The sequence below is a fragment of the Haliotis cracherodii genome, unplaced genomic scaffold (genome assembly GCF_022045235.1).
Source record: "Haliotis cracherodii isolate W230 unplaced genomic scaffold, xgHalCrac1.p SCAF_3, whole genome shotgun sequence".
NCBI lineage: Eukaryota > Metazoa > Mollusca > Gastropoda > Lepetellida > Haliotidae > Haliotis > Haliotis cracherodii.
The window spans coordinates 16,894,924-16,967,012 of record NW_027266286.1 but is presented as its reverse complement, the minus strand read 5'-3'; the positions used below and the strand labels follow the sequence as shown (position 1 = coordinate 16,967,012).

Below are 72,089 nucleotides of genomic sequence, written 5' to 3'. Positions count from 1 at the left end.
TCCTAAGATTGCGTTCATAGATGAGAAGGAGAAGAATAGAAGCCACAGCAAGCGTGATCACTCCTAGATGGATTGACACATGATAGTCGGCAAGATCAGACACAACGAAGCCGGGACCAGAAGTTGTTTGTGAATTATAATTTAGAACTGGAGGCTGTACTGCTTTAACTGGAGCCACACGAGTATCCAACAATAGTGCAGCAGAGAGTGCACGAACTTTGAAAAACATCCAAACAACTAAATTAATTGAGAGAACTGATATAGCCGACGCAGTGATGGCTATAATTGCATTGGTATCAGGCTATGAACTCGGTTAAGTGATTTGACCATCAAGCAATGGTTCTGTAATAGACTGAAATATGGTTTGATCTTTTCTTGCCCTTTCAGCGACATGTTTAAGACTGAGATGGGACTTTTGATCATTTGACAAAACATTGGAAATTTCATGAGAAAATATATCAAATTTTGGAATGGTGAAGTTAACTGCTTTTCTGAAAGTTGTATCACCAGCAATACTAGAGAGGGTAGAATCCTCGAAGAAGTGTTGAAGAAGATCAAGGTTGACAGGGTGAAGGTGTGAAATCTGGTGTTGTGAAGTGCGACACGAACCAAAGGGTGTAGGATAATACAGATCTTCAGTGGACAGAGAACAGTAACATGGCGTAGCAATCAGTCAGAAGTTACAACTGGGGATCATACGATGAGTACCAGGACAGGTGAGAGTAAGGAAGTGAATTCTATATACAAGAACATTTGAGGTATCAATAGAGATAAGCTGAGGTGGCTGAGGTTTGGTGACGTATCGAAAATCACAAAGAGATTTGATCAGACTCTTACTATTTTGAAAGAGTGCAAGGCTACATGATGGTTTGGGGGAGGATTGTAGAGCTATTCTGATAGGACAGTGTATGACGAATTCATCACCAGAGCAGGGCGCTAAGGTAGAACTGTCCATACTGAGGAAATGACTGGAATCCGGGGACAGGGCAAAGTAAGGAAGAATATCAAGGAGTTGAGTCGAGTGGGATGATGTATTGTTCACAGGCGCTGGGAGATAAATACACTTATACATTTGGAAAGGTTTAGGCAAGGATGATATGGGAAAATTAACAGATACATAGACATGGGCCTTCGTACGGGCAAAGATGAATTTTGCTTGAGAATAGAAATATGTTGGGTTGGTTTGGAGCAATCGAAAGTTTGGACACTTGTTAGATAAAATTGAGGCAATATGATGAATAATTCGTTCCAGAATTTGTTGGGCAATTAGCAGAGGGGATAAATTTATTTTTAGCCAAGTCTAGAATGCCCAATTTAAGCTCTTCAGTATGCTCCACAGTATTTGCATTTTGAATTTGGTCTATCAAAATTGAAGTAAGGGAAGCAAAAGTAGCTTGAATATTTCTAGCATTATTCTGGATCACAGTGGCTGTGAACGTAAGGGCATCATGATCGGCCTTAACACATTTTAGCGCATTCTTAAATCTATTGTCTACCAATTTCATAAAGGAAGAGAGATGGGAAGAATGTTGTTTTAGGATAGGTTTATGTCATGTTTGGTAAGGGCATTAATGTGTTTGGCAAGTAGGTTGACGTTGTCAATGGTGGCTGTACCAAACAATGTTTTGGAAAGGGACCCTACAAAACTTAGAACTGCTCGTTTGGAGCGACTTGATGAGGGGACCTTAGATTCAGAGATGCGTTTAATGATTTGGTGCCTAGTTTCATTTAGCAGTGAAACACACCTGGTTTCGATGACGTTAAGGTGCATTTGGATTTGGTGCAGTATAGCACAAGTTCCATTGCCTTGGTGGCATCCACTCATGGTGGGAATGCTTGGGACATTGGGAAGCTTGACCTCGTAGGTATGGACCCAGTATTCAGTTGCAAAGTGGACTTGGGTGGTTGGCTTAAAAAACTATTCCATAGTTGAGTCTCTGAACAGGGCTGGTGCCGAGGGTAGGGCGGGCAAACAGAGCCATAAGCCACGGGATAATCAAGCTCTAGGATGAACCTTTGATGAAATGAAAAGGGAGCCATTAGAAGAGTTGACCTGGTTGAGAAGAATGTTGTGGCCAACAACACCTAAACAACCTAGCACTTTAAGACACAGAACACTTGGTAACTGCAAAGGGATGGTCACTCATAACTTATGGCCAAGCAATTCACGTCACAAAAGATAGGGGGTAGCTTGATAACACCTATGCTAATGAATCATTGGAAGTACTTATATATGTTCGTGTTTGCGCTTCTTACCAGACATTGATCTGGACCTATGGAAGTGCTTGATCAGGGATGGATCAAAGTTGGAAGCGGGCTCCGAGGTGGTTTCAGAGTAGCCTAACCACTTGATTTTGGTACTGTTTGGTACCGTTTGCCATTTTCAATCTGATAATTTTGTCAACAGGATACGTTTGATTATCTTGAGATTTGTCATCCTGTTGGCAGGCAATGGATGGTGCAGAGCCTGTATCACTGATTTGTGGCTCTGGAAGAACCACCTGTGTGTCTTAGGATGTGTCAGCATCAGCAGAAGTGCCGGGAAGAGGAGAATGTGCTTCAGCAGACGTGCTCGGACGAGGAGAATGTGTGGCCGCTTCAGCAGACGTGCTGGGACGAGGAGAATGTGTGTCCGTTTCAGCAGAAGTGCTTGGACGAGGAGAATGTTTGTCCGTTTCAGCACAAGTGCTGCGACGAGGAGAATGTGTATCCGCTTCAGCAGAAGTGCTGGGACGAGGAGAATGTGTGGCCACTTCAGCAGAAGTGCCGGGACGAGGAGCATGTGTGTCCGTTTCAGCAGAAGTGCTGGGACGAGGAGAATGACGACCATGATTCGGAGTGTGATCTGGAAGGTGGTCGTTGGGAGTGCGAACATTGTGGGGCTTGAGGCGATTGGCATGGATAAGTGCCTTATGCGTCTTGTTCGTTTGAACATGTTGTAGCTTGAAGGTATGATTGGGGCCAAGCTCAGGTATGGTGTAGGGACCTACCCATTTAACGGACAGTTTCGGGGACCTACCAGGGAGAATATGGGAATTTTGCATCAGGACTAGATCACCTACCGAGTATTGGGGATCTTTAGCTTTGAGGTCAGTGCACTCTTTGTTGATTTCTTGATGATTTCTCTTGTCCCGTATATGGCCTCAGCCTGACATGTGGTGTGTCCATTGTATGAGATGGAGGTTCAGCTGCTGATGAAGAGCATGTTGATGCAGATGAGGAGGATGGAGATGGCGCTGGTAAGGATGTTGTCCTGGACGTTGATGCCTTTGATGTTGATGCCGTTGATGACGTTGTTGTGGGGATGGTTAGGGAGGGGGAGGCTGGAAGGGGTGATTCCTGCGTCTTGAGCAAACTGGTTAAGTTCAACCTTGGCTCAGGCCGTCGAAGCTTCTGTTTGTAGTTGGTAGGCATGGCACCGGTCATCTAGGATAAGCTCCATTAATTGAAACAGTCCGTGTTAAGGGACTGTTTATGCCTTGCATTGTTACGGGGAATTAACTCCGGGATCTCCACGCCTTCAAAAAACAGACAGAAATGCGAAATGCAGGAATCTTTATTATATATGACATCAAAAGGCAACAACATACATTCAACAGCATCTCAGTATTCTATTTAATAGTTAAGACATCATAATGAGCAATTAACTAGTAAAACATTAAGATATTGAAATCAACAGTTAAGAAATGATAATGAGTTACATAAAAGTGGACTCATTAAGATACCATGTTATATACGCCATGGTCTCTTACAACATTGTGCGCAGTGAATGTCAATCATGTTCATAGCGTACATCATTCATAAATTCAGTTAAAATATGGACATAAGGATCATCTTATAATACTCTTCTTCTACAATGCGTTCATCATTACAGTATAGTAAAATATTTTCACTTAATAATTCATTCCGAATATTCTTAAATATAATTACCTCAGAATTGATAAATTGATAAATAAGTAAAGTAAATTACTGGGGCTCAAGCCGGGCGTCACGGTACGTGCACCACGTGAACAATGACTGACGGCCGAGCGTACGTCAAACCGTAGCCTTTACTATAACGAGGTAACTTCCGATACTTACTTCAAGATAATGATGATTTAACATTCTAATACTAATCAAAAACTTCTGACGTTTACCAATAACTTATAACATGAGAACCAGTTTATAAAAGAAATGCTGGATATTGTATTGTAACTCTTATTTACGAGACTGCCTGTATCTTTATAGACTATTCAACGATATGAAACACAAAATCTATCGGCGCTTCACGAAAGTAAGGATGCACTTATGTGATATATAGTTAAAATACATTGCCGAGTCTGTGCGTATTTAGCTACAAAAACAATGTTTCTTTTCGTGTATTGTGTTCTAGACATATACAGTCACAGACTGGTTATCTTTAAATACATACATTTAGCTGCCGATGCTATGCTACTCATTATATTGAAACATGAGATGTTTCCCGTGAAAATGCAAACAATGAGACGAATAACATGACCAAAAATATAAATGCAGATTATAGATCATGTTGACCACCAAGTCACTTGATACAGAAACGTTATACACGTTGAACATAATGTTTAATAAGCATCCACGACTTCTATAACTAAAATTGCATAATATGTTAGATTGATACTTAAACGACTAGAATACCTACGCTAGTATTTTATCCGGGACGCTCTATTATTCTCTATTATTCAGAATAGTATTTGATATCTAGTTGAACTGAATGAAATTAACATATAGCAGCCAAATCGTAGATTTCGAACAATACTTTTTGATTAACTGTAACATAAGCTCATTGTACCAGCAGAGTAACAAAGTTAGAATTATTTACAGCACGTTTAACAAAAATGGCAAAGTAATAAGTAAAAGTGACTTACCTTCAAAAACAGACAGAGAGGTTCTCAGGCGAAATGCAGGAATGACTCTATGCCAAGATACCCCTGCATTTAAACCCGAGACCTCCAGTCCACGTTTGAAAGCATGTCACTACCCATCTGTCCAGTGGGGAATTGATAACAATGGTTTCCCACATGGTGGTCAAATTATGCAAGTTTTAATGCGCTGACTTGCTTAGTTAATTGTTAATAGGCTGGTCGGCTGTGTTTGAAACTGGTCAGCCGGCTCTAGAATTTCAACAGCGCTAGCTGATTAGCATCTGCCAGCTCATTTGACTGGTTTCGACAGCTTGCATCTCCAAGCGTTACGTATTATGATAGACGTCCTGTAAACTATGTAGCGTTTACTGGCTTAGGAATGTGAAACTTAAAGTAGTAGAATATATTTGATTTTGATCAAACTTGAAGAAAAATATAATGATTTTCGCACTGTCATAGTTCCCCTGGACGTCGTGTAGCTTTTGACCACAAAAGCCTATTAATATTAAATGACAGTCAACACAGTCACGTTTAACACAAACTGGTTTACTGAATCAGTCTCAAGGCCACAGTTAACTTTTTTTGACAGGGGGTAGGGGGTGGGGTGGGCAAATATTTGTACAAGTATCACTTGTCCCAAACTTGATTCAAATAAAACTGTTTGCTTTTAAACATATTCAAGGGTGGGTGAGGGGTGGGGGTAGGATCAGTAGTGTGTTAATGCCGTCGATGAATGTTGCATTTTTATGTGGTACGGGTTACGACACGATATAAAGGCATAGTCTTTTATCACAGAACAAAATTTTATGATTAGGCGCATGAGAATTATAATCGGAAATGTTCAAGATTGCTTGCCGTCACAAATACGTGTTCTTGCCTACATATTCCTATCACATGTCAAACATATTCAACATGGGTGGAATCCAGGTTCGACCGGATTGTGTTTCTAGGTTTGTCAGCACCATACCCTTGCTCTTGGGTTTCACCAAGGTGATAAACGTCTGAGTCCTGCATCACTTCGTTCTTTCCTCCCACATCAAGTTGGTATGCCGTGATAAAACCGGAATCTGTTCATAGCAGCGTTAGGCCCAACTCGCTCACTCACTTACTCACTCAACCGCGGGTTATCAAGTATGAAGTCTCTGACATCTGTCATAGTCTCGTGGTTCAGAAAAACTGCGTCTGCAGCCTCGAGGACTGTTCAATATACCTTCAGGCCAAGATTACCTTTGGTAATTATAATTCAAAGTGTATGAGTTAGTGAGTGAGTTGGGTTTAACGCCGCTTTAAACAGTATTGCAGTTATATCACTGTCAACAAGGTACTTTCTCAACGATTATTGTCACAACGCAACTATATAGTCCAAATATATCTAACTTAAACCTAACGTATTTTGATCGCAGCTAGCAGAATATTAACTCGAAAGTGAAATGGTTTGTTACCTTGAAAATCGGAGAAGGCTGAAGAGTCACGTAGCTATCACCGACAGCCGTATGTATACAACCCAGGCCTTCATTAACTTACATAACTAAAGATTACGAAGTCCTATATATTTCACCACATCCTACTTGTCAGGGATGAATCGAGTAATCATTTAAAATACATTCAAGTAGGTCGTTATCTTGTCAAACTGCCTAGCTTATCTCACAGTCGGACTGTCAATATGTGCCGACTCTGTAACCGACTCCCCGAAGGAGTGATCCTTTGTGTCAGCCTGGCGGTATAGGTAGACTGGCATATTGCGTTTCTGGCTCACAGCTGGAGTGACAGTATCTTCAAACAGCGAATTCCGGCGCCTTATTAGACGACAGGGCCACTCGTACCCCGTAATGATGAAGTGGGTGTGCGAATGAGTTCAATTTAACGCCGTAGGTCTCAGGCGTTTACCACTTCGGTGAAACCTTCGAGCACGAGTATGGTGCTAAGAAACCTAGAAACCGGAATCTGAACCCACATTATTATGATTCTGGTGTGTCCAAGGGACGCAACTCTACACAGCGAATTGAGGTGCTATAGTCTTCAGCAACCCATGCATGCCGTAACAGGTGACTATGCTTGTACAGCTATTGACAGTGCAACATCGTCGTCTGCGATTGAGATGGGCCAGGACTGTACGACGTTGGCAACGAGGTGACTGGCAGAGGGTTGTCTTCACTGACGAAAGTCGATTCTGTATGTTTAGGGCTGATAGAAGACAACTTCCTCGCAGCCAACAACGTCAACGGCCTGCCGTGGCCTGCACGCTCACCCGACATGTCCCCCATAGAACACCTCTGGGACTTGATGGATCGTCGTGTTCGACAACGACCACACTCTCCAGCCAACTGGCAAGAACTGATCTTGACCCTCCAAGAAGAATGGCGTCAAATACCACGAGACTTCATCAGACGACTGACTTTTAATGTGCGTCGAAGAGTTTTTGCGTGTATTGAGGCATTTGGTGGTCACACACGCTACTAATGACTTGTTATTGAACGTGAGCGATTGTTTATGTACTCTGCCTATTGTCTATGATTCTGAAAGCTCGAGTTTTGTGCCACACCCAACTTTGGGGGGCTCTGACGTCATTCTCGGTCGCGGTATGATTGTCATTTGCAGTGTTGATTATGTTGGTATATTGATCTTCTCAATACACTTTACTTCATGCATGTATGTTTTGTTGTTTTTGAGCAAGAGTGATTTCAAACTCTGGTAAAGTTTCTTTTAGACGTCAGTATATATCTGACTTCATTCTTTGTTTATGTCACTGACTTCAACGATGATTGTGTGTACATACCAGGCTTCTCCACTCCGGTATAACTACCTCTGATATCTACTCTACTGTATAACACTGCCTTTCTACCTGTATATAATATACTCAACCATTCTCTGTACATCACTTGCTTGATAACAGTGTTAGAACATACACCGAAACGTCGCTCTTGTAAAGTAATAAAGAAGTTGTTCATCCATAAATTCTTATCCTTACTTAAACAACCAATAACCTAAACTTTGAAAGTTCATAGCTGGACCCCACCAAGTACAGTGAGTGAGCTGGGCCTAACGGCGCTTTAAAAAGTATTCCAGTCATATCACCGTGTGTCAGCTTAATGTGGGAGGAAAGCCCGAAGTGATGCAGGTCTCAGACGTTTACCACTTCGGTGAAACCCACGAGCACGGGTATGGCATAATCATAGGTTTCTATGAAGCTTGAAAATTATATTCGTTTATACTTTTGAAGAAGCAACGCAACTAAATCACTCAGAATCTATTGCACTCAGCAATACTCCAGCTATATGACGGTGGTCTGTAAGTAATCGAGTTTGGACCAGACAATCCAGTGATTGACACGATGAGCATCGATCCACGCAGTTGGGATACGATGACATGCATCAACCAAGTCAGCGAACCTGGCCACCCAATCCCGTTAGTCGCCTCTTACGACAAGCATAGCCGCCTTTTACGATAAGCGCTGGTTGCTGAAGACCTATTCTACCCCGGATTTTCACGGGGTCCCACGCAACTGGAATAGGATGACATGCATCAACCAAGTCAGCGAACCTGGCCACCCGATCCCAATAATGATGTGGGTGTCCTTGGACAATATATAGAGGTTATCACACGAGTCCTGTATTAGGAATAAATATTGTATTTAGCGAGCCTTGGATATTTACCACCCCCAAACAAAAAAGCGTGATAACCTCTTTATCATATAAATGTCATTCTTCAATTCTGTGCTCGAAAATCTCTTTCCATCTCTCACAAACACTACCTAAACATTACAATTTTTCCTGGAATGTGCGAATTAATATATATTACGTCGAAGTGTGCGTGATATGTCAGTCGGACAGTGACAGTAGCCAATACAGTTCCAACTGATACCTATTTCTTATACAGTGACGTAACTACATATATGCAAAACAACAATTGCCTACACAAATTGTTTTTTCTTCCCTTTCACGGTAATCCATCGGCCTGTCTGATAGAGTAACTGTACTTTATCAAAGGGAAGCTACTCTCATCCTGGCCTCTGAAACGTCACGGAAACAGTAAGACGGCCTGTCTCGTCGTAACGTTACGATGTGCAGTCAGATGTACACACAGCAACAAAACGAAACAAGATAAAAATTCGAACATATTTCGACCAAATCCAAATGTTTTAATGTTCCAAGCCGCAGAGGTCTACACGCACAGCTATGGAAAGTGATCCCGCTTGGCTAGTGTCCTCGCTAAATTGTCTCGCAATTTATATCTCCAAAGTAGCCCAAACATGTAAAATGCCTTAGCTTCGTCACAGTCGGACACTGATTTTCAGTATATTAGACTATACTTTTCATAATGATAGCAATCATTCCAGTAGTTTCTCCAGATTCCCGACGGTAAGTTCTGACTGGATCGCCGACTGGCAAGGGCGACGCCATGTTTGTTGATAAGCAGTGAAAGTAGTCCCTACTTGACCTTTGATATTTGCATATCTATCCGCATATAAGAACATGTTGCAAAACTTGACTCTAAAGGTGTTGGCTGAATTCTAAAGGTGAATCGACAGGCACAGACATGAACGTGATGTAGATATATGCTTACGTGATGTATTTCGTGTCTCCATGCAAACATGGTGCTACGCGTGACGACAAACGCACGTTGATCCATAGGATGATGACGTTGTCATTCGTTCATCCACACCGAGGAGTCGGCACTCGTGTAGGTTGACCTTCGTACTGTCACTCGTGTCTCCATGCAAACGTCATGTATTTCGTGTGTTTCCATGCACACGTGATGTACTTCATGTTGCCATGCAAACGTGATGTCATGCGTGTCTTCAAATACACATTGATCCAAGGGATTATTTATCATATTTAGTATTTTGTAAGGAGAGAGAGAGAGAGAGAGAGAGAGAGAGAGAGAGAGAGAGAGAGAGAGAGAGAGAGAGAGAGAGAGAGAGAGAGACGTGGTGTTTGACTCGTGTCTCCAGGCACACGTGGTCTTTCACTCGTGTACACCACCATACATACCAACATATCTATTTTATTCTATTATTTTAAGACGTACAATTGTGGTGTCACGCGTAGGCGTGTGCCTCCAAGAGGACGAGGGGGAGGTTGTGGGTTCTTTTGGATTGTTGTTTTTTGTGTTGGCAAAGCAAGCAGGGTGGGTGTCGATTAGTCTGAACACCATGTGGACACCAGGCAGCTGATCTTTCAAGCATGACCTTTTTCTTTAATCTATTTTTTTATTCTTTACTTTCATTCTTAACTTTTACAACGAGCATGTGCACTGACATGACAGACAGACAGACAAACAGACAATGTAGACGACATCTCAACTCAGCCTCTACCCTCGGTTCAGCATCCTGTTGGAGTTGAGATCAATCAAGACACAAAGAGTCAGTTCCATTTATCCCTGTTTAATGATGACACCTAACACACTTCAACTTAGATACAGGGCAAACAATGCGAAACAATGTGAATAATGCGAAAAAGTGGATGACAACCTTCGTCATCGTCATCACACAGCTAGCTGCTCAATGTTGCAACGAGTGTTGCTGTGGCTGCTGCTTCTGTTGGTGAAGGTGTTGCTGCTGCGGCTGCTACTGCCGCTCTATATAGTGCTGAGATGAGTTCTGGTGCTGCTGCTGCTGGTGAGGGTGTTGTTGCTGTTGCGGCTGCTTCTGCTGCTGCGTGGAGCGCGTCGAAGAGAGCTGTTAGTGAGGGTGTTGCTACTGGTGCTTCTATTACTGTGGGGGTGGTGGCTGCCACTGCTGGTGCCACTGCTGCTGCCACTGGTTTTGGTGTGGGTGCTGTTGATGAGGGTGCTGTGGAGACTGCCACTGGTTTTGGTGTGGGTGCTGCAGGATCTGAGGTGTCCATCGGTGATGGTGAAGGTGGTGATGGTGATGACTGCGCTGAAGTTACTCCTGTTACTACGGCGACGAGTGCAGCTGTTGCTGCTTCTACTGCTGTGGGTGTGGCGGCTGTGTCTGTTGCTGCTGCCCAGGATAGTGCTGAGGCGAATTTTTCTGTTGCTGCTGCTTCTCGGGGTGTCCCCTTCGATGCCCTCACACCTGCCGCGCGTTGCGCCATCTGTAGTGCATTGATGAATACTTTTAGTGAGGGTGTTGTTGCTGCGTCTGCAGCTGCATCTTCTTCTGCCTGTGTGGTGACTGCTTCTGCTGCTGTTACGGGTGTTGTTGTTGGTGTTGTCTGCGATGAGTACTGTTGCAGCAATGGTGCATGTGAAGTTACTATTTCAACGAGTGCTACTGTTGCTGCTTCCATGGCTGCAGGTGCGGCCGATGCTAGTATCGCTGTCCATAGTGCTGAGTCGAGTTGTTGTGCTGCTTTCACTGCTTCTGAGGGTTTTGTTGTTAGTATGGGTGCTGCTTCTGCCGCTGCTGATGCTGCAATGAGTGCTGAGAGGAGTACGTCTGTTTCGTTTAACGTTCCCTCTGCTACCACTGCCGTAACTGCTGCGACGTGTGGTGCTGCTGCTTTTTGGGCTGCTTTGAGTATGGATGCTGTGAGTGCTGCTGCTTCAGGTGTTGGAGTTGACTTTTCCACGTAGAGTTCCATGCTGGGGATGCAGATGCCATACCCTGGAGGCAGAAATGTGTCAACAACACTCTTTAACTTCTCATGCATGCAGTAATGGGAAGCTTTGTACAAGGCACTTGTTCTCATCATCTCCCAATGTAGAACTAACCGCACCTCCAGGATGTCAGCCATTGTACGACGGAAATTCTCGCTATTGAGAACGTCCTCGTCCTTGCCCCCCTTCTCCTTCTTCTTCTGTTTGATGGTGAGGCGGTAGTGGCCATTATTGTCATACTGTAGTAGTAGCCGGAACATGATGGTGTTGTTGCTTGGACCGTTCAGTGAAAAGTGATGACCGGAGAGCATTAGTCGTATTAAAAGGCACTAATGTCCTGCTTTCTGATTGGTCCGTTCCGGTGACTGTTCTGAGTCTCAATTTTTCCAAACTGGACCGACCCTTGTGTTTCTTTTCCATAGGGTCAGGCTTGTAGCGTGAGAGAGAAAGCACAACCTCGTTTCGACCCATCAGAGGGCCGACCAAGGTCAAAGGTGGTCCTTTGATGGGTCGACAACCCAAGCTTCTGATTGGTCAGATTTCGATCCGGTTTTTCTGTAAGTGTCCATGTCGATTCAGTTTCGATCCTTTGTGATGAAATAAAAAAAATAAAAAATGATCTAGTCGTCTCTGTAGCCAAAGGGGAGCGTGTCTACAGGCAGCCCTGTGGTTTCGTTGTAGACGAGACGTCGCTTGTTGTACACGGTACGATACTCTTTTCGGGTGGGTCGGGTCACAAGAGCGTTTTCATGCCGAGGTCCTTTTCGAATGATTTGATGAGGGTAATCCAAGCTGATTTTCTCCTCCTCTTTCCCAGGTCGTTGTCCCAGTATCAGTCCTTTCATGGTGTCAAAATTGAGATGTTGTTGGTTTCTGTAATTCAAAGTGAACCCTCGCACTTTGCAGGTCGTGTGCGTTCCATCGGGTCTGGGGTTCATTAACTCATAGCAATACATTTTGGGACCTCCTGACACAAACGTCTTGATGGTGTTTCCGTCCAGTTCATCTGTAAACTCACCCAATGAATGACCCAGCTCTGGATTCGTGTCACTGGGTCGATGAATGTAAATGACGCTGTCCGTGTCAAAGTACAAGACCCTTCAACTCACCAGGGCAAGGGTCTCGTACAGCTTGAGACGTGCTTGGGCGTTGACCCAGGCAGCGAGGGCAACATTGAAATGAGAATGAGGAGTTTGGAATTCTTCCTTGTGGGTATAGGTCACTTCAACCACATGTTCGTTGACAACGGTGACATCCTCGATGGTATTGCGTTCATCCCTACACAAGGCAAAGTACTGTACAGGATCATTCATATAGATATTCTGACTGTAGTCTAACCGTTGTCCAAACTTGCCCCAGAGCGAATTCAGTTGCATCTTGGCAATCATGCGACGTCCTGTTTTTTTTTTCGATGCGGCCCTTGTCCAACCCAATGCCTTTTTTGTCATAGATCTTCTGGATGTAAGCGTTGTGATCCGTACATCCCTCGGGATATTCACTGTCTTCGAGCTTCTCCTTGAAATGACGATCGATATAAGTGTCAAAGAGTCCTTCTTGCTGGGTGTCGGGGTCATGCTGAGCAAAGGTGTCAAAATGCCAAACGTCGTAGATCTGAAGCACCTGGTAGTCATACTTCTTCACGGCTTCCTGGAGTTCTACGGTGGCGTACGTACCCACCCATGACCTCTCTTCGTCCGTGTGCTTACAGGGGGAGTCTGGCCGGGTATCAGCACACATACTTCACAAAGGATAGAGCATTTTGCCACCCGATCTGTAGGGCAGTAGCGGAAGGTAGAGTCGTTTCGGGGTTAGAACACGACATTGGTCCACAGGGGGTTGATGGAGAAGTGTCGGGTGTCCAGTGGGATACTCTCCGGTCTTACAAATGTAAGGATAAAGGGAACAAATATTGATGTACTTGATGGTTTCACCTTCTAGGGCTTCGTAGAATAATCGCGTGGCATTGGTGCGTCCTCCATAAAAGGCGTCGCGAGGGTTGAGCGGTCCAGTGACGTGGATACAGTGGGGTCCCTGCAAGAAAGCATGCAGAGTGGAGTCCTCCTGTTGCATTTTTGTAAACTCGTGCTCCCACAGGGTGACAATCCGTTTCACCTCATGGTGTTGGCTCAAGAGACTCAGGCGGTTGGGGTTGTCGGTGTAACATGCTCCCAACGACGTGCCAAGGACGGGATGAGGTTCTCCACGTTGGGTCTTGTAACATGTCTGGCACCCATGCCAGAAACATCCGTAGATGATTTCGTAGATGGTGCCTGTCGCCGGATCGTAGCCATCCACACTGTACCGATGTTGACCCTCTCCACACGTTAACTCTTTTTCACCTCCATTCCTGGCATGCTGGAGGTGCAGATGGGGGTCCGTTTCCATCAGATAATTCAGCCAGTGCATACAGGCCTGGGAAAAATTTCTCTTGGGTTGGTAACCTTGAGGTGGAAGAATGGCGATGGTATTGGGTTTCGGGTCGTGTTTTCGGACTCAGCTGCAGCGGCTGTCATCACCACTACAAAGGGATCCCTGCGAACCGAGCTGATGGTATTCTGTCGGAAGTTAGCGCATCCTCGTCTCAAAATGTCCACATCGCTCTGGCAGTAGGCTAAAAGTTCTCCTTGTAAGTCAAACTCCTTCTTGCACTTTTTGGCTATGCCACTGGTGACATGCCATCGGGATCGTACATGATGGCTGGTGGACAGGGACCTCTGTAGGTCTGGTTGGCTTCGTTATTGAAAAAGTGCAGAACATTCCCTTTCTTCAGTTCTTTCAGCCCAAAGCTCTTTAGAAATGCTTTCAGTGGGTAGGGTATGAAATTTAAACTGTCTTCGAAACACAACCGTCCCAGGGTCACCTGTAAAATTTGTTGTCCATTTCGAATCTTGGTGGGGAGTTTCACAATAAGTTGGTACAGACCCTTCAGGATCAAGTGCACATCATAGGATCGTGCATTATGTGCCATCACATAAATGCGGTCCTCCTTCTGGACTGTAGTGGTGGTGGTGTTCTTTGTCTTCTTTGTCTTCTCCTTCCCTTTTTCCTCCTCCAACGGGGTGGGCGCGTCCACTTCCATGACATCTTCCCCCTCCACCTCTTCCGCCTCCTCCTGCTGGGGTGATGAATGTCGTTGACGTTTTGAAGAGTAGTTTCTTGAGGGGGTTCCATCCCGTTTTCTTTTCCCAGTGTGGGCTGTTGTCCCCTTGTGTGCTGTTGCCCCCTTGCGTGTGCTGTCCTCTTCCTCTTGGTTCTTCTTTTCAGCCAGCGTGGTCAACCACACACACACATCATGTCGCTTGGTGGGGCCTCGAAACACGATCTCACGGCTGGGACCATACCCTACTTCTTTCCAAAGACAGTGTTCGCACAAGTCCTTGCTCACTTCACTGATGCATCGTCCACATCCTAACTGCATCACGCACAAATTTGGAATGTGTTCTCCCGTGTCTTGCATGCATTCAAAATCATAGAACACATATTTGATGTCTCGTATGTAATGTTGTTCCTCTTACCCCTCTTCTTCCCCCTCCTCATCCTCGTTTTCTTCACGGAGAGGCGTCATGTAACAGCGATGGTCTGGGGTCATGGGTTCTCAACACACTAAGCATGGATGTTCTTCATCTGAGCACTCGTGATGAGCCATGGGGGTCTCCAAGACGTGGACCAGCTGAAAACAGGTCGGACACCTGTGAATCGATTGACAGGCGCTGGGTTTTCTCTCTGACGGTGACTGGAGATGTTGGGTGTAACACTGTTGATTTGGGAACCAACGTTGACATGTCAAGCAAGGGATCCCGTGCTCTTCCTTGGGTCCGCAATAGCTAGAGTGGAGGCAGCGGCGGCAACAGTATTGTTTGGTGCAGGGATGGAGTTCAGGATAGTCGTGACGTTGGTCGCAGCGTTCGCAGTAATGGTTAGACGCATAAAAAGCTGGCATGGAAGTGGTGACATCGTAGTGCTGATCATGATGGTATAAATGCATCACGTTGGCGTTGGATGGAGCCTCATCACACTTGTACAACAGTCTCTGGTCCACCTCTTGACTGTAGACTTTCAGTTGATAATTCAGGTGGGCCAAGTCCCACGCGTGCTAGGTCGGCCAGGCCTTGACAGGGACCTTCAGGCAGGCCAAGGCTTCGAAACAAATCCCGTGCCCATATGCCTTGAACGTCGACTCGATCCGTTCTCGTCAGTCTCATTTGCTGGTTGGTCCATTCTTGGGTCAGAGGGTTGGGCTTCTCCCTTCTAGCCTGCGTCTGTTGATAAAAGTCATCGATCAAATAAAGCCGGCAGTTCAATGGGAACGCGGTCCGGTGGTACGGTGTCCAAGTAGTCTGGGTTGAAAGTCAAACGATAGGTATGGTTAGCAGTTCTTAACCGCCTGGAGCGTGTGGTGTCTTTCCTCTCCAAACGATAGTGTGTACTCTGCTTGTCCGTCATGATGGCGATGAGTGCCTGATGAACGTCAGCCCTTCCTTTATATACACAAACAAGACGATCTATTTATAGAAGGTCTCTGATTGGTCGAAAATCTGACCAATCAGAAGTCAGCACCCGAGCCGAGCTGTGCTTTCTCTCCCCAAACCAAACACAACGGTCGGACCAATTTGGAAAACTGAGGCTCAGTCCAGGCATCGAAACGGATCCATCGGCGTGTCGCGTTTTGGAGCCATCAAAACAGGAGCCCTTTCGATCCACTCTAAAAGTTGAAAAAATGAATTGTGTTGTGTTTTTATGATGGAGAAATCAGCATGCTCAGCCCAGGGAGAAAAAAACAGGATAAAAAATGGTTACCCATCAGAAGCTTGGGTTGTCGTCCAATGAGGAAACAGGGTGACAGTGTCTTAAATAGGATAGACACTCTCTTGTCATCACTTTTCCTATGAAAAAGAAACACAAGGGTCGGGCCAGTTTGGAAAACCGAGGTGAAAGTCGGACGCCGGAACGGACAAATCAGAGCGCAGCGTGTTGGACCAATCAAAACAGGGACCATTTCGATCGCTCCCTGCATTCCTTCATGTCTGTGCCTGTCGATTCACCTTTAGAAATTCAGGCAACACCTTTAGAATTCCACACCATGATCGTAGTGCTGAGGTGGTCGCCACTCACCCACTGTTACTTAAACGAACGATTGTCCTTGTGCTACAATACGACCGCCTTGTGGAACAAAACCTCACATATCACAGTTTACAATCACATCATCATAGTCGATGACGTCATTTGTGGAATGTTGTAGCAAGATCTTTCGCCGATGTGGTGTCAACCTAGCAACAAAGTGGCTGGGTTAACGACTGTGTATAATAACTTTGATAAACCCGTCTCAGTGAGCTATCATATCCACATGCCATCGACACCCACCCTGCTTGCTTTGCCAACACAAACAACAACAACATTCCAAAAGAACCCACACCCTCCCCCTCGTCCTATTGGAGGCACACGCCTACGCGTGACACCACAATTGTACGTCTCAAAATAATGAAATAGAATAAATATTTTGGTATGTATGGTGGTGTACACGAGTGAAAGACCACGTGTGCCTGGAGACAAGAGTCAAACACCACGTATCTCTCTCTCTCTCTCTCTCTCTCTCTCTCTCTCTCTCTCTCTCTCTCTCTTACAAAATACTAAATATGATAAATATCCTTTGGATCATTGTGTGTTTGAGGACACGCATGACATCACGTTTACATGGCAACATGAAGTACATCACGTGTGCATGGAAACACACGAAGTACATGACGTTTGCATGGAGACACGAGTGACAGTACACAGGTCAACCTACACGAGTGCCGACTCCTCAGCGTGGATGAACGAATGACAACGTCATCATCCTATGGATCAACGTGCGTTTGTCGTCACGCGTAGCACCATGTTTGCTTGGAGACACGAAATACATCACGTAAGCATATACCTACATCACGTTCACGTCTGTGCCTGTCGTTTCACCCTAAGAATTCCACACCATGATCGTAGCGCTAAGGTGATCGCCACTCACCGACTTTTAACTTAGACGAACAACTGCCATCGTGGGCTACAATACACGATCGCCTTGTGGAACGAGACCTTGCACCTCAAAGTTTACAAACATATCACCATACCCGATGACATGATTTGTGACATGTTGTTGCAAAATCCTTCGCCGATATGACGTCAACCTAGCAACAAAGTGGCAGAGCCGTCGACTGTGTATAATAACTTTGATAAGCTCGTCTCAGTGAGCTATCATCTCCACATGCCATCGCCACCCACCCACCAAAACAAAACAAATCAAAGAACCCGACTCCCTTCCCACCTTACTCCCTCCCCCTCCTCCTCCTCCCTCCTTCCCCTCCGCCGCCGCCGCCACCACCACTTCTATTGTTAGAACAACAACAAAAAAGATTTTAGACGCGCTTCTTTCAATGTCGATCCTGTTCACCTTTTACGAGCGCTTCTCTGGGTTTTCCCCCTCCTCACCGGGAACGGATGTGACGCCCTCTTGGAGGTGCGCACGTCACCGGAAACGGATGTGCCGCCATATTTGATGCGCTGCGCGCATGCGCAGTCACGTGACCAAACCGAAACCGGAAGTGACGTAATAAGACCAACCGACCAATCAGAAGCCAGAAGTCCACGGTGCGCGGCAAGTTCCACTCAAAGGTCCATGCTTGTCGCTGTCAAGACCCGCTTGCAGACGTTTTTAAAGCGGATGTGGGGTATGTTATGTGACCTTTTGAGGACTCGCCGTATAGGATCATCCCGTCCTCCATGCGACAGCAGTGGCCGAGCCAACAAAATCGGCGCTGTAGGAACAGGGTTGCCCAATTCAGCAGCCATGCCACCCAACCCTTCTCCGCGGTGAAAAAAATCCATAGGTATTGGAGATGTTGCAGGAACTGACGGAAGGGTGTTGAAGACAACCGCTTGAAGGACACCGACCCGGGATTTGTTGTGGGAGTTTAGAAGGCAGCGGATGTTTGGAATGAGAAGAGCAGCCAACCAAGGCTGACGAGCCACCTCTGTCCGAGGCGTCCAGTGTTAAGGCGACAGATAGCCACCTTTCGAACCTTTCCTGTCAGTTTTGCTACATGAAGGCCAGGAGTTGGACTTGGCTGTCAGGGGCTATTGGAGGCCGACGCTGTTGGGGCATTTGGTTGACATTGGGAGATTTTCCTGGGTTAGAGTTGATCTTCCGCAACCAATGCTTGTCGTAAGAGGCCAGTACCGTGATTCAGATTCAGGCTCCCTGACACGCACACACAGTCATCACAAGGAAATAAATGGTATACAACCGAAAAAGAATTAATTATATATTGTAGTTGTACAATACATGGTACTCTAGTTAAGAACAGATAGTTATATATTTAACACGAGAATCCTGTCAATAAAGTGGTATTCAGTCACACAATAATCTCACAAACAGATAGTAATGACAATTAAAAACGTCTTTTAGAATATAATCAGAAGGGAGCTGACTCGTCTTTCATTTGTACTGATTTACAGGCAAATCAAATGCTTGTCGTAAATGGTAGAATAACAATCCTGAATAAATGGATTTAACCAGAAACAGTTGACAGGTGTTAAGGAACCCATAAAATACACCGGGCGGTCGGGTAGCCTAGTGTTTAAAGCGTTCGCTCGTCACGCCGAAGACCAGGGTTCGAGTCCGACATGAGTACAATGTGTGAAGCCCATATCTGGTGTCCCCCGCCGTGATATTATTGGAATATTGCTAAAAGCGGCGCAAAACCATACTCACTCACTTACTCATAAAATACACGCGGCCAATTCCTAATCGTTATAATGTCGGTGAAGCATGGGACACGCGGATGCTAACCCCCACGGCTTGGGGTGGATGCTGCAAGAAAAGGCATCATAAATTACGTCGTCATTCCTGATTTAAACAAATATTCAAATTACATATGCGCGCCTCCCGTGAAGATTCCGGGTCAGAATTGGTCTTCAGCAACCCGTGTTCGTCGAAAGAGACGACTAACAGGATCGGGTGGTCAGGCTCGCTGACTTGGTTGATGCATGTCATCTTATACCAAATGCGTAGGTCGATGCTCATGATGTCAATCACTGAATTGTCTGATCCAGATTCGATTATTTACAGACCTCCGTCATATAGCTGTAATATTGATGAAGGCGGCTTTAAGCAAAAACAACAACACACAAACATGTGTGCGCATCGTCTAGCAGGCCACAAATGTACCAGGACTCTGCTATATAACCGAGGATAAAACAGAAATGCTTCATATAAATCTCGGATGGATGACTTTAATGGATTTGTCATATTTATCCATGTGGATGTTTCACGCCACAGTCGGCACTTTTCCAGCTTTATCGTGGAGGGTTGTTAATTATCGAATTATACCGCCAATGCACACCAGTGGTTGATATGAGTAATATCCCACATCACTGGGTACGTTTACACGCAGTCCTTCAAGTTGCGGTGCTTGACCACCTGATCCAATTTTAATCGACACTTACAAGAAAAAGGGTTCGAGCCACTGCGAGGGCCTGTGCTTACCCGGGTCCCTACGGAGCTGCATAAATCGTAGCTGTAATAGCATGACTAAAAGCATATACCGCTTTAAATCAATTTAGTATCCTAATCGTGTTTTTACCGTATATCATGATTGGCATTTCTTGCAGCTTTTAACTGACACTCCTCACTACTCGGTCATCAATAGACTTAACGATAACTATATGACCATAGAGACACAACACTGAGCGCATTCAAATATTTATTCATTCATAAACATCAATTGCATAGTCAGTTTAGATTATACAACGTGATTCAGATACACTAACAATTAACATTTCCGAAAATTAAAATTACATGTAACATATTGACTGTGGATAGTTCTTGGACAGTTCTTGGAGTCGAAGGATGGAACGACGTTACACTGCAGAGAAGATTTTTTTGGTTGTGCGTTTTTATGGTTTGGAGAGGGGGTGGAGGCTCTTTAAACACTTGCAAACCACTGTATTTCAGCGCGTTCACTCGTTCGACCTTTGTTGACGTGTTCTCCAACAACCCAGTTTGAAGTGAGAACAAACCCAGTTGTAGTGATCAGCTTGAAGGACCATTGTGGTGATTGGTTAAGCTCAAACTCATCACAGGATGTCTGGTTATCTCTCAGTGCCCGAACAATCTGTGCTGCAACATTTGGAGTGGGTCCCAAGGCAAGATTGTCTGCTTTGTGATACCGGAATCCGGGATCGTCGGGCAGTTTGAACGCTACCCTAATGTCCGCTCCGTCTTCGACAGCATTTCTGACATCCAAGGCTGACCCTTTAACGACTGTGCCATCCGTCAACAAGTGAAACAATAAACACCATTTCCTTGTGTCAACGTACCAAGTCATCTCCTGTCTGTCAATTGTGTAGCCTAGTGGGCTGGCTGAAGATGATCCGACGAGGGGGCGATATGTTCGAACAGCTCCAGTCGTTCCCAGAACTCTAAACTCCCAGTTCAAGTCACTTTCAAACGTTTTGGAGTCAGTTCTAGCCAATGCAGACATACTTTGGACTGCCACGTGCTTCTCTGTGAGCCTTATGCTCTCTGCTCCAACTATCGTATCACCGAACTTCACACGAACATTGTGTCCAGCTTTGATGAGAAGTTTCAGGATGTACCTCGTCCACAATGAATCTGAGCCCAGACCGCTATAGGTATGAACTGGAACCCAACAAGGATCCACAAACCAGTCAGTGTCCACTTTATCCCGAGACTGGCCTCTTGGTGTGTGAGAGCCCAAACTCCACCTGGACATATCCCGAGTACCAGCTGTGTTGAGGATCAAAAACCACCAGTAGGCATTGCCTTGAAACTCCAGATGGTTTCCTGCGACTCTCTGACTGACGCTCCAGATGTTTTGAGACACAGAAACCGACTTTCCTTTCAGAACAGCTGAAAGAAACGTGTCTACACTACCCAACTTAACAGTTCCATTTGCAAAGGTAGAGTTAACAGGTTGTTGGTAGTTCGTTTTCGAAACAAACCACTTAAAGGCAGACGTGAGCTGTGACTCACACAGGAAGGTGTTTCTGACGTAATATCTGATCGTGTGCCAGTTGCCTGTTGTGCAAATATTGGTCATCCATCAACAGGCATTTCCTTGAAATCCATTCCATCCAGATTTGCTGATATGCATTAGTGCCTGGCAGCATACAACACCATTTATGTTCTGACAGTTGTCAACTTCGGCAAAGTAATCGTTAGTGCCAAATTTTATCCTTGCGCCGTGCTTTACCGACTCCTGTAAAGCCTCTTTTCTTCCAGAAACCACGACCCCATCTTTGGCAGTTTCTAGAACTTTCACCCATCGCTTGTTGTCGTGTAAACCTACAACGATACAACAGAACCTTCTTTTACTGATGATACAAACAGATTGTTTACAAGCCATTGGTTCATTTATTGCATCCTTCTACGTTTTGGATTTGTGCTAAACTGCATACATGTGTATACCCACTAACCAAAGTACCTGTGAGTGAGTGAGTATGGTTTTACGCCGCTTTTAGCAATATTCCAGCAACATCACGGTGGGGGACACCAGAAATGGGCTTCACATATTGTACCCATGTCGGGAATCGCACCCGGGTCTTTGGCGTGGCGAGCGAACGCTTTAACCACGAGGCTACCCGATCGCCCCGACAAAGTAACTGTGAAGATCCGGGTAAGGTTAGGTCTTCAGCCACCCATGCTTGCCGTAAAAGGCGACTATGCTTGTCGTAAGAGGCGGCTAACGGGATCGGGTGGTCAGGTTCACTGACTTGGTTGATGCATGTAATAGTATCCCAACTGCGTGGATCGATGCTCATGATGTCAATCACTGGATTGTCTGGTCCAGGCTTGATTATTTACGGGCCGCCGTTATACAGCTGGAATATTGCTGAGTGCGGCGTTAAACAACAAACAAACCTGTCTATCGAATTGGAACAGTAACTATTGCTATCTGTCACAGTTATCTTCTGGAAACAATATATAGATACATGGTAGACGAAGCACTATCAAATAAGTTGATTTATCAAACGTAACCTATGTCATTAATACGACAAACATATTTCGCAGGAAAGGATATTTAAACAAATTTGACGAAGTTGAAATCGAATGTGTGATTGTTAAGGTCTTCGATATTTACGTATGGATAATTGTGGATATTGTGATTATTCTTTGGAATAGTAAATACGCATTTCAACTATTAGTGTCTAATAGTGTGCCTGAGTGTTATTTAAATACTTATCAAAATGTACCCAACACTTACATGTATATCTGTATTATTTCTATCTTTCTTTAAAATAAACTTTGTTTGAAAGGGAATGTGGGTATTTATTAAAAACTCGTTCAGAAGGTTGTATCAATCTATTTGTGAGAGGACACATCAACACCATAACACCCACTGTCATTCCACATAAACCATATTTCCACAAAGCTTTTACTTGTGGTACCATTTCGAAAAATACTTTTTAATTGTGTTCTAGCTGGAATAACTACCTGTTCGTTAAATAATCAGTCCTGTTCATCTTTAGACTGGGGCACGGGTGTCTAAGTCGTCTTAGTCCCTGCAAATCGCTGTTCCTAGGGCACACCAGGAACCTATGTTTGCGGGTTCGATTCCCGGTTCGCCCCGATTATTATTCAAGGTTTGTCAGCACCATACCCGTGCTCGTGGGTTTCACCAAAGTGGTAAACGTCTGAGACCTGCATCACTTCGGGCTTTCCTCCCACGTTAATCAAATACACCGTGGTATAATTGGAATACTGCTAAAAGCGGCGATAAACCCATCTCACTCACTCACTCATATGGAAACCTTGAAAAGTGAATGTACACTGCGTCAGTAATTCATCGGTTGGCCCAATAACAGAATAGCATACGATCTTCGAGGAATTACGGATTTTTTTCCAAGTGAATTTGTTTTATAATTTCCGAGCATTGACGAGTAACTTTTAACGTTATGGGCGATGGGCACATTATCTAGAACTCCAAGAATCCTTTATATTAACCACAGTCTTTGTTCTGGGAAAATGAACAAAAATGGAAGTTTTTCGATTTCAGTAAGTGGAGAAACAATGAAACCAGTGGATCAATTGAAACGAACCAGCCAATCAGCACGAAGCAAAACAGATAATGTATATAAAGAATCATTGATACTATTTCCTCCAATCTACAGGGCTTATCTTTACCTACATTCATCATGCTCGCCAAGTCCATGGAGATGATCCGCTGACATCAACAGTAACAGAGGCAATAGGATGGTATACTTCATAGCTTGATTCCTGCAATGAAAATACATGGATTTGTTTGTTTGCTGTTTGCTGTTCGCACTCACTATTTCAGCTAAATGACGGAGGTCTGTAAATAATCGAGTCTGGACCAGACAATCCAGTCACTAAAATCATGAGCATCAATCCACGCAATTGGGATACGATGACATGCATCAACCAAGTCAGCGAGCCTGACCATGCACCCGATCCCGTTACTCGCCTCTTACGACAAAGAAAAGAATGTACATGTATGCGACCCATACATGACTATTGTGTGATATAATATGGTTAGTATTAATTGTCATTTGAGGTGAGGTGAAATGGTATTTAACAAAGCGTCCAATATTATTGCACTTCTACATAGCAAAGTGCATGCACGTGTGTGTGTATATGTGTGTAGATACTTGTACTAGTCCAGATAAGTCAGTTTTATAGTGCTAGCCCACTTAGATACCATGCAGCAGTTTAACATGAATATCCCACTCAGAAACAGTATACTGACTCCGAGCCGATCAGTCCTTGTTTTAGCTCCTTTATGTCGAGCGCAAGGCAAGGTAACAACAAGTACCATCTTTTACAGTCTTTTGGTATGACGCGGCCGGGGAACGATTCTCCTGACCTTCCGCTCTCCGGGCAGAAGCTCTACCACTAGACCACGGAGGCGGTCACACTGGCATTTAATATCATACAATTATCAGACCCATGAAGATTCCAGGGTAGAATAGGTCTTCAGCAACCGATACTTGCCGTAAAAGGCGACTATGCTTGTCGTAAAAAGCGACTAACGGGATCGGGTGGTCAGACTGTTAAGTACTGTTCTGGAGATAGATAAGCAGGATTTAAATGTTTTATAAAGGTCGTATCTTGAACTATTTTTCAATGTAGCTCTCCATTCTTGGATAAACATATCAGATGCAACTTGTTTAAATTCACTAAGAAATGCTGTCTTATCTCCAACAGTTTGGTAAATCCAAACATATCCAAATCCATGAAGAAATAAAAGTTGTCTGATTTTAGTGACCCATGTTATTTAACCAACATTGTCGCGGTATTTCATCATTTCATAACATTTACGTGGAATACGATCAGGTGACATTTCTGTAATCTTTAACCAATAGTTTAGACCGCGTACATAAGAACAGATATATAAGGGATGTCTTCCACATTCACCATACACAATACAATTTGGGGTAGATTTGCCAACATTCAAGAATCGTGTACATGCAGTTAAGTGAATTTTTTCCAAGATGTGATATTTTTCGAGACCCCAACTCTCTGAACCATATAACAGAATTGGTTTAACTTGAGAATCAAAAAGTTTGAAGAAAACAGACGGGGAAGACACACCGAGTTTATCAAGAACAACAAATAAAGTAATGAGGGCTCTCTTAGCTCGTAGCGCAAGATCGTTGACGAGGTGATTTAGTTTCAGATTAAAAGGAAAAATGACACCAAGGTATTTATAAGTTTTTTCAACATTAATTTGTTGCCCATTTAAATACCATTTTTCCCTGGATGCAAGAGGACCCCCCTATCTAAAAACAACAATTTTCGTTTTATCTGTATTAACAGTCAGTTTCCAGGAGATGGTGTACTGAAACAATATGTCTTTTTAAATTTGAAGCCCATTAACAGTATCAGAAATTAGTTTAACATCGTCTGCGAAAAGTAATATTAGCAATTTATACATATCTGGATAAAGTTGGACACCGTGTATTACGTTTTGTTGGATTTCAAGGGACAATTCGTTGACAAAGAAACAGAAAAAGAGAGGGCTTAAAATGCAGCCTTGTTTCACACCGATAGGGCAATCAAAGTAATCAGTGACACCATTTTTGTGACGAACACATGATTTGACATTTGAATATATAGATTTTAACATTTTATACATTTTACCCCCAACTCCCGTTTTTCTCAAACAATCCCAAAGTTTACATCGATTAACACTATCAAAAGCTTTTTTGATGTCCACAAATGTAACATACAGTTTTCGCTTCCGGCATCCAAGATATGTTTGTACAATAGAATAAAGTGAAAAAATATGGTCGATAGGTGAATATGATCGTCTGAAGCCTGCCTGATTTTCTGGAATTTTATCATAAACATTAGACCAGAGCGTTAAACGGTTGTTTAAAACTATAGCAAAAACTTTACCTAAAATACTTGTCAATGAAATTGCTCTATACTTATCGCTTGTATCACCCTTCTTAAATAGGGGAACAGTGATAGATTTTGACCAAGTTGACGGAAATATATTTTTGTTGAATATGTCGTTAAAGAGAGAATGCAAAAATGGAACAGTTAAGTGTTTGGAACTCTTCATCAGTTTGGAACCGCTCACCAGGGCTACGTGCTCGACGTCCATATGTTGGACCCATACTCACTGATCGACATCGAAATGAACGTCTGCGTTGGGCCAAAAGGTATCGTGTGTGTGTCATGGTGTGGGGCAGCATCAGTCATAACCATCGAACAGAGGTCCATGATTGTCGTGGAAGAGTTAATGCCCTTTACTACAGGAATATGATATTGGCAAATCACTTCATCCCATTCTTTCATCAGCACCAGGATATGCACACCTTCCAGCAAGATAATGCAAGAGCGCACACAGCACGTGTTTCAACACAGTACCTTGCGGCCAGCCCTGTCACCCGATCTATCGCCAATTGAACATCTATGGGATTACCTGGGTCAACGCCTCTCATGTCGTCCGCAAGTACTAGAACCTGAGAGAACTTGAAGATACACTACGTCAAGAGTGGAATACCCTAGAACGCTATTCGCAAACTTATTCGATCAATGAGAAGACGTTGCATGGCCTGTGTTGCTGTCAATTGCGGACATACCAGATATTGACTTTTCATTTTAACCCTATGTGTCTTCCTTACACTGATGACGTAATTGTAATTACTGTGTGGTATTCCAGTTTCCTTTGTCGTCTTTCTTAATAATCCGTCTAAGCCTGTTCTAATCAAAATCGGTCATTGCTCAAGTTGATTTTGTAATATTTCAAGATTTATTGCTGGTGCGATTTCAATGCTGTTCAGTATATCTTTCATGACAGTTACAAATACTGGGACCAAACAATAATGAAATATATTAGGGTGTTCTTTGTGTTTATCCTGTTGCAATACATGTTAGTATTATGGTTGCTGCTGCACTGTTAGACCCTAAAATCCATTCAAAATAAGTAAGGTTCACCATCTCTGATGTTAAGGTATAAATTAAGATAGTGTTCTGTCTGAGGTATTCTGATGCCCCAAACTGCCAGATGCCGGATGCACAGACGGCCCACTGGTCTAAGACGTCGCAACTTGTTGTTGAGAGTTACTTCCATTTAGTGTCAGAATCCCTCATGCGCTCCTTTGGTTGTACCCCATGTTTGTGGGTTCTACCAAGGTTGTAAATTGTGAAAAGGAAACAAATGTCGGTTAGGAATATGACCCCATTCTTTCAGCCGTGTCCAAAGCTTATATGGGTGCACCTCCACACACCTGGCAATATGAAAAGAGGGAGTCTGGCCAATTTACACTTGTCAGAGGGGTACACAAAGTACGAGATCTAGACTACCAGCTGACGGAATTTCATTTTTATGGAAGCATCGGTGGCTGATTGGGTTAGATCACTAACTTTGTGTCCTGTCGATTAGGTGCCTCACCTTGGCAGTGTGGGTTCGAATCGCGGACGGGACTCAACCACAAAAAGTACGAGAATCTGTACTTTACTAAGAAAGTATCACGTTTGTTATGGATGAATGTATATCATGGTTAGTATTTCTTGTAGCTTAATACTAAGCCGAGTCATGAAAAGCTGACACTCCTCACTACTTCGTCAGCGATAGACTAAACTATAACTATATCACCATGGAGACGCAACATAGAGCCCAAGCAATTATTTATTCATCCAGAAACGGCTAGCCATATACAGTTAGATTATACAACGTGATTCTAATACACAGTCACCAAATGTAAACATTTCAGAAATTTACATGTAACATATCTAATGTGGATAGTTCTTGGACAGTTCTTGGAGTCGAAGGAAAGAATAAACAATATCGACGTTAAACTGCAGTGAAGAGGTTTTTCTTTATCTTGTGTGCTTTCGGGCGTTTTTTTTTTGTTGGTTTTTCTTTCTTGGGGATGGTTAGGCTCCTTAAACACTTGCAAACCACTGCATTTCAGCGCGTTCACTCGTACGACCTTTGTTGACGTGTTCTCCAACAACCCAGTTTGAAGTGAGAACAAACCCAGTTGTAGTGATCAGCTTGAAGGACCATTGTGGTGATTGGTCAAACTCAAACTCATCACAGGATGTCTGGTTATCTCTCAGTGCCCGAACAATCTGTGCTGCAACATTTGGAGTGGGTCCCAAGGCAAGATTGTCTGCTTTGTGATACCGGAATCCGGGATCGTCGGGCAGTTTGAACGCTACCCTAATGTCCGCTCCGTCTTCGACAGCATTTCTGACATCCAAGGCCGACCCTTTAACGACTGTACCATCCGTCAACAAGTGAAACAATAAACGCCATTTCCTAGTGTCAACGTACCAAGTCATCTCCTGTCTGTCAATTGTGTAGCCTAGTGGGCTGGCTGAAGATGATCCGACGAGGGGGCGATATGTTCGAACAGCTCCAGTCGTTCCCAGAACTCTAAACTCCCAGTTCAAGTCACTTTCGAACGTTTTGGAGTCAGCTCTAGCCAATGCAGACATACTTTGGACTGCCACGTGCTTCTCTGTGAGCCTTATGCTCTCTGCTCCAACTATCGTATCACCGAACTTCACACGAACATTGTGTCCAGCTTCGATGAGAAGTTTCAGGATGTACCTCGTCCACAATGAATCTGAGCCCAGACCGCTATATGTATGAACTGGAACCCAACAAGGATCCACAAACCAGTCAGTGTCCACTTTATCCCGAGACTGGCCTCTTGGTGTGTGAGAGCCCAAACTCCACCTGGACATATCCCGAGTACCAGCTGTGTTGAGGATCAAGAACCACCAGTAGGCATTGCCTTGAAACTTCAGATGGTTTCCTGCGACACTCTGACTGACGCTCCAGATATGTTCAGCGCTTACCATGGCTTTCCCATCAGACCCTGTATTGAAGATCTCAATATTTTGCACAGGAAATACAACATTCTTCTGTTGAGACACAGAAATCGACTTTCCTTGCAGAACAGCTGAAAGAAATGTGTCTACACTACCCAGCTTAACAGTTCCGTTTGCAAAGGTAGAGTAAACAGGTTGTTGGTAGTTCGTTTTCAAAACAAACCACTTAAAGGCAGACGTGAGCTGTGACTCAGACAGGAAGGTGCTTCCGACGTAATATCTGATCATGTGCCAGTTGCCTGTGGTGCAAATATTGCTCATCCACCAATAGGCTTTTTCTTGAAATCCATTCCATCCAGATTTGCTGATATGGATTAGTGCCTGGCAGCATACATCACCGTTTATGTTCTGACAGTTGTCAACTTCGGCATAGTAATCGTTAGTGCCAAATTTTATCCTTGCGCCGTGCTTTACCGACTCCTGTAAAGCCTCTTTTCTTCCAGAAACCACGGCCCCATCTTTGGCAGTTTCTAGAACTTTCACCCATTCCTTGTTGTCGTGTAAACCTACAACGATACAACAGAACCTTCTTTTATTAACCACAGTCTTTGTTCTGGGAAAATGTACAAAAATGGAGGTTTTTCGATTTCAGTAAGTGGAGAAACAATGAAACCAGTGGATCAATTGAAACGAACCAGCCAATCAGAACGAAGCAAAATAGATAATGTATATAAAGAATCATTGATACTATTTCCCCCAATCTACAGGGCTTATCTTTACCTACATTCATCATGCTCGCCAAGTCCATGGAGATGATCCGCTGACATCAACAGTAACAGAGGCAATAGGATGGTATACTTCATAGCTTGATTCCTGCAATGAAAATACATGGATTTGTTTGTTTGCTGTTTAACGCCGCACTCACTATTTCAGCTATATGACGGAGGACTGTAAATAATCGAGTCTGGACCAGACAATCCAGTCACTGAAATCATGAGCAATTGGGATACGATGACATGCATCAACCAAGTCAGCGAGCCTGACCATGCACCCGATCCCGTTAGTCGCCTCTTACGACAAAGAAAAGAATGTACATGTATGCAACCTATACATGACTATTGTGTGTTATAATATGGTTAGTATTAATTGTCATTTAAGGTGAGGTGAAATGGGATTTAACAAAGCGTCCAATATTATTGTACTTCTATATAGCGAAGTGCATGCACGTAATTCACGTGTATATATATATATATACACACACACACACACACACACACACACACACACACATATAATGTGTGTATGTATTACACTTTCAACTGTTATAATTTGTTCTGATTATTTTTTCCCTGTGTTCATTGAAATGGCTGCATTCTGTTTAGCTGAATTTGTTACGTGTTATTGCATTCATTTCCCAATGAATGTAAATAAAAAAATATTACTACGGTTGGTTGGTTGGTTTGTTGATTTACGCCGCACTCGGCAATATTCCAGCTATATGACGGCGGTCTGTAAATAATCGAGTCTGGACCAGACAATCCAGTGATTGATATCATGAGCATCGATCCACGCAATTGGGATCGATGACATGCATCAAACCAAGTAAGCGAGCCTGACCAACTGCTCCCGTCAGTCGCCTCTTACGACAAGCATAGTCACCTTTTACGGCAAGCACGGGCTGCTGAAGACCTATTCTACCTCGGAATCCTCACGGGGTTTTATTACTATGGAATGTCGGGGAATCCTAATATTACATGCGAGGAAATTCCCTTTCTGCTCACGTGTATCGCCATGCACTGGGCATTTAGCGAAATTCATGCATAGTCCTTGTCCATACAACCCTTAACACTGAAGGCCGAGAAGGAACGAAACAGCTAAGTGCAGTTTCGCTCGCCTTTTTTTTGTCCCGCTCGCCTCGGTTCCACAACTTTCATGTCTTCGGGTTTCAATTCTAACTAGCAATTTTCCAACTGGGTCTTCCCGTTCTTAGGGAACTAATGTTCGAATCTGGCGGCAACTGACTATGTCATTTGAAACAGCAGCCTTCTCCTGGATATATTTGTTCCGGCTCGTCACAGTCTGACTGTTGCAGTTCTTCTCGCCTCTTGCCTTGATTGACAGGTCCTATTAAACTTTGTTTTAATCCTACTCTCCGTTGATTGGCTACTGACCTTGTCAAGTGTCAAGTTATGTGCATAAATTAAACAATCACCTGATTCATGTCACGCCACAGCGTGTATTCCTACACCAGGAATGTTTATCAGTCTCGTCATTTTTGTCTGATTTGATATAAAGAACTGTTTTGTGTTAAGCTATTATATGTTTTCGTCGTCGAATTTAATTAAAAGCATTGATTCCTGCCCGGATGCATACAGTGTGCACATCAGCTTTTCGATTCATGCTTCAACCGAAAAAAAACCATAGTCAATCCTTAAGTATATATCGCATGGCCCACAAACATAAAGGATGTATGGCTATTAAAAAAAAAATATCTGTGGTTACAGTTTCTAAAGTAATGGTAATGTATAAACATACCTGAAAACGAATAGACTATAACTCCTTCTGGTCCTGTCTCTACGCTATGATTGTAATGACCCAGGTAAGACAGGTTGTTACAAAACAACGTGTGAACTCCTGAACCAAACTTAACGTGACCGATCTGGCATTTGACAGCACCCGGAGCCGGCGGGTAAAGAGGAATTCCTCAACCTGAAGGGCGAAATGTCAGCTCTCCGAACAAACTCGTTCCTGTTTCATTTTAATTTGAAATGAACGAAATGTCAAGTGTGCGTTTGAATTAACACACATGTACATCATCTGGTAATGGAGTTAATTCCACTGACCAGCTTGATCTGTATCGTCGTTGTGCGTTTATCAACATTTGGGCCAAGCTGATAAGGGAGATAATTAATCTACATCCTTGAAACCACATAGTGAATGAATAGAAACGTTAGCGGTCAAACACACCAGCAAGTACAATTCTCAGTATATAGAACGTGAAAGGAGATACAGGACCGAGTTTTTTAGGAATATATCAGTCACTCTAGACGTTCATTGGTAATAATCATTAGGTTGAGAAAAGAACAGGTAACGTAATAATTAAGCAAGAATTATGAGTGAGTGAGTATGGTTTTACGCCACTTTTAGCAACATTCATGTAACATCACGGCAGCGACACCAGAAATTGACTTTTCATATTGTAGCCATGTCGGGAATCGAACCCGGGTCTTCGGCGTGACGAGCGAACGCTTTAACCACTAGGCTACCCGACCGCCCCCAATAGTTCTGGCTTAAACACATAAAACATATTAACAATAATCTAGCTGTCGGGTGCATTAACCACAAGGGTTTACACTAGGGGGTCAGGTCACATTATTTGGATGCTCGAGCTGCAAACATATTGAAGCTATTCATTTATAGTCAGTCCACTAATAACTCCTAATTTCAATAGGATGTCATGTTAGAGCAGCGAGTCATTATGACACGTGAGCCAGTTGGCTAAACTCATTGTATCATACTTTGTAGTTACAGGAGTTGGTATAGACAAGTTTATACAAGAAAGTAGTGGAATCATAAAGTGATATCAACTGAGATCAAATAAAATTATCATAATAGTTAGAAAATATGTACGTTACAGCGCCTTAGAAACTAACTGGATCTGCAGCCAGGTAGAAGGACAGTCAGTTGCCATCGGCAAAGCAGCGCTGTTGCAGTGGCTTCACTTCTTCATGGAGTCTACAGGAGTTGTACTCTGGCTGTTGTTCGGCCGATTCCGCTTTTCCCCAAGCCGATTGATGCAGCCTAGCCTCACCTCTCTTGGGTCTTCTGCTAGGCTCCATTGTCCAAGGTCGGCGGCAAATTCCTGCCACCTCGAAAGGTCCATGCTTGTCGCCGTCAAGACCCGCTTGCAGCCGGAGCACGTTAGGTGCCCTTTTGCGGACTCGCCGTCCAGGATCATCCCGTCCTCAATGTGACAGACGTGGCCGAGCCAACAAAATCGGCGCTGTAGGAACAGGGTTGCCCAATTCAGCAGCCATGCCACCCAACCCTTCTCCGCGTTGAAAAAATCCATAGGTATTGCAGATGTTGCAGGAACTGACGGAAGGGTGTTGAAGACAACCGCCTGATAGACACTGCCTCGGGATTTGTTGTGGGAGTTTAGAAGGCAGCGGATGTTTGGAATGAGAGTTTTTCTTCTAGAAGAGCAGCCAACCAAGGCTTACGAGCCACCTCTGTCCGAGGCGTCCAGTTTTAAGGCGACAGATAGCACCTTTCGAACCGTCTCCTGTTAGAGAGAACACTTTTGCCACATGAGTGAGTGAGTATGTTTTTACGCCACTGTTAGCAATATTCCAGCAATATCACGGCGGGGTACACCAAAAATTGGCTTCACACATTATACCCATGTCGGGAATCGAACCCGGGTCTTCGGCGTAACGAGTGAACACTTTAACCACTAGGCTACCCGACCGCCCCCCTTTGCCACATGAAGGCTAGGAGTTGGACTTAGCTGTCGGGGGCTATTGGAGGCCCACGCTGTTGGGGCATTTTGTTGACATTTGGAGCTTTTCCCGGGTTAGATTTGATCTTCCGCATCCCATGCTTGTCGTAAGAGGCCAGTACCGGGATCTGGGATTCAGGCTCCCTGACACGCACACACAATCATCACAAGGATATAAATGGTACACAACCGATAATGAATTAAATATATATTGTAGTTGTACAATACATGGTACTCTAGTGACGAACAAATAGTCTTATAATTGTGCTTAGAGTTATATAATTGCCGATTAACACGAGAATCCTGTCCATAGAATGGTATACAGTCACACAATATACAATCATATAGTAATGTCAAAGCATCTTTTAGAATATAATCAGAAGGGAGCCGACTCGTCTTTCATTAGTACTGATTTACGGGCAAATCAAATGCTTGTCGTAAGAGGCGACTAACGGGATCGGGTGGTCAGGCTCGCTGACTTGGTTGATGCATGTTATTGTATCCCAATTGCATAGATTGATATCAAGAGTCACTGTATTGTCTGGGCCAAACTCGATTATTTACAGACCGTCGTCACGTAGCTGGAATATTGTCCAGTGTAGCGTTAGACAACGAGCAAAACAAACAGATAAAATGATACACGTATTACTCACGGTTAAACAATCGTCCGCCCCGAGTATGAGCCGGAACTTCAACTGGAGAAAGCCGTCTATCATATATATACATATTGGTTTACAGGCGTAACGCACTTGTTTCACACATCGCTCATATACTGTAAATCACGTTCACACATTCTCTACGGTTCCGGAAAACCACGTACCACGTCCCTGAAACAGCTGGGAATGACATGGGCACGACTCTGACAGTCACGTTAAACACAAACTGGTTTACCCGGATCAGTGTAGGAGTAACTGACAAAAAGAGAATTCGTAAACCAGCAACAATGACAAATACAAGCTACAATTTTGAAAAAAATGAGTGAGTGAGTATGGTTTTACGCCGCTTTTAGCAATATTCCAGCAATATCACGGCGGGGTACACCAGAAATGGGCTACACACATTGTACCCATGTCGGGATTCGAACTCGGGTCTTCGGCGTGACGAGCGAAAGCTTTAACCACTAGGCTACCCCACCGCCCCTTGAAAAAAATGATATTTCTTTGAACACTGTACACTGTCACTTGATTCAAGAATCAGTAGTGTGTTTATGCCGTCGAGGGGGCACAGGTGGTCCAGTCGTCTAAGGCGCCGCATTTCTCTGTGCGGAGTTGCGTTCCTTGGACACGCCAGAAACCTATGATTGTGGGTTCGAATCTCGGTTTGCCCCGATTGCCTTTCTTGGTTTGTCAGCACCATACCCGTGCTTGTGGGTTTCACCGAAGTGGTAAACGTCTGAAACATGCATCACAATGGGCTTTCCTCCCACAGTAAGCTGACACGCCTTGATATAACTGGAATACCGTTAAAAGGGACGCAACTCTGCACAGCGCATCGCGGTACCTTAGACGACCACCCGTGCCGCCTTATAATTGATAAAATTCGCGATATAGATCTACTTGACTGTCTTTCAAAGTTGAATCTGATCTGTGTTTACTAACCGTAAGAATTGTCCCCAAATTGGATGTTGTTTAAGTTCCTCACGTCATCGCAATGCTATCGCCCTGCACGTGCCTGGGACAAGTAGTGACGCCCTTAACAACTGTGAGTTCGAAAGCCACATTTCTGTCAGCATCACGCTCCGTATACGTCCCTAGCAACTCATGCTGGGCGTAATTGTCAAATTAATGAGTTGTGAGTGAGTGAGTGAGTTGGGTTTAACGCCGCTTTTAACAATCTTCCAGTCATATCACGGCGTGTCAGCTTAATGTGGGAGGAAAGCCCGAAGTGATGCACGTCTTAGACGTTTACCACTTCGGTGAAACCCACAATCGCGGCGCCTCAGACGACTGGGCCCTCCGTGCCCCCGTCAAATTAATGGATTGGGTGGTCAGGCTTGGTCACTGTTGATTACGTGTCACTATACCCCGACGTCTTGGATAGCTTCTCATAACATTGATCACTGGTTTGTTTGCTCCAGATTCGATTATGTATAGACCACCTACATATAGCTATAATATACAAAATTAAACAAAACATACACTCACTGATCAACTAGATATCGAACCCTTATCAAATGTCCGGATTCATCGAACAGTTTAAGTCTTTGAATAGAGATTTCAAAATATGTTTTATATTAACCTTTGATCCATGGACGTATTATGTTGTAATATTTAGTCATTGATACGCTGGCATAATGGCTTCAAACATTGTGGCCATGGTTCGGTGTGCGCACGTGCCTGCGTGCCTGTGTGTGTGTGTGTGTGTGTGTGTGCGCGCGTGCGCGTGCGTGCGTGCGTGCGTGCGTGCGTGCGTGCATGTGTATTCTAACGTGCATTTATTTTTTGATATTACTTTCTCTATGTATCACAATTCGGAATTGAAGATATCGAGGCAAATTGTTGATTGTGTAATGTCATTAAAGATGCTAAACATTATTTTTCATTGACCACTATATGACCACTCCTGTGATCATTTATATACATACAGGCTGCACCCTGTTTGCTGTCATTATTAGTAACTGTTAGGTCATGTTAGGAAAATATTTAAGTGCCTTAAACATTCGAGGTGATATGATGTCAGTGTCATTTGGCCTTGAAACAATAAACAGTGATGGATTGAATTCGGAATGATAAATATCCAGTGGTCTCCCCCATTAGTAAGACAGCCCAGTTGTGAGACACCTTAAAACAACAATGTCATACCTGGTTGCACATGTTAATCAGGTAATTAACCCCTATCATGAAAATGGACTTGTCTTATTATAGACAAAAGAAATGACTCAAGATGCTTGATACCCTCTTTTACTTCATTTCATTCAACATTTTCATTCATCCATCGCTTAAATCCATTGTTTTAACACATTCGCCACTTAGAGTTCAGTTAAAGTTAAAATCATTGTTAAGTGGGTAGACTGGCTGTGTTTGTTTAATTAATCCCACCTACTCCACTGTCTTACAATAGGTGTCTCACTAATGGGATGTCTTCCTAATGGGATGTAAACCTATCCAGTAACCAAAGAATCACTCGCAAGCTCGACTTTTAATCTCTGCCAGTAGTATAATATTTCATCAGTACGTACAGGTGCATTGTCCGTACTTGATATGTGGATACAAGCTGTGACATCCAGTTGTATGCTGCAGATGTTGAATAATGTTGGTGTCAAGCGTTCTGATTGGTAGGCGAGAGATTAGCTACATGGTGTCATGTCATACCATATTGTCACAGGGGTGATGATTGCGTTAATACTTTTATTGTTCACGATCAATATTCTATGGGTCCGTTACGTGTAAATGGATATACGACACCTCGGACGAAGAGCAGTGGATGTTTAGATCATCCTTTTGCGATATGTTTATCTGTTCGTTGTTTCTTAGGATTCCTTTCTTAAAAACTTAGGGGTGGTCTAAATATAATTAAAACAATATAAGACCCGTTTTGCTATTTTTAAGACAATGGCGTGAGTAGAGGGAGAATTTGACAAGTATTAAAGCTTTTCCCTTCAATGCCACATACTCCTCAGGGTGAAAAATTATGAGGCTCAGTGGTTAATTTAAATTTTATCAATTCTGTTTCAACACTGTTGACATTAGGGTCGGCGGATCCATTAACCAATGCACATTGCTCAGAATCGAATGGGTATGGTGTCTTGTAATGAATGAATTTTGTTTTACGCCGCATCAGCAATTTTCCAGCTATTCACGGCGAGAACTATAAAAATATCAAACATATACTGATAAAGAACAACCATAAAAGTATGATAGCAAAGATCACATAAAACATCAGTCATACATCACAGACAAATGGAAAAAACTGACTATTTGGGTTAAAACCTAAATCTTGTCATAAAGATGGATTTCTTTCAAAAATGCTATAATTGTGTGGCTAGGAACTTGAGTAAAAATTTGTTTCAAAGTAGAAACATTAAAATATGTTGCACGTATTAAATCAGTATCTACACAGTCTAAAAGTATGTGTTTCATTGTAACTTGACATTGACAAGGAATACACAGGGGGTATCTTCTCCCTTTAAAAGGAAAGCATGAGTAAAATGTGAATGGCCTATACGGCATCGGCTTAAAACAACGTCATCTCTACGACAACCAACACCGATATTGTTATGACATTTAAGTGGTTGAATATTGTACAGCTTGTTATTGGTTTGAGTATCCCAATGTGACTGCCAACATGTGTATGGTGTCTTGGAAAATACATCTGGATGAACGATTACCGAAACTAGGATTTGCATTGTATGTCAGTTGAAAGATACTATTCATGACCTTTCATCAAATTTCAAAGGAGTGAGTTTGTGACTTGTGAATAACGCCGCTTTGAGTGAGTGAGTGAGTGAGTTGGGTTCAACGCCGCTTTTATCAGTATTCTAGTTATATCACGGTTCAGCTTAATATGAGAGGAAAGCCCGAAGTGATGCAGGTCTCAGACGTCTACCACTTTCGTGAAACCCACGAGCACGGGTATGGTGCTGACAAACCTAAAAAACATAATCGGGGCGAACCGGGATTCCAACCCACAATCATAGGTTTCTGGCGTGCCCAAGTGAGGCAACTCCCCAACGCTGTTTTGAACTGCACAGTATTCCAGTTGTATCAGCTTAATGTGGGAGGAAAGCCCGAAGTGATGGAGGTCTTAGATGTTTACCACTTTGGTGAAACCCATGAGCATGGGTATGGTGCTAGACCTAGAATCATAAATTGGAGATAAACCGGGATTCGAAACTACAATCATTGGTTTCTGACTGCATTTCTAAGAGGGTTATATAACCTTCTGGAGGGGGATAGCGTGAAGATACGTTGTCCATGATACGTTGTGGAGAACAGTTAGTATTTTGCTGCGTTCAGCTATTAATCCCCAGTCCTTTGTGACAAGTACATTTACGTCACAGTATCTTTTAGTGGGGGCAATATTTATGTCAGTTGCAGTCCAAATCAGTTGAGACCGCTTCCGTGGTCTAGTGGTAGAGCGTCCGCCCGGTGAGCGGAAGGTCCGGAGCTCGATCCCCGGCCGCGTCATACCAAAAGACGTTTAAAGATGGTACTTGTTGTTACCCTGTCTGGCGCTCGGTATTACGGGGCTAAAACAAGGACTGGTCGGCTTGGAGTCAGTATACTGTGTCTGAGTGGGATATTCTGTTAAACTGCGGCATGGTATCTCAGTGGGCTAGCGCTATAAATCGGCATCAGTCCAGACTAGTACAAACAGCCAAACAAACACACACACGTACATGCACGTCGTTACATAAGTGAAATAATCTTGGACGCGACGTTAAACCCCATTTCACCTCACCTCACCAAATGGGTTGAAATTCAAATCATCAGGGTCCTACACAACTATTTGCAATTGACTCCAGAAGTAGCTTTGGAACAGAGTAACAAATAAATCTATTAAAGCAAGTACATCATACCTATTTCACTGATCCTGACGATTGACTTATCAAAAGAGAGAACGTTAACTACCCGAGAAGATCCGGGTAGAGAGCAGGGTCCCGTTTCACAAAGCGATCTTAGCACTAAGATGATCGAAACTCCCATTCTTTAACATAGGCTTATGACAGTCGTAGCGCTACGATGATCGTAAGCCTGTGTTAAAGTATGGGACTTACGATCACCATAGCGCTAAGATCGCTTTGAGGAACAGGCCCAATGCTTGTCGTAAGAGGACTAACGAGACCGGGTGGTCAGGCTCGCTGACTTGGTTGATGCATATCATCGCATCCCAATTTCGTGGATAGATGTTCATGATATCAATCACTGGATTGTCTGGTCCAGACTCGATTATTGACAGACCGCCGTCATATAGCTGGAATATCGCTGTGTGCGACTTTAAACAACCAACAAACAGGCAAACCTTTGTTATGATCATGTGTTACTGAATGTGGGAACGTACAAGTTTTTGACATTGGCACAGACACAGATAATATAATACATTTAGAGTATGTTCACAAGAGGGAGTATTGTCAACAAGGTATTTTCTCAACGATTATTGTCACATCACAACTATATAGTCTAAATACATCTCACTTAAACCTGAAGTATTTTGATCGCAGCTTGCAGAATATTAACTCGAAAGTGAAATGGTTTCTTACCTTGAAAATCGGAGAAGTCTGCTGCGTTGGCGTTTGATCACCGGAGGCAGAGTGAAGTAGCTCCCATCAATAGCCCTATTTATACAACCCAGGCCTTCATTAACAGATGACGAAGTCCTATATATTTCACCACATCCTACATGTCAGGGGTGTATCGAGTAACTATGGATAACTGTCTTTATTTAAAATACATTTAAGTAGGTTGTTATTTTGCCTGACTTACCCTCATCTCACAGTCGGACTGCCCACATGTGCCGACTCTGTAACGTTAATTTAATACACCAATCACCGACTCCCCGAAGGAGTGATCCTTTGTGTCAGCCTGGGTGGTAGGGAGACCTCCACATTGGGTCCCGCCCTCACAGCTGGAGTGACAGTATGTTCAGCCACACATGTGAAGGATGAAATATCTGGTTTGCAGTTAATGCATTACATTTATCTTGAGAATATTCATATTAATTTACAGATATGTGCCAAACAGAGAGTCGATGTTATGAGAAAGCTAGGACACATTGAAAGCCGGCGTAGCCTCGTGTTTTTCACGGGTCTCGATCCAAGCAAGTACTTCATATGTATTACATAACATTGCTAGATTTAAATGAGGTCTTAAGAAAGACCATTTACATTCCAACATAGGAATGACTCATTATTATCATCATTCTTGCACATTAATCTTCCAAAACAGATACTCATTGGATCCAGGACTATATCTTCCAGACTTCCAGATAACTGTTCCATTTTTACGGCCGAATCCAAGACCATATTAACAGCATTAGAGTACACAAGTAAACAATGCAAACATAAGCAATATATCATATTTTCAGATTCTCTTTCGTGTCTTCAGGCAATTAAAAATCACTCTTGTAAACATCCACTTTTAATTGAAATCATTGAATTATTAAATGTTCTTGCTACTGGCCAATGCGACATCGTTTTTTGTAGGTTACCCAGCCATGTTGGTATTACTGGGAACACAATGGCCGATGCTGCTGCAAAGCAGCATTCATCAAATCTGTGACACCACTTCTTATACCATATAGAGATTATAAACCTGTTATTAGACGTTACATCCGAGATCTAATGCAGAAGAAGTGGGACACCCAGGTAGACAATAAATTACATGAAATTAAACCACCTATTGGTTACACCTACTTGGGTTGTCAGTCCAGATTTGAAGAGGTCGTATTAAGACGATATCGTATTGGCCATTCTCGTTACACAAATGAACATTTGTTGAAAGATGAGGATCCTCCGATGTGCATCCCTTGTGATGAGAGAATCACGGTCAAGCATGTCCTGCTTGACTGAGTTGATTTTTCTATCACAAGGGATAAATATTTCAAGATTACATCTATGAAGGATCTTTTTAATATCAGTTCTCATTTAGTTTTTTAAAAGAAATTGAATTGTTCCATAAATTTTGATTAATATGTTGTGTATATAATATAGTGTTTTTTATAATTGTCAGAATAAATGTGATAACTGAGATTGATAGTGGCTGTATCCTCTAAAGGGGTTGAAGTAGTGTAAAATTTTAGTCCCCTGCAGAGGGTATGTTAGACCACGTCATTCAAAGTAGATTTATTCTTACCATTTTAACAGTAGAATATATGTTGTTTTAATATGGCTAAATGTGTTAATAATCGCCAACACCTGAAGGGATGATGTAAATCCAGCTGGGGTCCATGCTGGAAGCAAAAGTCCCCATGGTCCCCAGTATGGTGATCTACCTTCAGTTGTTGGATATCATAGCCTATTTTTATAATGTATTGTTATGTATCGTAATATCAATTTTATGATTCCATACTAGTTTTAAATATTTCTCTGTCATAAGTCTAGTTATTTTACTGCCCATCGTTGGCAGGTTTGTTATACGTTTTCAAAGTATTTATAATCGTAAACCTTTGATAGTCACGACATGGCTGAAATATTGCCGATGTGGCTAAAAATTAACTCACTCACTCACTCCAAAACAGATATCATCGATTTTATCCCTATCAATTATATTCACATAAGAATTGTTTTGGAAAGTTATCTTCGTTACCGACGTTGCACGACAGGGGTAATTCTGTGCTGCGTCAGCCAACAGACAAACGCATACTTTTTTATACAAATAAAACAGACGACAGAGCCTGTGAAACCCGCAATAACGAAGTGGGTGTGCGAATGAGTTGTGTTTAACGTCGCTTTATATCACAGCGTGTCGGTTTCATGTGGGAGGAAAGCCCGAAGTGATGTAGGTCACAAACGTTTACCACTTAGGTGAAACCTACGAGCACGGGTATGGTGCTGACAAACCTAGAAAAGGACCCGTGAAGATCTGGGTGAGGATAGGTCTTCAGTAACTCATGTTTGTCGTAACAGGCGACTATGATTGTCGTAACAGGCGACTAACGGGATCGGGTGGTCAGGCTCGCTGACTTGGTTGATGCATGTAATCGTATCCCAGTTGCGAAGATCGATGCTCATGATGTCACTGGACATTCTGGTCCAGACTCGATTATTTACAGACCGCCGTCATAAAGCTGGAATATTGCTGAGTGCGGCGTTAAACAACAACAAAAGAGAAAAAAAGAGAGTGTAAAACAGACAATCCAGTGACTGATATTATGAGCTGCGATCCATGCCGTAGAGGACGTTGTCACGCCATCAACCACGTAAAAGCAAAAGGCGACTAACGGGATCGGAGGTCAGGCTCGCTGACTTGGTTGATGCATGTCATCGATCCCAACTGCGTGGATCGATGCTCATGATGTCGATCACTGGATTGTCTGGTCCAGACTCGATTATTTTACAGACCGCCGTCATATAGCTGGAACATTGCTGAGTGCAGCGTTAAACAACAAACAAACAAACGTAAAAGCAAAAATAGCCATATCGATGTCATTGCTGATAAATGCTACAAGAAACGCCGTTCTTGAGTTTCAAACGTTATCGCGTACATTGAGCTTGAATTTCGGTTATTGCAACACATTAAATGACTTGCCTAGCAGCCTGCAGACACTGGCATCTTTTGAGACACGTTTCCCGCCAGTGTTTACTCTTTGCATCTGTAGAAATTTCAGAGCGATCCAGTAACCCAAGAACTCAGCCCAGGGCACAGCATCCTCATTCAGTAGCAATGACATTATGACCTACAGCATCGTCATCAGCAACGTGGTCGTCGTAGAACTCATCAACTTCCAACACAGCGCAGAGAGAGATGTAAGATGCACGTGATGTTTTGTGCGAGTGTTGTCAACACTCCAACATAAGTTCACCGAAACCATGGCACTCACGGAAAATCTTTTGGATTCAGTAGGAGTGAGTGAGTGAGTTGGGTTTAACGCCGCTTTTACCAGTGTTACAGTTATATCACGGAGTGTCAGCTTAATGTTGGAGGAAAGCCCGAAGTGATGCAGGTCTCAGACGTTTACCACTTCGGTGATCCAAGAGCACGGGTATGGTGCTGACAAACCTAGAAACATAATTGGGGAGAACCGGGATTCCAACCCACAATCATAGGTTTCTGGCGTGCCCAAGGGACGCAACTCTGCACAGCGAATCGCTGCACCTTCGACGACTGGGCCGCCCGTGCCCTCCTTGGTGTAAGTTACTCATAGACATGATAGAATATTACTAAACCTAATTCGGTGTACTCGGGTGCACCCGTGCACCGTATTCAGTTGGACATCTCACCTAAGGAACACAACTAAGCATATCGAATTACGCTATTTTTCCTTTTGGCCGACCGGAACAATACAATACTGTGATAATCTAGTTGTTTTACTGTCAATTTTCGACAGTTTCTATATATTCTAAATGTGTTCATTATTATTTTTGTATCATCGCTATGTGGCTGCAATATAGCAAACTTTTCACTCACTTTTACCTCTGACCGTGACAAAATATTTGTTTTTATTTCGATGCGACAGTTTCTTTCTCGATGTGCTTATCTCTATTGAACACCATGTGATCTCTTGAACCACGTACCCAAACGCTTTATTTATTTGCGGATGAGATAGACAGGGCATTGCCTAAAAGTCGGGCCGGGCCGGGCCAAGACGGGCCAAAGTGTTATTGGCTAATTACATCATTATCGGTGACCATACTTACATATTATTGATGCAGCATACACACATGACATTATTAAACAATCACCAACCAAAAACGTGCACCATAATTAAGTAATTCGGAGTAAATCGCTTGAAAACCAGAAAGTGGAGCTGTGTGTAAGCGTCGCTGATCGAGGTAACATGTAAAAGAGCAATCGTTAAACGAAATAAGATTTGAAACGTATTAAATACTTCTAGCTATAGTGAAACGAATTTCCGTCTGTCGGCATAGCGTTTATATCTTTAGGATATCGAGGTTATAACGAGTGTGTTTGGGGATGGTAAATATCCTGCATTAGGAATAAACATTGTATTTAGCGAGCCTTGGCGAGCTAAATACATAGTGTTTATTCCTAATTTAGGATATTTACAATCCCCAAACACACAAGCGTGATAACCTCTTTATCATATAATGTCATTCTTTAATTCTGTGCTTCAAAATCGCTTTCCCTCTCTCACAAACATTACCGAAACATTGCAAGTTTTCCAGGAATGCGCGCGTTAATATTTATTACGTCACAGGGAAGTGATGTGTCAGTCGCATTCGTGACCAACTCGTGTTATTCCGGGACAAGCCGAATAGCGACACGTGCCCCTCTCGCGGCCATTTTTGCGACCGGGTTCCGTCTTGGCGCAAACGGGCATACCTAAAACAATTATCAACTCGTTGTGTAATGAAGTGTAGTCAGATTTACACACACTGACATAACGAAACAAGGTAACAATTCAAACATATTTCAGCCAAAGCCAGCTATTTTAATTTGTGGAGAAGGTTTCAAGCCGCAGAGGTCTACAAGCACAGACCTGGCTATTAATCCCACTTGGCTAGGCCTAGTGCCCTCGCAAAATTGTTTCGAAATTTATAAATTATATCTCCAAAGTTGCGAAAAAAAATATAATATGCCTTAGCTAGGTCACAATTAGACACTGATTTTCACTATTTTAGACTGTTCTTTTGATAATGATAGCAATTATCCCTGTAGTTTATCCAGATTCCCGATTGTGAATTTTGACTCGATCGCCGAATGACGAGGGCGACGCCATGTTTGTTTATAAACAGTGAAAGTAGTCCCCACTTGACCTTTGATATTTGCATCTCTATCCGCATATGACCCCAACGGATATCGTTTTTATCCGTTGGCTTTTCTTGCCGAGAAACCTACCCACTATATGATAAAGTACTATATCTAAGAAAATAACACTTTATAATGTCACTGTTCATCGTATTTAAAGCAGACACGTTGGTTGCACTGATCTAACGCAATTCCCCGGACTGGTTGTTGCCTTTGTTATTGTTTTTTCCCCCGTGAGTACCCGGATGATAAGCAACGCAACTGAGCGTGACCAGAGACTGGGCTACCGTCTGCAAGGACAGCTAAATAAACTTGGAGGCTGGAGGCAATATTTGTTTTACGCATTTTTGCATAAACACTGACTGGTTAACTGTGACCTATAATGATTTCGACAAAGGGCGCATGTTAATTAATTTCTTCAGCCTAAACAAACAGACAAAAAGAACAGCGGAGCTCATCGGATGTCGTCATTTGGAAATACCCCAGATGGTTATAGTTTAATACTAAAAAAAGTATCCACGCAGTGAAAGCATTTTCGGATTTCGGATTGCGTCGATAATACGATTACTACTCCCTTGTTGTCATCCACGTTTTCTCGTATAACCCTACACTTGTGTATTTGTCGTCATTCACTTGATGCTCAGTTAATGAATTTATTACAGGTACAATTAGTGGTAGCACCACTTAGATTACCTGACAAACGTTCCCATTTGGCATTTATTGTGTCTGGGGTAATTATTCAATCTAAATCCAGGTTTGAAGTGAGGTGAAATGTGTGTTATGCAATATGCACGTGGCAGCCCAGCAAGAGGTAAATGATCAGTTGATTTACTTTTTTTTGTAAATCAACGGATCGTTCCTAGTCATCAAAGGATTAACAGAAAATACGTTGATTGATTAATCACAGTTATCTTGCACAGTGGATATGTCAAAAGTGAGTGTTTACATGTCTAGGTTTACTAAAACAAAGGGAATACACTTATATCATGGCGTGAAGTGCCGATGTAAAAACAACATACTTTGTTCAAAGGGTTAACTGATAATACGTTGATTGATTGATCATTGTTATCTATCACTCAATGGATTTTTTAGGAACTGTGGACGTTATGAAAATAGTTGTCACGTGGGCTGTCTCAGCCGACCATTGAGACTTGACACCTATGTAAAACACCTAAACAATCCAAGTGATCAGTTCAGAAACGAACACGGGTTATAATATCCCGAAACGATATATATCTTTCAAAATATTTGATTGTTACTGAGACACGTGACATCGAATAAGTTTCTTTGTACAGCTGCAGACGAATGGGATATTGTTCCTTTGTGTGGATATTCATGGATACATTCCTCGAACAAGGAAGCTGCCTAAAATTTATACACATAAATTTGGTAGGTTGTAATTATGATATTTGCATTTTGTTTTCCTTCATTTGAACCGATTCGTTCTTGTTTCACTACGTCTTGGTTGGGAAATTCTTCGATGAGCGATAGACGTTGTTTTCACAGGTCATTTCCTTTGTAAGCGTGTATATATTACCGTCAATTTGTAAAATTTGATTCACTCAGGCAATTTATAAAATGTGTAAATATTTCAGACATTTTGACTACATAATCTGTCCGGATTGGTTAAGACGATCAAAAGGGCCTAAAACATCACAACAGATTATCATGTAGGATTAGAAGCCAAACAACATAGAAATGTACTTTTCAACGTAACATTTTCTGTCTCTTGGTGATGACATTAAACATCAAAATGTTTGGAATTCGTTATCATAATAATACAGATGGAAATGTATTTCAGTCACTTTGTAAAATAACTGAATATTTAGACGTTTAATAAATTTGTTACATATTTTGACAGTAAAAAAAAATACACACTATAAAAAAAGCAATGCTCAGGTGAAATATTTACTTTGTGTTGCAAGTCGAAATAGTGTAAACGAAAATCGTCAAATTACCGAGCCGGTGACTTATCAAAACTTCGTCACCATTACCAATGATACCCACAAAGATACATACATTTCCTTATTATCTCGAAAACTGTATTTCATTTTGTTGATCAATGTGACCATACGCCCTGATTACTACCCATAAAAGTGACTAATGCGCTTACGAATGGCGCAGCAGAGGTCGCGAACTAGTCTAGATTTCTGCTATGCATCCGGGTACTCACTGGGAAAAAACAATAACAAAGGCAACAACCAGTCCCGAGGAATTGCGTTAGATCAGTGCCTCTTTTAAAGTAGACTTCTTCCCCCTATACTCTCAACAGTTACACAAGTGTTCGGTCTGACTTGGCCCGGGCTGTGAAAATATAAACAAACCTCACATATGTATCATGAAATGGATTCACATCTATAGACTAGTATTATATCTACCTATATACCACTTTATACTGTCTCACATCGCGATACTTAAGGAAAACAAGGTGCTCAAAGTGAAGCCCTTTTTCCTCTAATAGATATTATATTCTTTTCTCTTGGAACATCTACAAGATGTACAGCTACATGTATTTACCAAAACGTTTTTACTTCATAAAATAAACATTCAGTCATTGAACATCTCCAACAGTTTTGTCCATGTTGAAATGCACTGAAATGGTTAGTTCACGATATTTGTGATTAAATACGATTTAATTGGATACATTTACCTTGGCTTGATAAAAAATTCAACAACAGCTTTCGTGTGGTTTGTTTGGAAGCATAAAATCAACTATTGTTTGTAAAAAAACATTTGTGTGTGTTAATATATATGTTTTTTTAAGGTAGAGGTGTTTGTATAGATGATTATTTGTGTGTTCACAAACCCCTATCATGTAATTGTATTTTCCTGAAAAACATGTTGTTTGCATGTAAAATAGTCAATAAGCGAAAATAAATAAATAAAATGACTAACAGACTGTATTATAGATCCATAGAAATACGATTGCATAGATGATTAATTCATAATACAACAAATGTTAGGCGTGGCTAATTGAAATGTATCTCGATGACTTATTGAAATGTATTTCGCAGGTAATAATCAATAAACATTGTGACAGAACAAGTGACGGATTGGCAACAGCTGATTGAGTTGAATTTTGGTTTTGCGAAAAATTCCGTGCTTTCTGTGGATGAAACTAAGTTTGACAATGTTGCAAATGATCACTTTCTTTGACTTCATTACGGATTCCTCAACCTGTGTCGAGGAGAAATGTTTACAGTTAAGTAAAATTCTAATTAAGATTTCTTAAAGCTGTCACGGTGGCAAATTCAAACTTCGATATCATGGTACACAGTTCTATTGTAAAGTCGGATTGGGACCGAGATGGTGCTATGTATTTTTATCTCGAATTTAAAATAAGCGGTTAAATTTATATGTTTTGTTAGTTATTTTTTTTTAATTTAACGCCACACTCAGCAATATGCCAGCTATATATAGGTCATGCAAATAATCAAGTCTGGACCTGGCAATCCAGTGATTGACATCACGAGCATCATTCCACACAATTGGGATGAGATGACATGACATGCATTAAAATCAACCAATTCATAGCCTGGCAATAGCCTGACAACCAACCCGATCCCGTTAGTTGCCTCTAACGACAACCATAATCACCTTTTTAATGCAAGCATTGTTTGCTGAAGATCTGTTCTAACCCTGATCTTCACAGGTCCAAATCTATTTGTATTTTTCTGGTGAGGCGGTCGTGATCGGAGAATAGGTTCGAGAGTTCGGTACACACATTCGTGGTAAATATCTCTTATGTTGTGACTAATAGTGATTGTGTCATGTTTTGAAGAAATGTCATCACTGTCATGCTTTTAATGGTACACAAAACGTAAGCTTTACGTCGAACATGCTGGTTCCGTTAAAAAAATATATGCTTTACTGCTTTTTACTTTTTACTGCTTTTTGTATTGATAACATTACAACGTTTCTCAAGGTTACAGACTCCAAGGATTCATTAAAGTGCATTTTAAGCACATACAATTGACAACTAACACCCTGATCGCAAAACTCCTAACGATTTATACTAAAAAAACTTTTGCTGAACCCGAGATTTGAATGACTGACAAATACGTACTTTCTTGTGTTCTCATACATAAAACAGCATTGAAAACATGATCTAACATGGCTTACCGTAGAATGTGTCTAGGATTGTAAATTATTCCAAATTGTGTGCATACAAATGTGTCATGTCTTTATTTGGTTTTGGACACTGACGTAATTTTCTACAACATGTCCAAACATCGGGATCGGGAGGTCAGGCTCGCTGACTTGGTTGATGCATGTCATCGACCCCAATTGCGTGGATCGATGTTCATGATATCAATCACTGCATTGTCTGATCTAAACTCGATTATTGACAGACCTCCGTCATATAGCTAGAAGATTGCTGCGTGCGGCATAAAACAACAAACCAACCAACCAACACCCATAGACCCCTGTGGTTGGCTGAGATCTCAGGGTTAGAATAAGGTGGCAGACAAGATACACAGGTCGTAAGCAAGGAATGAATCGGGTAGTAGGCTCGATGAATGGACTTATTGCGTTTCATCGCACCCCGAAGGCGTGGATCGTTGCTCACAATATCGACCACTGGCCGTCGGATCCAGACTTGGTTATGTACACATACAACAACCAACTTTCTAATTAATACACGAAATATAAATACGTCCCTAAGTTTAACCTATTTATTCACTCACATTTAAAACCAGATAAGACACCACATGGCAAACTTTTGCATGTCTATTGCTCCGAGTCTCTAGTGGATAAGATTTATTGCTGTTCACTGCGATAACAACACCCCACAGTCAACACATTCAGGTCACTTGTCATTCCTTCATAGTGGAAACAGGTGCAGTGCTCATTCACGGAAGCAACGTTTCCAATGATGCTGTCTTGGGGTTTTGTGTTTGCACGTAAGTTACATATTGTATATCTACGCTCGATCTTATCAACTTTGTGTCTACATCTCTGCTTCGCCCCCGAGAACGCGTAAGTCCACTCGAAGCAGGTTTAGTTCCCAGCAAGAGTGAGAGAGTGAGTGAGTTAAAGCTTTATGTCACATCGGCAATATTTCAGCCATATCGTGACGAGAACACTTATAATACTGACATTAAAATAAAACACCTGTCATCGACGGACAGTAAAACAACTAGCATATCACAGTTTAGAAGTAAAACTAGTTTAGAACAATTAAAAGAATAACCTATTATTCAACAATACATTATAAAAAACGGGCTAGAGATCGCCAGCAACCAAAGTTAGGCCACCTAACTGACTGACAATACTTCTGCTACCTGCACGGCTCCCCAGCAGGATTTACACCATCCCTTCATCTGCTGGCGATGGTACGCAATTAAGCCATAATTAAAACAAAACAAATATACTACGTTTAAAAACAGTGGTAGGAATAAATGTACTTTCGGGACGTGGTCTTACATAACCTCTCAGGGGGACAATAATTCTACACTACTTCAACCCCCTTTGAGGATACAGCCACTAACCATCTAAGTTACTCAGTAAACACTACCAATATTATAAAAATCAACTATCTACACAATCAAAATTTATCAATAAGTTCTATTTCTTTTAAAAATCCAACAATTAAATGACAACTGATATTATTAAAAAAGATCCTTTAGAGACGATGATTTGAAATAGTTATCCCTTGTGATGGCAAAATCAATACAGTCAAGCAGGACATGCTTGACCGTGATTCTCTCATCACAAGGGATACAAAATGGAGGATCCTCACCTTTCAGTATATGTTCATGTGTATACCTGCTATGGCCAATACGACATCGTCGCTCCCAGCAAGACGTAACAGGGGCGTAACAGAACGGTTGATCAGCTCTGTGATGTTATGATAGTGTTGTCGTACCCCGACGGCGTGGGATGTCGACGTTGCATCATTGATTTAAAGTGGAAATCAGTGATTGATATTATGAGCAACGTCCGACGTCCAACGTAACATCGGGGTTATTTGCACGCGTTCTTAATGCTGGAATATTGCAGATTGTGGCGTTTTACGAAACAAGCAGCCGTAACTGGTTTAGACATGCATTCCCTTTTCACGAACACCTGGTGTCCTCTCTGATTATCAGTGGTCAATTCATATAATTTTCACAGCTATGGAGACGCGTGAAGATCCGGGGTAGAATAGGTCTTTAGCAACCCATGCTTGCCGAAAAAAACGACTATGCTTGTCGTAAAAGGCGACTAAAGGGATTGGGTGGTCAGGCTCGCTGACTTGGTTGATGCATGTCGTCGTATCCCAATGGCGTGGGTCGATGCTCATGATGTCAATCACTGGATTGTCTGGTCCACTCGATTATTTACAGACCGCCATCATATAGCTGAAATATTGATGAGTGCAGCGTTAAGCGAAAAACAAACAAACAAAGCCCTTTATGCCAATTTGAATTTGCTACGGCGAATAATGTACACTAGATATTCTCTTGCATTGGTAATTAATAGCCTAGTGGTTAAAGCGTTCGCTCGTCAGGCCGAAGACCCGGGTTCGATTCCCGACATGGGTACAATGTGTGAAGCCCATTTCTGGTGTCCCCAGCCGTGATATCGCTGGGATATTGCTAACAGCGGCGTAAAACCATACACACTCACTCACTCACACTCATCAATGTGGGCTTTCCTCCCACATAAAGCTGACACGCCGTAATATAACTGGAAAACTGTTCAAAGCGGCGTTAAACCCAACTTATAACTGAAAATACATCACTACCCAAATGCACCAAAGTGACTCATTTGCACCAAACTGAGTCAAAGTATGTCATGGTGACAAGACAGGTAATGATTTAACTAATAAATGGCTTTGATCATCGGCTTTGTGGAGTAAATGCTTCCAACAAACGATGTTTCGGAAATTTTGTGATTGTGTTGTTACCATTTTTGTTTTGATGAATTAAATCCCGTTGGTTGCGATGTTAAACAACAAAGAAACAAACAATACTATTCGTTGTTAAGCGACTAATATTTTGCAAAATAGGTATTTTCTGTCCATGGCGAAGGTTTCATGTCATTTTTATGCAAACTGTGTAGAGCAGGACATGTTTACGCTTTTCACGAATATTACTGATTTTCAGTGATCCATTCATGCAGGACCGCCTCCGTGGTCTAGTGGTAGAGCGTCCGCCCGGAGAGCGGAAGGTCCGGGGTTCGATCCCCGACCGCGTCATACCAAAAGACTTTAAAAGATGGTACTTGTTGTTACCCTGTCTGGCGCTCGGCATTAAAGGGCTAAAACAAGGACTGGTCGGCTCGGAGTCAGTATACTGTGTCTGAGTGGGGTATTCATGTTAAACTGCGGCATGGTATCTCAGTGAGCGAGCACTATAAATCGGCATCAGTCCGGACTAGTACAAACAGCCACACAAACACATACACGTACATGCACGTTGCTATATAAGTGCAATAATCTTGGACGCGACGATAAACCCCATTTCACCTCACCTCACCATTCATGCAATTTTCATCGCTATTTTGCCTATGACGCCCATTGGAATATGTTTGTCAGATCATGGAGACTGATTATTATCTGGCACTGACGTTCAATATTTATGGCTAGGTGTGTAAAAGTGTCAACTTGTCTGTCCATTGGTTAAAGTAGATAACAATGAGTCGTAAACCAATAAAGTTATAAACACATCGTCTTAACGTATTTGTTTGTGGCAATCAACGTAATAAAAAAATCGTTAAGGCAGGACGGGGTTATTTTAAGTGGGTCATAGTGAAACTGTTATAAGTTTTTTCATCTTTCATGGACAAAGGGACATCGTGACTTCAGTGAGTGAGTGAGTGAGTGAGTGAGTGAGTTGTGTTTAACGCCGCTTTTAACAGTATTCCAGTTATATCACGGCGTGTCAGCTTAATGTGAGAGGAAAGCCCGAAGTGATGCAGGTCTCAGACGTCTACCACTTTCGTTAAAAAACAGGGGTATGGTGCTGACAAACATAGAAACATAATCGGGGCAAACCGGGATTCCAACCCACAATCATAGGTTTCTGGCGTGCCCAAGGGACGCAACTCCACAACGCCGCTTTGAACTGCACAGTATTTCAGTTGTATCAGCTTAATGTGGGAGGAAAGCCCGAAGTGATGCAGGTCTCAGACGTTTACCACTTCGGTGAAACCCACGAGCACGGTTGTGGTGCTGACAAACCTAGAGACATAATTGGGGCGAACCGGGATTCGAACCCACAATCATAGGTTTCTGGCGTGCCCAAGGAACGCAACTCTGCACAGCGAATCGCGGCGCCTTAGACGACTGGGCGACCCATGCCCCCTCGTGACTTTATACTCGTTGTGTCGGTCGGTCGTCATGAGTCGTCCTTATCAATGATATTAAAAGAAATTGTGAACGCATGCTATGAAACGGCAGATCAGAACAAACGTGACGAGCGAACACTTACAAGCCATGGACTCTGTACAACTCTAATTCACAAGGAAACCAACAAGGACATTGTATTTCAAACTTTAGGGAAAAAAGAGAGCTTGGAATTTGGCGTTATATATCTTTGACTGTCCATTTGCCGTCCTATAATTATGTTGCAACACAATAATAGCAGTGGTGTGTGGTGTGTGGTCTAGAGGTGAGGTGAGTTGAAATTGGGTTTAACGTCGCACGTCGCACGTCCACACGTGTGTGTGTGGCTGCTTGTACTATCCGGACTAATACCGATTTATAGCGCTAGCTCACTGAGATACCATGCCGCAGTTTAACACGAATACCCCACTCAGACACAGTATACTGACTCTGAGCCGACCAGTCCTTGTTTTAGCCCCTTTATGCCGAGCGCCAGACAGGGTAACAATAAGTACCATCTTTTAACGTATTTTGGGATGACGCGGCCGGGCCGCCCGGACCTTCCGCTCTCCGGGCGGCCGCTGTACCACAAGACCACGGAGGCGGTCTGTGTGGTGTAGAACCAAACCCGGCAACGTTGTTTCATTTTGTATTGATGTCAGACAGACAGTTTATTCAGTAAGAAGGCCATAGGCCCATAATACAGACAATAGTTGATTGCATGAACTACGCATGCCAAGGAAGTAGTCGATTTAAGTTTCTCTTAGCCATTGGACTTTATATAGATATAAATATGTATTATATACAACATCAAAGAGTGTATCTCCCCAAATCAATTGCAAGTTTAAACTTGCTACATCTGAAACGAGTCATACATATTCTCAGATGTACTGGTATGGGGAGTGTAAGATAGTTTTCTGCATTTAACAGAGATTTAAAATGTTTATAATAAAATGTATCAGATATACTATTGATAGAACTACACCATGATTGTTGGAGGTTATCAAATAATCTTTGCTTAAAAGAATGAATAAATGATGTCCAGTTAATAATTGCTTATTTAATACATGTACTATACACCTTCAGTGCCTCTCATATATTCGAGTATTGTATGTGCACACACCTTCAGTGCCTCTCATATATTCGAGTATTGTATGTGCATACACCTTCAGTGCCTCTCATATATTCGAGTATTGTAAGTGCACACACATGTACAGCCATATACTTAAAAGGCAATAATTCCCCAACTTCAATCGACACCCTTTTGAATCCATGCTGCATCACTCAATATTGTCGCTGACTCCAAATACATTGGGGTTTTTTCAATGAAGAATGAGGAAGGACAGTATGTCGCTCCGTTACCTGTACTTGTGACAGTGATAAACAAAATATGTTGATGTTCTTATTCTCAATTCCCTTTGGCAGTACATAAACTAAAACGAAAAGATATTCGACGACCAGACAATCCAGTGATTGACATCATGAGCATCGATCCGAGCAGTTGGGATACGATGACATGCATCAACCAAGTCATCGATCCCGACCACCCGATCCTTTTAGTCGCCTCTTCCGAGAAGCATATAGAGCGGCACCCCAGAGCACTTTGGTCAAACGAACAAGGTACCAATATCCGAACACAGGAACATTTACTGTGTAACCCAACATATTCATATATGGATGTCTGCCGGGGAGCCCCTGCTGCGTGTGGCCCCTGGCCCCCCAAAAGAAGGGGCCATTCAAGGGCTGGATCAAACATTGGAGGTACCACATGAAAGTAAGTGTAAATGAACTGGTACATCTCACAGAGTACAGAATGGGCCACGCCAGACAAATCTTCCTCTGCAAAAGGCCTGCCAGACACCCCCAAAGAGGGTCCCCAAATTTGGGCTGGGTTAAACATTGGAGGTACCACATGAAATCAACATAAAATGAACTATTTCACTCTACTAAGAATAAAAAACCCATTGCCAGACAAATCGTCTGCTGCAAAAGGCCCGCCAGACACCCCCAAATGTTGACCCTTAATGCACTCAGTGAACACTCTGGTAAAATTTGACTAGAATATACATTCAAAGTACCAGATGAAAGTAAGTTTAGATGAACAGGTACATGTTACTGAGTACAACACGGCCCATACCTGACAAATTTTCCTCTGCATAAGGTCAGCCAGACCCCACAGAGAGGGTCCCAAAATTTCGGCTGGGTTAAACATTGGAGGTACCACATGAATACAACATAAAATGAACAATTGCACTCTACTTATTGCACAACACCCATTGCCAGACAAATCATCTTCTGCATAAGGCCCGCCAGACACCCACAAAAAGTTGACCCTTCAGGTATACACGGGTACAATTGGTGTGGAATATATATCGATTGTACCACATTAAGGTACGTTTGAATGAACAGGTTCATATCACAGAGTACAGAATGGGCCACACCAGACAAATCTTCCTCTGTATAAGGCTTAAACATTGGAGGTATCACATGGAACCAACATAAAATGAACTATTACACTCTACTCATTACAAAATACCCATTGCCAGACAAATCCTCTTCTGCATAAAGACCGCTAGACACACCCTCACCCCACCCCACACAGTTGACCCTCTGTAATCCCAGTGTGCATAATGAAACATTGGACATCAGCTCTGAGAGTCAACAGATGGTCAAATTTATGCTTTGTTCTTAAAGATGGAAGGTTTTTATTGAGATTAAAATCACGTATTTATAAAATCAGGTCTTTGAATACTAGTATTGATATCATAGATTAGGCCTATCGTTGAAATGTAATAAAAAATGGCATGAATCTGATTCTTGTGAATATATATCTGATCAGCTATGAAGTCCTCAAAGCTTGCTATAGCCTGATTGCTTGGCTATGGATTCCTACAAACCCAAACATGCTTAGGTAGTCCTCAAAGCCTGCTATAAGAATTGTAAATGACAGTCCCTGATACCATTTGGAAATCTTTCGGTGATAATTGTGTTTAAAAACCTATGATCTCCGTTTCTTTAGCAAGTTTTATCATCTAAAAAGCTGAATGTAAAATTGATAAATATGGAGATATATTTGGATGAGATGGATCGGGGCCTTCGACGTCAACCACGTGTTCCACAGACACTCCTGGAACTTCGAAACATGCTCCAGCAGATATGGACAGATATCCCACAGAACTTTGTGCGACGCCTGGTCCATTCCATGAGACGAAGATGTGTTGCTTGCATCGCAGCCAGAGGCGGACACACTCGCTATTGATTTGTAAATTGACATTTTGGCGTGTTCATGTTTTTTTTAATGAAATCACGCATTTTCCGAAGTCAGTATGACAAATTAAAACCATTTGAACACTTACAGGAGTCTTTTATCTGTTGCAAGCCGAAATTGTTTCAGATTTGGTAAAAACATAACTTTGCATTAAATCTTATTCAATGTCACAGGAACTTTTGTTGTTCAGTATATAAAAATCATGGCACATAGCATCATATGCCTATCTGGCTTGTAGGAATCCATAGCCAAGCTATCAGGCTGTAGCTTTGAGGACTTCATAGCTGATCAGGTATATATTCACAAGATTCAGATTCATGCCATTTTCATTACATTTCAACGATAGGCCTAATCTTTGATATCAATACTAGTATTCAAAGACCTGATTTTATAAATACGTGATTTTAATCTCAATAAAAACATTCCATCTTTAAGAACAAAACATAAATTTGACCATCTGTTGACTCTCAAAGCTGATGTCCAATGTTTCGTTACGCACACTGGGATTACAGAGGGTCAACTGTGTGGGGTGGGGTGAGGGTGTGTCTAGCGGTCTTTATGCAGAAGAGGATTTGTCTGGCAATGGGTATTTTGTAATAAGTAGAGTGTAATAGTTCATTTTATGTTGGTTCCATGTGATACCTCCAATGTTTAAGCCTTATGCAGAGGAAGATTTGTCTGGTGTGGCCCATTCTGTACTCTGTGATATGAACCTGTTCATTCAAACGTACCTTAATGTGGTACAATCGATATATATTCCACACCAATTTTACCCGTGTATACCTGAAGGGTCAACTTTTTGTGGGTGTCTGGCGGGCCTTATGCAGAAGATGATTTGTCTGGCAATGGGTATTGTGCAATAAGTAGAGTGCAATTGTTCATTTTATGTTGTATTCATGTGGTACCTCCAATGTTTAACCCAGCCGAAATTTTGGGACCCTCTCTGTGGGGTCAGGCGGACCTTATGCAGAGGAAGATTTGTCAGGTATGGGCCGTGTTGTACTCAGTAACATGTACCTGTTCATCTAAACTTACTTCCATCTGGTACTTTGAATGTATATTCTAGTCAAATTTTACCAGAGTGTTCACTGAGTGCATTAAGGGTCAACATTTGGGGGTGTCTGGCGGGCCTTTTGCAGCAGACGATTTGTCTGGCAATGGGTTTTTTATTCTTAGTAGAGTGAAATAGTTCATTTTATGTTGATTTCATGTGGTACCTCCAATGTTTAACCCAGCCCAAATTTGGGGACCCTCTTTGGGGGTGTCTGGCAGGCCTTTTGCAGAGGAAGATTTGTCTGGCGTGGCCCATTCTGTACTCTGTGAGATGTACCAGTTCATTTACACTTACTTTCATGTGGTACCTCCAATGTTTGATCCAGCCCTTGAATGGCCCCTTCTTTTGGGGGGCCAGGGGCCACACGCAGCAGGGGCTCCCCGGCAGACATCCATATATGAATATGTTGGGTTACACAGTAAATGTTCCTGTGTTCGGATATTGGTACCTTGTTCGTTTGACCAAAGTGCTCTGGGCTGCCGGTCTAATAGTCGCCTTTTACGGCAAGCATGGGTTGCTGAAGACCTATTCTACCCCGGATCTTCACGGGTCACTTTTTATTGTAAAATAATAATGACCAACACAGGGCGTACGCCGTTCAGAATGCTGCGCTGGGACTTATGTTGCTACCCGGAGTCCCCATGGATTTGATATGACGTAATGACAGAAGGGGATTTGTAGAAACGGCGATGACCAGGCAGTTTCTGATACTCAGACAGTCTAGTACCAGCAATGAAGTGATTTTCTTCATGAAATGTTATTGAATTCTTCAGCAGCGACGTTGTATATGTTTTGCTACCAATATTGGCATACTACTAGGGCGAGACATGGCTCTCGGTGCTTTCGTTTCAGCTATTATCACTTCAAAGTCGCCTTTTACAGCAAGCATTGGTTGCTTAAGACCCATGTTCTACTCCGGATGTTCACGGGTCTATAAATAAAACATGTGGCAAATTGTGAACCTTTTGTGTGTTTTTCTTAACTAACTGATGTAGACCATTTATTTGTTCTGGTCAATAGTGCACTGACAGAGTATACCTGTGGTTTGGACTTAATCAGACCAGACCATCTTGTATGCTAAGGCTAACTCAGTGAGATATACCGATGAATAATATTGCTTCAGTGTATGTTTTGTGTTTTACCGATTAACCAAAGGAGAGACAATGCGAATGGACATCCATGTATGTCAACCTTGAAATGCAGTAAGACGTATCTCTTGGAGCTATATTCTGTGTTCATGATTGCACAATAACACGATCACTAAATCCGCCAACTTTCAGAGTTTGAATTTTATTAAAATAATCTGTTGATACGAAAAGAATCATTGTGAGAGGAAATAGCGGGTTTCAGTTTCTGTCTTGGAAAATGAAATCACTCTCATTATTTGGACTTATAATATATTACATTCGAAACAATACATGACATGTCCTCTGAATTTGTTGAGTGAACACTAAATAGATTCAATAATCAATAAATTGAAACGCAGAAATAGTTTGAAACATAGTCTGGTCAGTGGTCCGCACGTGATAGTTTTATCCACCCGCCGGGGATAAAGGCTGGGGTCCGGTGGGGGTCTCGGACCAACCCACTTGTTCTCGTTCACTGTATGGGCATGGTGTTTCAGTTGTTTGCCTGCATGGAGTCCAAAGTGCCTGTTACCCGTCACCATGCGACAGTCTGCAGAACAGGATGGATGCCTTAGTCATGGATAATAAGGATCACATTCGTCTTTGGTGCGAGTGAGTATTCTTGTATATGTTACATTGGGTGTGGAAAATTTCAGTCAGCTTACTGAAGTTGACTGAAATGTTAGGCAGAATATTTGACACATTCTAACTTGTAATTGTACAAATTTAAAAACAAAACTTATTGGCTGTCTTGATAAATAGAGGTTATCACGCGAGTGTGTTTTGGGATGGTAAATATCCTGCATTAGGAATAAACATTGTATTTAGCGAGCCTTGGCGAGCTAAATACATAGTGTTTATTCCTAATACAGGATATTTACCATCCCTAAACACACAAGCGTGATAACCTCTTTATCATATAATGTCATTCTTCAATTCTGTGGTTGAAAATCGCTTCCCCTCACTCACAAACATTACCGAAACATTGCGAGTTTTCCTGGAATGCGCGCATTAATATTTATTACGTCACAGGGTAGGTGATGTGTCAGTCGGACAGTATAGCCAATATAGTTCAAACTGAAATCTGTTTCTTATACAGTGGCGAAGCAACATATACGCAAAACAACAATTGTTTTTACTTGCCTTTCGCGACAATTCTTCGGTCTGTCCGCTAGAGTAACTGCCCTTTGTCAAAGGGAAGCTACTCTAACCCTAGTCTATGAGACATCACGGCCAGTGATTGTTCACAGTCGGTCTGTTCTGTCATAACGTTAAGAAGTGTAGTCAGATGAATACACAGCGCCAAAACGAAACAAGGTAACAATTCATACATATTTCGCCTAAACCCAACTATTTTTATTTGTGGAAAAGGTTTCAAGCCGCAGAGGTCTACAAGCACAGATATGGCTTCTGATCCCGCTTGGCTAGGCCTAGTGCCCTCGCAAAATTTATATCTCCAAAGTTGCCCAAACTTATAAAATGCCTTAGTTACGTCGCAGTTTCGACACTGACTTTCAGTATATAAGAGTGTTTTTTTAATAATTGTATCAATTATCCAGATTCACGTTGGTTAATTCTGACTCGACCGCCGAATGACAAGTGCGACGCCATGTTTGTTTATAAACACTGAAAGTAGTCCCTACTTGATCTTTGATATTTGCATCTCTATCCGCATATGACCCCAACGGATATCGTTTTTATCCGTTGGCTTTATCCTGCCGAGAAACCTACCCATTATATGATAAAAAAGGCTTATCAGGTTTCATAATGATATCCAGCTTAAAATGTTCCACATAAAGTAGACTCGTGAAGATCCGGGGTAGAATATTAAAGGTCTTCAGCAACCCATGCTTGCCGTAAAAGGCGACTGTGCTTGTCGTAAGAGTCGACTAACGGGATTGGGTGGTCGGGCTCGCTGACTTGGTTGATGCATGTCATCGATCCCAATTGCGCGGATCGATGCTCATGATATTAATCACTGGATTGTCTGGTCCAGACTCGATTATTTACAGACCGCCGTCATATAGCTGGAATATTGCTGAGTGTGGCGTTAAACAACAAACCAAACCAACACCACATAAAGTAACTTCTTTCAGTGGCATTTAGAAGTTGGAGTGATGAAGTAAGACGAGTTCTATGGATGAACAACTTCTTTATTTAGGCACTAATTGTAATAAAGAAGTTGTTCATCCATAGAACTCGTCTTACTTCATCACTCCAACTTCTAAATGCCACTGAAAGAAGTTATACGTCGTCTACATGGAGACGTGGCAATCTCAGCCATCAATAAGCACTAATTGTAATAAAGAAGTTGTTCATCCATAGAACTCGTCTTACTTCATCACTCCAACTTCTAAATGCCACTGAAAGAAGTTATACGCCGTCTACATGGAGACTGGCAATCTCAGCCATCAATAAGCACTAATTGTAATAAAGAAGTTGTTCATCCATAGAACTCGTCTTACTTCATCACTCCAACTTCTAAATGCCACTGAAAGAAGTTATACGCCGTCTACATGGAGACGTGGCAATCTCAGCCATCAATAAGCACTAATTGTAATAAAGAAGTTGTTCATCCATAGAACTCGTCTTACTTCACCACATAAAGTATGTTACAATTATTACACTATCTGAATTCATGTGGAATTACTGAACTTGTATTTATTTGTGTTTTACTGTAGATCATTTTAATGAATGAATAACTTGTTCTCATCAATGTATGGCTTAGATGTTTGCGCGCGACGTTAAGTTGTCACTTACTATTCCAGAGTGGCAGTGCCATATACCGGCTGCTTGAATAAACTTCCTCTAGATTGTCGGACAACTCGTATTGTAGACGTCATCGCAGAAACGAAATACCAAATGGAACAAATGGGGTGTGGTAAGACATTTTCTTTATGTAAAGATACGTTTACACATTAATAGTTGTTACTTGGTGTTTGGTTGCATGGGTGGCCCAGTCGTCTAAGGCGCCGCAATTTGCTGTGCAGAGTTGCGTCACTTGGGCACGCATAAACCAATGATCGTGGGTTCAAATCCCTGTTCGCCCTTATTATGTTTCTAGGTTGTCAGCACCTTACCCGTGCTCGTGGGTTTCATCAAAATGGTCGACGTCTGAGACCTGGATCAATGTGGGCTTAATCTGACACGCCGTACTACACGGACCACTGACGCATTAAACCCAACCCTGTCACTAATTGGTGACCCGTGAAGATTCAGGGTAGAATAGGTCTTCAGCAACCCATGCTTGCCATGAAAGACGAATATGCTTGTCGTAAGAGGCGACTAACGGGATCGGGTGGTCAGGCTCGCTGACTTGGTTGATGCATGTCATCGTATCCCAATGGCGTGTATCGATACTCATGATGTCAATCACTCGATTGTCTGGTCCAGACTCGATTATTACAGACCGCCGTCATATAGCTGGAATATTGTGCGGCGTTAAACAACAATCAGACAAACAAACAAACAAATAACTAATACTGTTGTCCTATATAATAATGAACAATGATTGAAAATGACCCGAACCTGCTTTTATGTCAGAAAATTGCATGATTAATTTGTGTACACGTAAAACAGATCTAACACACAAACACTAATTGGTGTTAAAGTTTTGAATGTGTCGCCACCATTTTACATATTTACAAACAAGAATACCCCATGTTAATGATGTTTATATGTACGTGTGGCATTAGGTACATTTCAATATAACAAATACAACATAGCTACGTTGAAGTTAAAACGTGTATTTACCTAACTAACACTACACAACCATGATACATTGATAATTAACTGTTTATATGTGTTGCCATGAAACCATGTGTTACAGGTTCATCTGGGGAGTTGACCTCGACAATCAGCCTGTTTATCCTGACAGCGATCAACACACTCCTTCTCTAACAAAGGAACTAACACACTGAACGCCTTGTTACAGATGTATAATGTGGTTTCGTGATGTTTTTCAATATCTTTAGGTAAACAATGTGTCACAATCTGTAGGTATCGTGCTAATATATTCAAAGCTTAAATATTTTCTATTAAATCAGATGATTATACTGGAGCCATACATGAATTGTTGCGACTTTTCTATTTACTAAATCTAATGCTGATTTATTGCATATTTAAAAAGTAAGTTCAAGTATGGAACTTCATTACATTTTGTTTCTCACAAAAAGCATAATTCAGGTTTAGAGTTTTTCTTACACATGTGAAGGCTCTAATATATGCTGCAACAGTGACTGAAGGGGTGGAAATTTTTATAAGCGTACTCATAGCACTTGTGATATTTTGGTGATATTGATGAATTAAAAATCACAAAGCACTTCCATAGTATAAAGCCATTGTACGATTCCGACTACCGTATTCGACGTAATAAGCGCCCAGGGCGCTCTCAAAATTAGAAATAGGGGGCTCTTATTAGAATATTATTTTGGGGAAAAAACAGTGTTGAAAGATAAATTTCGTGGTTTATGCTGACAGCCTGAAATGTTTATATACGACAGATATATTTTTCCAGAGTTTAATTGCCCGTAATTGAGGGTGCATATAACACAAGTGCGTATTATACGCGAATAAATAAGTCTTGTGTACATGGATCAATCGGAAGGGGTGCTAATTGGGATTGTTCACTAGCCAATATATTAGCAAATATCGCCGTGGGCGCTTATTACGTCGAATACGGTATGGCATATGCATGTGTTACGGGTGTCCGGATAAGAACAGAGGTCCCCAGCAACATATGTGTTGGGGTCAAAACATAAACATATCATGTGTAGCAACGTCCGGATAAGAACAGAGGTCCCCAGCAACATATGTGTTGGGGTCAAAACATAAACATATCATGTGTAGCAACGTCCGGATAAGAACAGAGGTCCCCAGCAACATATGTGTTGGGGCAAAACATAAACATATCATGTGTAGCATTGTCCTGATTTTGATTATCGTTTATCTTCTGTAATAGGCACGAATCCATGTTAATTTGTGTATCACATTTGTTACATATATCTTGTCGTAACTAACTGGCTCGGTTGGTGAGGCTTTGTGATTAAGTTGATGCATGGCATCTTATTGAAATTCCGTGGATCGATGGTCGTTTTGTAAAAGGCGACTATGCTTGTTGTAAGAGGCAGCTAACGGGATCGGGTGGTCAGGCTCGCTGACTTGGTTGATGCATGTCATGCGTGGATCGATGCTCATGGTGTCAGTCACTGGATTGTCTGGTCCAGACTCGATTATTTACAGTCCCCCGTTATTTAGCTTGAATAGTGCTGAGTACGGCGTTAAACAACCATCAAACAAACATATCGCTAAAGGCATTTGAATTGCTGTTTACATCAAACTGCACAAATATTATCTGGTTCAGGTTCGATTTATTACATACACATTATGGCTGGAATACTGCGGCGTGAAACGAACACAAGGATTGGACGTGTTTTTCAAACCTTAAGTGATGTCATTCGAGTATTATTGCATATGATTCTTGAATTTAACTAGCCAGAGGGGTTGGGCTATTAAAGATTAAAGATGTGTTGGTTAGTATGGTATTATGTTGTATAACCCAAACTTAAGGTAATGGTATTTGATAGTTATTCATGCACACATGGTCATGTTTGTTTGTTTGCTGCTCTCGACACTATTACAGCTACATGACGGCGGTCTGTAAATATTCGAGTCTTGTCCAGATAACCCATCAATGCATCAACCAAGTCATCGATCCCGACCACCCGATCCATTCAGTCGCCTCTTCCGACGTTGCTGGGACCGATGTTGTTACCCGGTTTCCCCATGGATTTGATATGACGTAATGACAGAAGGGGACTTGTAAAACATGTCTGATTTTGCAAAAGGCAGTGTCTTACTTAGATACTCCCACTGTCTAGTACTGGCCATAAAGTGAATTTCTTCATGAAATATTGAATTCTTTAGCAGCGACGTCGTATATGTTTTTCTGCCAATATTGGCATACTAAAGCGAGACGTGGCTCTTTCGTTTCAGCTATTATCTTTTCAAAATTATGCAAATTATATGCATGAGGTAGATAACAGGCGTATTGGCTAAGCCAAAAATGCTATGAACACACAAGAATAATGAGACAATAAAGACATTACACAGGCGTGTTTTACATTGTGAATTATTTGTTTTATAACTCTTTCTTTGAGGACCGCCCCCAACGTCTAATGGTAGAGCGTCTGTCCGGGGTGCTGAAGGTAAGGGGTTCGCTCCCCGGCTGCGTCATCCAAAACGACGTTAAAAGATGGTACTTGTTGTTACCCTGCCCGGCGCTCGGCATTATGGAGCTGAGGGAAGTACTGATCGGTTCGGAGTCAGTGTACTGTGTCTGAGTGGGGTATTCATGCACTATAAAATGGACATTAGTCCGGGCGATTACAAGCTGACACGCACGCACGTACGCACGCACGCACGCACGCACGCACGCGTGATTATTGTCAATTTAGCCGAATTAAAAGAACATATTCTGCGATTTAAAACATGGTAGTAATAGATATACTGTGAATGACGGGGACTTACGTACCATCTCCGGGGGACAATCATTTTACACTACTTCAACCCCCTTCGAGGTACAGCCACTGACAGTCTTAGTTATCCAATTTATTCGACCAGTATTAAAAGATAATTTATTAATTACAAAACACATTTATCAAAATTTATGTGCAAGTTTTATTTATTTTAAAAAGCTTATGATTAAAAGAGACGAAACATTATTAAAAAGATCCATTTTTGATGTTGCACTGAAATATTTATCCCTTGTGATGAAAAAAATCAATACACTCATGCAGGACATGTTTGACTGATTCTTTCATCACAAGGGATGCAAAATGGAGGATTCTCACCTTTCAGTATATGTTCATGTGTATACCTGCTATGGCCAATACGACATCGTCGCATTATGACCTCTTTAAATCTGGACTGACAATCCAAGTAGGTGTAACCGATGGTTGGCTTAATTTGATGCAATTTATTCATACCAACTTGGGTGTCCCACTTCTTTTGCATAAGATCTTTGATGTAACATCTGATTACAGGTTTACAATCACTGTGTGGAATGAGAAGTGGTGTCACAGGTTTGTTGAGTGCTGCTTTAGCTGCAGCATCAGCCATTGTGTTGCCTTTTATGCCCACATGACTGGGCAACCAACAAAAGACGATGTCGTATTGGCCAGTTGAAAGATCATAATAAAGTTCTAAAATATCTAAAATAATTGGATGATTAGAAGAGACTGTTTTTAGTGTCCGAAGACAAGACAAAGAATCAGAAAAGATGATAAATGTAGACTAAGGTATACTAAGGCTGTAAGAATAGCATTGGCCTCAGCAGTGAAAATAGAGCTATTATCTGGTATTCTAGATGATATATGTTTTGATCCAACGACAGTGACACATGCCACCTTGCCACCACCCTTGGATCCATCAGTAAACACTTAACGGTGAGTGGCATATTTATTTCTTAATTGTACATATTCCTGTTGATATATAGGGGCGGTCGGGTAGCCTAGTGGTTAAAGCGTTCGCTCGTCACGCCGAAGACCCGGGTTCGAATCCCGACATGGGTACAATGTGTGAAGCCCATTTCTGGTGTCCCCCGCCTTGATATTGCTGGAATATTGCTAAAAGCGGCGTAAAACCATACTTACTCACTCACTCACTCACTGTTGATATATAAGTTGATTTGTGTCAGATTTAATAAAACGGGTTAGAGAAACGTCTATTTCTTGGCCTCGCCAGCTGCCAGGGAGGAGTAGACAAGAGACGATATGGTGAGATAATATCTAGATCTATATTTGCAGCAATAATATGTGGTTTCATCCGAATTCCAAGTGGTGGAATCAGCTTTGTTTTTTTCTGAAACAGCTCTTCATATAGGGGTTGAAAAACGGAGTCATAAGCAGGATTAGAAGGATTAGAGTGTAATTTAGTGATATATTGAAGAGAATTTAACACGGCGTTATTTCAAAGAGGGTTCATCAGCCTCGACATAGAGGCTGTCAACAGGAGAAGTTCTAAAAGCACCAAGGCACAGTCTAAACGAACCAAATGGTCAATTGTACTTCGGTTTTTACGGAAACCACGTTGGATGTTACTAATCAGATTATTGGTTTCTAATTATAAAAACCAAACTAATTGATTATTTACCATGCGCTCCATGGTTTTACAAACACAGCTAGTTCAGTATGTCTAGAGCGCTGAACAAACGGCCGTATAGTAAATTGTATTGAGCTGCACATTACGACAGTATAGCCTATTGTCGAAAACTTCCAACTGTAACAATGCATGATCAAGGACAGGTTTTATCAAACAATCAAAAGAGAACAATTGGTCTGTCTGATCTCAAGTTGTGTGTCTAAAAACGCTGAAAGATTGGTTGTTGGTTTGTTGTTTAACGCCGCACTCAGCAATATGCCAGCTACATGACGGTGGTCTGTAACTAATCGACTCAGCAAGCTTGACCACCCGATCCCGTTAGTCGCCTCTTGGGACAAGCAAAGTCGCCTTTTTACGACAAGCATGGGTTGCTGAAGACCTATTCTACCCCAGATCTTGCTGAATGATTGGATGTACTTCAATGCATATTATTTTGCAAGCACTGTTTTAGGACGTGTTGAAATATACACACGAGTGTTTTGTTAAAAGATAAAAGCGACAACCATTTTAATCATCAGGAGAGCGCCCAGCTAAATGCTGACTCCGTTGTACGATTTCGTTTATTTAATAACCATGTGGAAATGAATACAGTACACTACGTGATACAAAGTGGAAGTCTTAAAATATAACTCAACAAAACTTTATGTTAATGTCTGTTTAATAACTAAAACTCAAATTTACATTATATTTGAATTAACCCACAATTTCAGAAACAATTTCTAAAATAACTATTTACCACGATTTGTCCTTATTTGACAATGTTTTAGTCCTTATTTGACTATATGAGTGAGTGAGTGAGTTAAAGCTTTACGTCACATCGGCAATATTTCGGCCATATCGTGACGAGAAATTTCATTTATTAATACATATGTTTGAACTAAATAAAAACCTGTCATCGATGGACAGTAAAATTACTAGAATATCACAGATTGATATTTAAAACTAGCATACAACTATAAAAGATATCACTATATATAACGGTACAATATAAAAAAGGGCTATAGATCGCCAGCAGCTGAAGGCAGACACCATGCTAGGGTCCATGGGGACTTACAGTACTTTTGCTACCTGCATGGACCCCAGCCGGATTTACATCATCCCTTCAGCTGTTGGCGATTAATGACAAATCTAGCCAGAATAAATGAACACATATACCACGTCTAAAAACGAGCAGGAATAAACATACTTTGAAAGAGGTGGTCTTACAATAACTTTACACCACTTTAACCCCCTTCGAGGATATAGCCACTAACAATCTCAGTAACTGAATAATTCTACCAATTATAAAAGTTATTTATTTATTTACAAAACATAACAATCAAAATTTATGTAGCAATTCGATTTCCTTTAAAAAAAACAATAATTAAATGACTACGTACCTGATAAAAAAGATCCTTGATACATGATACTTTGAAATATTTATCCCTTGTGATGGAAAAATCAATGCAGTCAAACAGGACATGCTTGACCGTGATTCTTTCATCACAAGGGATGCAGAATGGAGGATCGTCACCTTACTCGACTATATTTCAGTCCTTATTTGACTTTACAATTACGACCATTGTGCCCTGATTTGACACTGTCAGAGGCAGCCACCGACAACGTGGCTGCTGTCTACCAAACATGACTGTAAAAGTGACAAGGCTAGGGACAGAGTTCCCCGCCGCACACATATGCGCATGCAACCCGTGCGCCACGTGCTGTCCAGAACACCACACTTTCACAAGTGGTGCGTTCGCGCGAATATTTCTGAATTATTTGTCATCCTTCTAATCACTACGGTTATAACGAACACGCTTAAAACGAACTGACGGATATAACGAACTTAATTTTTGGTCTCGACTATTTGCTGTAATTATGCTGTATATATGCTTATAACGAACTACGGTTATAACGAACTAAAATTAGTAGTCCCGTTGAGTTCGTTATAACCGTACTTTACTGTAACTATGAATATGACAAGGTTCTATTTATTACATGGTTTACATACTCGACGACACAATGTAGCTTCCTCAAAAGGAATAGTGTTCTTTTAACAGTCCGGAAGATTTAATAAAATTGAAATGATGAAAAAATGACAAGCTTTAACATGATACAAAACGTATTCTTTTTTTATTTCATCCAACGTGAAATTCTCATAAAAACCAAACGGAATATTGTCAACAACTGACCCAATTGCTTGGATAGGAAATCCGCCAGCCAGGTTATAGAAACGGTTTTTTAACACATAGGTCACCACCAAAACAGGTAACATGTTTTATACTGCAGCCGCAGTATTTGACAATTGTACGGTGACAAAATATGTTTGTTGGAACACGGTACCTTTTCTACACATACATATTAAAAAGGTAGACACCAGAATACACGTACATGTGTTGATATATCGCGAAGGGACAGAAGAGACAGATTCATCTAAGACATCTACATGCATACACTGTACATATACTGAGAAATAAGATAACTGACAAAACTCAATTGAAAAAATAATTCAGGTTTACAGACATGGTGCCAGTGATTCTGAAGCTCACCTGGACATTTAGCAGTTTAAAATGTCATACAAACAGGCATCTTTGAAGCTGCTTTCACTATTGCTATTATCACATTGTCAGAATAATTATCGATGTTTTTTCTGACGAATATATATTCTGCATATTGTATATTGTGATATTGTATCAAATTGTTGCAATGCCAAACAGTTCAATTTCCTTTATGAAAAGTGTACACTCTTGTTTTGCCTTTCAGAAATACGAACACTTTACCATATTGACAAGCGTCCAGATAAAGTATCGGAAAAAGTTGACTGTATCTGATAAAATGTTTCAAAAATTAAAAAAAGGTGTTTGCATTCACCTCATATACAACAGGGGCGGTCGGGTAGCCTAGTGGTTAGAGCGTTGGCACGTCACGCCGGAGACCCGGGTTCGATTCCCGACATGGGTACAATGTGTGAAGCCCATTTCGGGTGGCCCCCCGCCGTGATATTGCTGGAATATTGCTAAAAGCGGCGTAAAACCACACACACTCACCACTCATTTACAACAACGGAAGCATACCCATCACGACCTTTACCTGGATGCCCCAACGCAAGTACTCATTTACATGACCCGTGAAGATCCGGGTTAGGATAGTTCTTCAGCAACCCATGCTTGCCGTAAAAGGCGACTATGCTTGCCGTAGGAGGCCACTAACGGGATCGGGTGGTCAGGCTCGCTGACTTGGTTGATGCATGTCATCGTATCCCAATGGCATGGACCCGTGAAGGTCCGCGGGTTAGAATAGGGCTTCAGCAACCCATGCTTGCCGTAAAAGGCGACTATGCTTGCCGTAAGAGGCGACTAACGGGATCGGGTGGTCAGGCTCGCTGACTTTGGTTGATGCATGTCATCGATCCAAATTGCGTGGGTCGATGCTCATGATGTCAACCACCTGGATTGTCTGGTCCAGACTCGATTATTTACATACCGCAGTCATATAGCTGGAATATCGCTGAGTGCGGCGTTAAACAACAAACGACAACTACTGAAGGATATACAGATGACGGACAACCAGTCCATGACATTTGCTCACGTGACTCTATGTCAGTTGAACTAAAATTGAAGGTGATGAATAAAGAATGAACACCACACAAATGTTCATTAAAACAACCCAGTTTCTTAAACTGTAAACTTTTCAGCAAGGTAAGAACAGTACAACCATCAGTGGTTCTTTCACAGAAGAAGTCTGCAGCAGATGAGCAATTTTCGATTGTATGCTGACCAGTTGACCCGGACATCATTTCACACTGTCCATCCGTGCTTCCAATATCAGGATGAGGAATCCAAAAATCTAGAAAATTATGGCATTGTCCATTTAGAACATTTATACCAACAATCCGTGTTTCGTTTTATCACTATGGGTTTTAACTTTAGTTCATATTATTGTAATTGATAATGCTACCATAACAAAAAATTATTATGCCAATGTGTCGTGACCATTTAACTGTAAGGTGGATCATATCTTTAGTTTGATATTACGCTACCCCTAAAATGTTCAGTTAGCTAAATGAATTGAATTGATGCTGTCAATGACAACCATAATACGACAAAAGCAAGTAATATATAATAAAAAGTGCCATTACCCAGAGTGCGAAGAATATTCTAAGTTTAAATACACCACAGTTATTTAAAAAAAAATGGATCAGAGTTAAATAAATCTATACTTAAACTAAAAAGTGTTTGCATGTATCACAAATAAACAAATACACAAACATACTAACATTGACCTGATACGTTGGTCTTTCGCGATCTTCTCGTGTCGTAGCCTCTCCTCAAGGAAAAAAAATCTACAAATTTTCATTTCCTACTTTTCCAAAGCATACTACTCTGTTATGCATTTTACCCCCTTAAAATTATAAATAATTGCAGCACAATTACCTGTTTTGGTCAATTTTCAAATTGTAAAAAGAAAGATAATAGATCGAATACATAATACCATTACGACTACTCTTTTTTGTTTGAAACAGCAATGTTCTATCTGAACTGAACATATGATCCAATCTCAATTACAACTTAGGACCATATTGGGTATTTTGTTTTTTCTCTTTTAAAAATCGTAATTACGACTTTTAAAAACTCGTAATTACGAGAATAAAGTCGTACTTACAAGAAACAAAGTCGTAATTACGACTTTTACAATTACAAACTCACCGTATTATAATAACAAAAGCAATAAATAGAATCTTATTATAAACTATTTTTTCGTTTCGTATTTACGAGTTTTTAAAAGTCGTAATTACGACTTTTTTCTCGTAATTATTGCTTTATTCTGGTTATTACAAGTTTTGAAAAGTCGTAATTACAACTTTATTCTCGTAATTACGAGTTTTAAAAAGTCGCAATTACGAATATTTCTCGTAATTACGACTTTTAAAAAAGAAAAAACAAAAAAGCAATATGGTCCTAATGGGCTTCGTATAGACCTTTTCTTACCTCTGTTCGGAGCTACTGTCTGAAGGTAGTCAAGATTCTCACTGGAGTCCGCAGCAACGAGCCCCCCCCTCCTCTCTCCTCACACCACGACACGGCAGTGTGATACGTCTCAGGTCCGCCAAGTATGAAACAGAAGTTCGTATTTCGACGGTATCGCCAACCTTGTGACGCAGGACAGTCAGCTAGATGGATATAATGGATAGTGCATCTGTAAGTTTGTAAAGCTTTTCTTAAATTACAAGACAATGTGAGTGAGTGAGTGAGTGCAATCGCAAAGGACTTGGTTCATTCGTGATCTATCCTCCCGAATCAATATATTCACTGAAAAAAAATTAACCCCCCCGTCCGTCCTGTAGACAGTAGATGAGTAAGACCTCTTTTTGAGTGAATGAGTGAATGTTGTGTCACACAACAGCCAACTATAATGAACCGCAAAAGAAACGTCACCATGGATAGATATATGAGAAAACCTTATATGTCCAAACACTGTAAACATACTTTGAGACATATTAAAACTGATCATCAAGGTTGAAATTAAAGTGTCCAATGTTCTTGTGAAGTGAAACACAACACGTCTCTGAGAAAA

General features: G+C 41.9%; 3 protein-coding genes and 2 pseudogenes across 4 annotated transcripts; 1 reads left to right on the top strand and 4 right to left on the bottom strand.

Moving 5' to 3' along the window:
- LOC139473908 (uncharacterized) overlaps window positions 1-1,825 on the bottom strand; it is a 2,220-nt pseudogene extending 395 nt beyond the window's left edge.
- Window positions 1,826-10,372: 8,547 nt separating this feature from the next.
- LOC139475255 (ice-structuring glycoprotein-like) lies at window positions 10,373-11,704 on the bottom strand. Its single transcript, XM_071258494.1, has one exon. The coding sequence runs from the start codon at window positions 11,702-11,704 to the stop codon at window positions 10,373-10,375; it is 1,332 nt and encodes a 443-aa protein (XP_071114595.1).
- Window positions 11,705-20,398: 8,694 nt separating this feature from the next.
- LOC139475040 (uncharacterized) lies at window positions 20,399-23,702 on the bottom strand (annotated as a pseudogene).
- A 3,886-nt stretch (window positions 23,703-27,588) lies between these two features.
- LOC139474200 (uncharacterized) lies at window positions 27,589-39,597 on the bottom strand. 2 transcript variants are annotated; one of them, XM_071257102.1, is made up of 4 exons: window positions 39,450-39,475; window positions 33,904-33,959; window positions 29,534-29,622; window positions 27,589-29,315 (listed from the first exon to the last, which is right to left on the bottom strand). In XM_071257102.1, exons 3-4 carry the CDS (start codon window positions 29,610-29,612, stop codon window positions 27,853-27,855), a joined length of 1,542 nt encoding a protein of 513 aa, XP_071113203.1. In that variant the 5' UTR covers window positions 29,613-29,622; window positions 33,904-33,959; window positions 39,450-39,475; the 3' UTR covers window positions 27,589-27,852. The 2 variants fall into 2 exon arrangements, with proteins under 2 accessions (XP_071113203.1, XP_071113202.1); XM_071257101.1 differs by lacking the exon at window positions 33,904-33,959 and having other exon boundaries at window positions 39,450-39,597.
- Window positions 39,598-49,432: 9,835 nt separating this feature from the next.
- LOC139473661 (uncharacterized) lies at window positions 49,433-62,388 on the top strand. The gene is made up of 4 exons (XM_071256353.1): window positions 49,433-49,520; window positions 58,874-58,988; window positions 61,145-61,257; window positions 62,206-62,388. Exons 1-4 carry the CDS (start codon window positions 49,490-49,492, stop codon window positions 62,274-62,276), a joined length of 330 nt encoding a protein of 109 aa, XP_071112454.1. The 5' UTR covers window positions 49,433-49,489; the 3' UTR covers window positions 62,277-62,388.
- Window positions 62,389-72,089: the final 9,701 nt, after the last annotated feature.

Bases quoted from the DNA above. Each gene is read 5' to 3' on its own strand.
- LOC139475255 (XM_071258494.1), bottom strand. From the start codon at position 11,704: ATGTTCCGGCTACTACTACAGTATGACAATAATGGCCACTACCGCCTC.
- LOC139474200 (XM_071257101.1), bottom strand. From the start codon at position 29,612: ATGAAGTATACCATCCTATTGCCTCTGTTACTGTTGATGTCAGCGGAT. The intron at 29,316-29,533 runs GTAGGTAAAGAT...GTATCGTTGTAG, and splicing joins ACTTGGCGAGCATGATGAAT to GTTTACACGACAACAAGGAA.
- LOC139473661 (XM_071256353.1), top strand. From the start codon at position 49,490: ATGATGCTGTCTTGGGGTTTTGTGTTTGCAC. The intron at 49,521-58,873 runs GTAAGTTACATA...ATGGTGTTTCAG, and splicing joins TTGGGGTTTTGTGTTTGCAC to TTGTTTGCCTGCATGGAGTC. The intron at 61,258-62,205 runs GTAAGACATTTT...CATGTGTTACAG, and splicing joins AATGGAACAAATGGGGTGTG to GTTCATCTGGGGAGTTGACC.